General features: G+C 34.8%; 1 long non-coding RNA gene across 1 annotated transcript; it reads left to right on the forward strand.

Moving 5' to 3' along the window:
* The first annotated feature begins 10,541 nt into the window (after positions 1-10,541).
* On the forward strand, positions 10,542-27,028 carry LOC118967444 (uncharacterized). Its single transcript, XR_005054474.2, has 4 exons — positions 10,542-10,805; positions 11,006-11,126; positions 12,098-12,275; positions 26,725-27,028. It is a non-coding gene; the product is annotated as an uncharacterized lncRNA (long non-coding RNA).
* Positions 27,029-72,089: the final 45,061 nt, after the last annotated feature.

The following is a 72,089-nucleotide window of genomic DNA, read 5'->3' on the forward strand; positions in this document are numbered from 1 at the left end:
GACTGCTGGAACTTGCCAGCTTTCTAAGTACTGTGTGTGAGGCAACACAGAAACCAGTCCCTAGCCAGTTGATTGCAAAGACTGAGATGTACTCCACTGTGTTTGCCCCAATGGGAGAAATTGTGGGCCAAATTGATCTTTCTCTTGTTGCTGAACTATATGGGCTTGTGGAGGGGCTAATGGGGTAAGTTAAATTGCTCTTCTTACCCATTTAAATTTAGCTGTTCTTGGTTTTTTACTCATCTGGGAAACTGCAACTTCTTAACTGGACTCTCTACCTTGTGTAAAGGTATTTTGGTCCATAAACCATTGTTTAATTAGTGTTTCTGTGGGGTATGTGGGTGAAAGCATCCTATTCTACCATCTTGCTGATGTCACCTGTCACATTATTTTTGGTAAAACATTTTCTATCCCTATGCATTTAGACTGTATCCAGACAATTCTTACTTGGGATCAGTAATTTTTCAGGATAAAGACTGGCTCAGTAACCTAGTTTTACATAGTTGCTCTACTTTGGTAGAAATAAATCACAAATTAAAAGCATAATGTCAAGCAGTCCCCAAAATGCTACAAATACAAATAGTTTTATCATTTAAATTGCTAGCACTTAAATACTGACTGAGCATGTTGCTGGTATTATTGTAGAAGACTAAATATGAATTGTCCTTAAAATAATGTAATTTTAAGAAATCTTATAAATATCAGAAGTGCTTATTAAATGACTTTAGTGAGTGGTTCTCAAACGTGAGAATTCTTGGGCCCTGAGAATGTATTTGCATTTATTTCCTTGAGGTATCCATAAACCCCAGTTTGAGAAACACTGGGCTTAAATGTTGATTTCTATCAAAGCCTTCTTATTAAAATACTTCATAAAGTGTTATACATCTGGACTTGGCTGAATTTCCTTATTTTAGCAGTTTAAAACAGCTATTGTTATGGATAATGATGCTTTTGTTCAACTTAATGGTAATTGTATGCAAATTTTAAAATTTGCCACAGGCTTACTATTTGTGGTATACTTGTGGGAGTAGTTATATTTCCTTTTTCTTTTCAGGAAAACTGCCAGTATCAGGAATCACTGTCTGCCTCAAAACTGCAGCAGTGGTTGTCTTCTCAGATTACTAGGAAATTAAAGTAAAGTTTGTAGCAAACTTGAAAATTATTATACAGCAAAGACTTGTTCCTAATAAAGAGAGTTAATGAATAAATACAGTTAGAGGAAAAGAAGGAATAAAAATAAGAAAAAGATCAGCAAATTGTTAAATTAACTACCTAATCTTATCCTAAAAAGAGAAGGGAAAAAATGCTATTTTTGAAGTTCCTTTTTTAAGATTGGATTTTGTCCCCTCTTTCCTCTTTTAAAAAACGTAGTCTCTCAGTAGGTGATTGTTTATTCTTAGATACATACGATATTTGAAGAAAAATTTTAAGCCAAATAGAAATGGATACATGTCTTTAATAAATCACTTTAGAATGAACAGAAGTTAATAGCTATTAATGTTGAAATACAGTCAAAGGTACTGTTCTGTAGACATTATAATAGAACCCATCACTCTACTTTAGTTAAATAACTAAAAAAAACACAGATATTGGTAAATAATAGTAAATTTTGTATTATTGCTTCTCACAACCTTCTCAAATATGAATATATATGTGTTCTATCCAGAACTAGATCTCATTATGTGAAATTTATTGAAAGTTTGAATGATATTATCTGTTGTCTTTTTTGGTGTTCTCTTTTACATATGGACAATTAACCACTCTAGAAAAATGATTCTAATTCTTATAGAGACTTTAAATGTGTTGTGAAGATTATATGACATATTACAAAGCACTGTAAAATAAAATTAAAAACAACTAAAAAATCTACATTTAGTGTAAAATAAAATTAAAAACAACTAAAAAAACCTACACTTAAAGACTACTCATCATTAAATTAAAGTAGTATTCATTTTATGTGCAGGAATTATAGTGAATTTAATTATTTAAAGAGGATACTTTAGCTTTTTCTTATCAAAAAATAAGACATTTCTCTCCATAGTATTGTGCTGAGTCTTCTCAATCTTTATCTCCAAGCATGTTCTGTCAATATTTACCTCAGTTATGTTCTTTTTTTATTAGAGTATCATTGATAAACATTATCTAATGAAGGTTTCACATGAACAACATTGTGGTTTCAACATTCACCCATATTATCAAGACCTCACACCATCCCCATTGCAGTCAGTCTATCAGTGTAGTAAGATGCTATAGAGCCATTACATGTCTTCTCCAGGCTGTACTGCCTTCCCTGTGACCTACCTATATTGTGAGTGCTAATTACAGTGTCCCATAATTCCCTTCTCCCTTTCTCCTTACCCCATTCCCTTTGGTAACTGCAAGTGCCTTCTTGGACCCTGTGAGTCTGCTGCTGTTTTTGTTCCTTCAATTTTGCTTTGTTGTTATACTCCGCAAATGAGGGAAATCATTTGGTACTTGTATTTCTCCTCCTGGCTTATTTCACTGAGCATACTACCGTCTGGCTCCATCCATGTTGTTGCAAATGGTGGGATTTGTTTTCTTCTTATGGATGAACAATATTCCATTGTGTTTATGTACCATATCTTTTTTTATCCATTCATCTACTGATGGACACTTAGGTTGCTTCCATATCTTGGCTATTTTAAATAGTGCTGTGATAAACATAGGAGTGCAGATGTCTTTTTGAATCAGGGATCTTGTTTTATTTGGGTAAATTCCTACGAGTGGAATTTCTATTTTTAGTTTTTTGAGGAACATCCATATTGCTTTCCACAATGGTTGAACTAATTTACATTCCCACCAACAGTGTAGGAGGGTTCCTCTTTCTCTTCATTCTTCTAAGAGTTTTATGGTTTCATGACTTACATTCAGGTCTTTGATCCATTTTGAGTTTACTTTTGTATATTGAGTTAGACAGTGATCTAGTTTCATTCTTTTACATGTAGCTGTCCAGTTTTGCCAACATCAGTTGTTGAAGAGGCTGTCATTTCCCCATTGTATATCCATTGCTCCTTTATTGTATATTAATTGACCATATATGCTTGGGTTTATATCTGGGCTCTCTATTCTGTTCCATTGATCTACGGGTCTGTTCTTATGCCAGTACCAAATTGTCTTGATTACTGTGACTTTGTAGTAGAACTTGAAGTCAGGGAGTGTAATCCCCCAGTTTTATTCTTCCTTCTCAGGATTGCTTTGACTATTCGGGGTCTTTTGTGGTTCCATATGAATTTCAGAACTATTTGCTCTAATTCATTGAAGAATGCTGTTGGTATTTTGATAGGGATTGTACTGAGTCTGTAGATTGCCCTTGGCAGGGTAGCCATTTTGACAATATTAATTCTTCCTATCCATGAGCATTTATTGGTGTCTTCTTTAATTTCTCTCATGAGTGTCTTGTAGTTTTCAGGGTATAGGTCTTTCACCTCCTTGGTTAGGTTTATTCCTAGGTATTTTATTCTTTTTGGTGTAATTGTAAATGGAGTTGTTTTCCTGATTTCTCTTTCTGCTAGTTCACTCTTAGTATATACGAATGCAACAGATTTCTGTGTATTAATTTTGTATTCTGGAAATTTTCTGAATTCAGTTATTAGTTCTAGTAGTTTTAGGGTGGATTCTTTAGGGTTTTCTATGTACAATATCATGTCATCTGCAAACAGTGATAGTTTAACTTTATCCTTACCAATATGGATGCCTTTTATCTCTTTTTGTTGTCTGACTGCCATGGCTAGGACCTCCAGGACTATGTTGAATAAAAGTGGTGAAAGTGGGCTTCCATGTCTTGTTCCCAATCTTAGAGGGAAGCTTTCAGGTTTTTGCTGTTCAGTATGATGTTGGCTGTGGGTTTGTCATATATGGCCTTTAATTATGTCGAGATACCCTCTAAACCTATTTTGTTGTATTTTTATCATGAATGGATGTTGAATTTTGTCAAATGCTTTTTCAGCATCTATTAAGATGATCATGTGATTTTTGTCCTTCTTTTTATTGATGTGGTATGTGATGCTAATGATTTTTCAAATATTGTGCCATCCTTGCATCTCTGGAATAAATCCGACTTTATCATGATGGATGATCTTTTTGATGTGTTTTTGAATTCAGTTTGCTAATAGTTTGTTGAGGATTTTTGTATCTATGTTCATCAGGGATATCGGTCTGTAATTTCTTTTTTTGTGGTGTCTTTGGTTTTGATATTAGAATGGTTCTGGCCTCATAGAATGAATTTGGGAGTATTCGCTCTTCTACTTTTTGAAAAACATTAAGGAGGATAGATTTTAGGTTGTCTTTAAATGTTTGGTAAAATTCAGCCATGAAGCCATCTGGACTAGGACTTTTGTTCTTAGTTAGTTTTTTGATTACCAATTCAATTTCATTGCTGGTAATTGGTGTGTTCAGATTTTCTGTTTCCTCCTGGGTCAGTGTTGGGAGGCTTATTTTCCTAGAAAGTTGTCCATTTCTTCTAGATTATCCTATTTATTGGCATGTAATTTTTCATAGTGTTCTCTAATAAGTCTTTGTATGTCTATGGTGTCTGTAGTGATTTTTTTCTTTTTCATTTCTGCATCTATTTGTATGTTTACTCTTTTTTTCTTGATAAGTCTGGCTAGGGGTGTATCTATTTTGCTTATTTTCTCAAAGAGCTAGCTCCTAGTTTCATTGTTTCTTTCTATCATTTTATTCTCAATTTTATTTATTTATGCTTTGATCCCTATTATTTCCTTCCACTGACTTTGGGCCTCATTTGTCCTTTTTTTTCTTGTTTCATTAATTGTGAGTTTAGGCTGTTCATTTGGGATTGTTCTTCTTTCTTGAAGTAAGTCTATATTGCTACATACTCTCCTTTTAGAACTGCCTTTTCTGTATGCCACAGGTTTGTGGCTGTTGAGTTGTTATCATTTTTCTCCATATATTGTTTGTTTTCTGTTCTAATTTGTTTATTAATCCATTGATTATTTAGGAACATGTTGTTAACCTCCCATGTGTTTGTGGACTTTTTTGTTTTCTTTGCATAATTTATTTCTGGTTTAATGCCTTTTTAGTCTGAGAAGCTGGTTGGCACAATTTCAGTCTTTTTGAATTCACTGAATCTCTTTTTTTGGCCCAGTATATCATCTGTTCTGGAAAACATTCCATGTGCACTTAAGAAGGATATGTGTCCTGCTGCTTTTGAGTGGAGTGTTCTGTAGACATATATTAGGTTCACCTTTTCTAATGTGTTGTTCAGTGCCTCTGTCTCTTTACTTATTTTCTGTCTGGTTGGTTTGTCCTTTGGAATGATGGTGTGTTGAAGTCTCCTAAAATTAATACATTGCATTCTATTTCCCCTTTAATTCTGTTAGTATTTGTTTCACGTACTAAGCAAGGCTACTCTGATAATTATTTTTTCTTTGTTTGAGCAATGTTAGCATTTGTTGGTTTTATTTTTATTTAACTGTATATTTACTTTCCTTTAAGAAAATTAAAGAATGCCATTTATTTCTAGTTCTTTGAATCCTCAAGGCATCTTTTACTTTGTATAATATAGTTAGTACTTTACAAGTTTTTATATGTCATTTACCTTGAGAGGAATAGCATTATGGATATATTTGCAATATTTACAATTATTGATTCCACACAAAGTTCTTTGGTTGACTTAAAGTTTGGAAGTTGCCAATAACTCTTTCTCATCTCTCCATCCTTTACTCATGGAATCTGCAGCATAGAGTAAAAATTGGGAATAAAAATTGAAATTAAAATGAATATGGACTGTGTGTGGGCACTGGAGTGATTACAATATATGGCCTAAGCACTAATAGTGACAATAAATAATAGTCATGGAAGCCCTTATTATACCTACTAGGTAGAAAGAGGAAGAAAATAAAAAATAAGAAAATGCAGCAAGAGCAGGAAAAACAAAAGGAATAGTGGGATTAAAGAGGAGGAAAAGAATAGAGATTTAGAAATGAGGGAAGACATGGCAATCAACTTCTGAGTCAATTGTCTATCCGCACTCAGATCAGTGGGTCCTGTGGGAGGAGTAGGCTGGGATTTAGGTAATAAAATATATGCCAGACTATAATCTAATAATCTTTGCCATCAACTCAATCCCTGTGTGTATTTATCTCCCTCTGTTTGAATGGTATTGTTTATACTCAAATGATATAATTTCCTCTTTGAAGACATAGCCAAACAAAATTTCCTTCCAATATTTTATATTCAAAAGACAAGGAAAGTAATCTCTTTTTTGTGTTTCTATATTTGTATAAATCTTCTAAGCAGTGACCAAGATGAATTGCTTGCATAACTCAAGACTTTCCCTCCAGGTCTTTATCCTAGTAGAAAAATTTAAGTATTTTTGTATCTTTACCACACTGATTTTCACACACCAAGTATTCAAAATTGCAACCACATTAAGGAAGAAGTTTGGAAATTTTCCTATTACAAGGCAATTGCAATACTTTTCAGTAACCACCAGGCCTTTTGTGATTCTATGATTTTGGTGTTGATGACAAAGCCCTCATTCCCAAATGGGTGAAAGATAGATATTTTTCTAATAGGTTGTCATGTTTGGAGATAAAACATGGGGACTAAGAACTCCAGAATTTTGGAAGATTTTGTAGTCATAAATAAGGACATAGAATATGTATATCTATGAATGAATGCTTCATAATGGGCAATATGTGACACTGGAGTTGTATGCCTTGTTCATTATTTTATGGAGCCTCTTTCAGTGATTTTTTTCATTAGTTTACTGATTTTAAAAAATCCTGAAAAAATAGAATTAAAATTTCATTTTCATGAGATTTACAACCTTTACTCACTATTTGCTGCTTTCACACAGCGCAGTTGATTTCTTAGACTGGAGTGTAGGGTAGAGAAATTCTAGAGAATTGAATTGACCTAGTCATAAGATTTCTGGGATGCCCTAAACTTTGAATGCACATTGGGCCCTCTTGTGTTTTCTAGAGAGGAATAAATTAATGAATGAACTCTACCATTTTTCTCAAGGTTCTAGTGTTTATCTTATCTGTAATGGCAATGGCCTACTATAAAATGACTTTTCAGCAACTCTTACAACAAGACCACTAAGTTTTAAATTAATGTCTCTGGGAATTTCCTAGATCATGGGGGTGTGTCTACATGTGTTGTGTCTATATGTGTGAAAGAGGGGGCCGGTGAGGAGATGAGACAGAGGACACAAACTGATGAAAGGCAATACTCAGGACTTTACTTAAAATTTTGACCATTATGTAAATTATAAAAATTCTCCCTATGTAACATTTATTTTGCTGTGTACTATAGCATGTTCAATATTGGAAGATCTGTGAGGCACTCATTGCCTTTATGTTACTCAAATATCATATAACTATAAGGAAAAAAGGATCTCTTAAGCTACATTTAGTAAAAGCCATTTATTGTAGACAACCAAGAGAACCTCATGAAATCTAAGTGCAAGGAAGCTGAGCTAAGCCAAAAATGATTCTTTAATGAGAGACTGTTATATTGCTGTAGAACCAAGAACAATAATAACTTGATTTCCTTATTTCTGGGGCCACATGACTCTTCATCTAAGTGGTCATCTATTTCTTGCCTCTCTCTTATTTACTACATGATATGATTCTTTATAACTGCCCTGAAATATGTCTCAAGTCTCCATAACCTTCCATGCTTGGCACCACCACTAGCTTAATGTTGTTCCTATACACTACTTTTACAATCCCAGGGAAAGAATATAGTTACCTCAACATGGATCATGTATACACTGTAGGTTTAATCAGGGAAATAGCCTTTAATTATAGAATAGGGATGTTTCAACATCCACTCAGTGGAAGGTTGGTATTAAACTCTCCATCAAGGGGTGTGGAAAAAAACTAATGTCAGATTTAATATTTCTACTTCAGTGTGCAAGCAATTCTTTTAGAACAAGAGACAGATCAACCTGATTCTGCCACTGAAAGTTAAGTTGAAAATCAAGATTTTTTTTCAATAATATTCAATATAAATACACTGGAGTAGATGCCAGGAAGTACATCAATTTAGCAAAATTAACCTGCCATTTTACTTTCTTTTCCATGGTACTTGGAGATATCTAAAATATGGGAGTTGTTGAGAACATCTTCCTTACCTCTAATACAGCTAGCCCAGCCAACTTATTAATTAAATTCTATTACTTCCACTCCTAGCTAAATAAAATAAGGTTTATTTAACAGTATTTATTTGTTGTTATAAAATATACAATAAAGTTATTCTGTAACAGAGACAATGTAAAAGTCTTGAAATATATTTTGAATTCTCTTGACAAGATTCATGTGGACAAAAGGAGTTGCTGGAGGATTTGGACCATTTTACAACCTGTATTATGTTTCAGAACTTGCATACACACAAATATTCATTCAGTTTCATGGAGAGAATTTAGAGCCAACAATAACTTTGGAATTTATTAAAAACAGGTCATCCTTTTAATGGTGAAATATTTTTTGCTAAAAGCAGAAATAATTTTCTTTACATAGATTTGTTAAGTCTCAAAAAATATGGGAATGGCTCTTAGGATAATTTATAACACTCAAAATTTTCATAAAACCAAATATTGTCATTATGTTTTCTAAGACAAAGATACTGATCAGATAGAACTGCTCATTTAAGTGAACTATCTGTTAAGTTTGAAGTGAACAGGAACTAAAATCAAGTTCTGTCTTAGAGACAATGCTAAATTCTTAATAATATCCATTAACCATTGGGCACATTAAAATACTTACCTCTTCTTTATTTTTATCTACTGTTTACTTCTACTGAATTCCATCTCTAACATTCCTCATTGACTAAGGGTTCTAATATTCTCCTTCTATAATACTCTCTTAAAGGAGGAAGGACAGGAAGGATGAACTGATAATCCCAGTTTGTCTATTAAAATAATCCAAGTACTTTGCATAAATTAGCATATTTAATCCTTACAACAATATACCCAAATATTATGTTATTTAGAGAAGAAAAATTGAGCATCACAGAGATTAAATAAATCTTCCAACATCATATTAGCTAGTAAATATCCCAACTGGAAGTTGATAAAGGTCTATATATCTATAGAGTTCTTTTTTTGTTTAAATTCCCTGCATGTTATGTCAGTGATGTCCATTTCTTTTATGAAGTTGAATCTGCTCAGCCTGGCTTTCACATTCACCCATATCTGGTGTCTCCTTAGTTAGTCAGCCTTCTTTTTCACTGTTCTCCAACCTGAAGTTTGTTTTTCATTCATCAATCTACTTCCACCTCCAGGCCTTTATTTTATCTATTCTGGAGCTAAGGTTTTAATCCCTTCTTTTTTGTCGATCCAAATACTAAATACACCATGACAACTCTTTTTATTATAAATAATATTCCCTTCTTCTTTCTGTTTTTACTTTATTGTCTGCCTGCTGTTTTCCCATGTCTCTCTTCTCTTTGTGGTCTAACAGCTTTCAGGATTATCAGCCTAGTCCTCTTTTCTTCTATAGCATTTACATGTTACTCTTTCACTACCTGCTTTGAAGATGTGCCTCTTCTCTTCTAGATCCTTTATATACTGCATAATTACTGACCATATGTGGTCATACTACTATGTACAAGGCAGGGTATGGAAGTGTATATAATCCAATAGGGTTGATATAGCACCTGCTTTTATAAATGTTCTTCTCTAAGACACAAAATGTGCAGTTTTTTATGTATATGAAATGCACATAAAATCCAGCATGAAGGCAGACTTTTACTAAATATGAAAATATGAAGGAGAACATTTTATTTTCTTTGTTATACACACACACACAGTTATGCTACTTTACATAATAACAGATAGTAGGAAAGAAAGAGTAAGGAGAAGAGAGAAGATCTTGTACCAGGGAGAATACAGATCCTTCAATAACTTTCTTCTCACCACTTCTGGTAGTGTTGTATTTTCTTGCAATATGTAACTGACATTTATTTAAGGTTCTGAAAATGAGAAATTAATTAAAACATATTAACTTTAGGAAAAATCTTCCATGGTAACTTAAGGGAACTAATGACATTTAACTTTCATATCAGTCATAGTGATCCTCCAAAAAAGATCAGGGGCTAGAATCTCATGATTCTGAGGCCAAATTTTAAGAATCATCAAATGCTTTGTGGTTTCAGACACCATTTTTGTTTTTTTCCCAGTGAATTACTACTTACATGGGGCAGTGTAATTCATGTTTTCCTATATTTAGCTGCATTCCAAAGAATTTCATAAGCAGTTCCCTGAGCTCATTTTCCCATCCTCAGTCTGATGGCATGAAGCAAGAGGGGATTTTTGATGAATGTACTAATATTTTTCATCTTGAAATGTGGATCAGGGGTATTTTCATAGAGACATGAAAAGGAGTTGGGAATGGTGGGAATGAAAGTGATTTCTTCTGGGAATCCTCACTGTTGCTGACTATTCTTGCACCTAATCAGTGATTTGTGCACAGGAAGTGGGGCTTCTATATTAACAAGCTTCTCCACTTCTCTCTTTTATTTTATGTGAATTTCTATGCACAAGTATATTTTACCTTCCTATTCACAAGAGGCTACTTTTCCAACCTTCCTGCAAGAACTGCACTGTGAATGAAGACAGGGACCATTAAAAGAGAAGGAGAAAGGAGGAGGAATCAATTTCTATTTTTTCACAATTAATCTACCTCTAACTATTAGAAAAGAAGATATTCATTAGCTACTTGACTCCAAAAATCATTCAACTTGGAATTCCCCAACCTCAAACGAGGAATGGACTAGCTTCCTTGGCTCTGACCTCCAGATTTCTGAGGATGTGTGTAAGTATATGTTATCTGCAATAATAAGGTGAGGGGAGAGGTGGAGACAGTGGGGCCCATCAATCTCAAACCAATGGAGATGCTCAACTATTGAAAATTGGTGCCATATCATCTCAGTCTTCTGCAAGGAAGCCTTAACTCTTGTAGTTGTACCTATCCAGTTTTGATTTTTAATTTCTGTCTTTAAACTTTTGTTACAGGTACAAAGTTAACCCCTAATGCTCCACATGAACTCATCTCATCTAAATCAGGCCAAAAGCAGAACTAATCAGTTTCATTGGAAATTTGACTCCAAACGCCAGTATTTGATACCTGCAGTTGGTATGCACTTATAGTTCCAATATCATTTAGATGTAGGAAATTTGTGACTATTCTGTTATGCACTTTTTCCAGTAGAATTTTCAATATCCCCAAGCCTTTAAGGTCAGAAATAGAAAATAATTTTGATTTTTTCTAAATCATTACCTTTTAACTGAGTAAAAAACTCTGTAGAGTGAGGCTATGTCTTATCTTTAAAGTGTCATTCCCCGAATTAATAAATATTTATTTTTTTGTTTTTACATCAGAGTAAGTCAATACATTTTTGTTGGATGAATGAATGATGAACTAATTCTGAGTAAGAATGCTCAAGAAATAAGAGAGTCTTTTTTTTAAACCTTTCAAAAACTGGTTATAATCTGGTAAAATAAGTTTCCTCAAATATGATTCATATTTCATGAGTAACTAACATTCCCAGGACATTCTAAGCATTCTGGGTAACATTAGAATATACTAGTCTCAACTCTTGTCTTCCATCAGTTTTCAATCTAGTTGTGAGTTCCTGGGAAATACTTTAATTTTGACACTAGAAAAATCTCATGTCAGAAATTTCTGCTAATACCAATCAAAGTTATTTTCCTTTAGTTCCCTGAGGCCAGTATAAAGGGCTGCAAATTACTTGACTACAGAAATAAGATCTAGAGTAAGCATTGCAAATCACGAAATCAGGAAACTACTAACCAAAGCATTTAAAAAAATCAAAACATCCCTCTCTAGTGGCCCCAGGAGATATGAAAGAAGTCAGGGGATAGAAAAGGAGCATTCTTCACCTGTCTCCATGTATTTCCTTGTTAGAGGTTCTTAACCCTTGCTCTCTAGGCAGTCATTGTGCTTGGACTGGAAAAGCAGAAACAAGTCAAAGATCTTCTTAAAATCCAGGAAGCTTTTGCTTTCCACATGCAGGAGCCCCAGTGTATTTGAAGGTACACAGATTTGCATTTTCTAATTAAAACAAAAAATGACTTTGTGTCTAGGGCTAACCAGTAGGAACTTACTGATAGTGTCAGAAGCCTGGAACTTACTGGATCAATGAGAAGGGACTTCTGGCTTCTCAGTCAGACGAGGATCAGTCGAAGTTGAGACAAGGAAGCCCACCAAAACCACAGAACATTAACACTGATGCGCTGCTTTCATCCCTGCTACAGAAGCCGGGTGAGGCATTTTTGATACAGTTCTCAAGTTGTGGTAAAGAATTAAGCCCTGAATACCTTCATAAACCTTGCATTTTGAGTTACTAAACATTCAAGAATGCACTTTCTTTTTCCTTCCTTCCATAGATTTGTGTCATGATTTTATTTAAAAAGTGTACAACTTTGTCCCTACTTACTTGTTCCCAGAAATGGTTGCAATACTTTCACGGTCCTTTCTTTAGTTATCTGAGGATTGCAACACACTGAAGGAGGAAGAAAGTGTGAACACCAAACCAAGAAATTGCATTTGAACAAGGCTTGCTGCTGGGGCCTAGTAAAGATAAATACTCATCCATCCAGTGCCTTCATTTCTGTAATGTCTCACTGTCCAACTTAATAAATGCTTTCTTGCTGTTTTTTTGGCATCTCTTTGAATAAGGAATGTAAACTGAAAAGGCCGAGAAGGCTAAAACTGGCACAAAAACTCTGTGCTGAATAATATCAGGAGACACAGAGACTAGCTCAGTAGTCCCATATGCAGTGCCACAATCTCTACCAGAGGACAGAGGGATTTGCAGCCTGGAATGGGGCTGTTATATAATTTCCATATACGCTAAAAAAAGGGGGGGAAAATGAGAACAAATCCCGGTTCAGTTTTATGCAAATGGAAGTTAAGTATAAAACAAGAAATTTGTGGAAAGGATATTAAAGACAATTTAAAGTTTAGTAAGCAAATAAGCAGAAGCATCAACATGTATTTCATCTTTAGCTATTGGGAAAGAAAACATGCATTTTTCTAATGACACTTTGAAATTTGGGGAGAAACCTCCAGCAAAATTAGACTGGAACTATTATTTCGTTATCTGTGTATTTACACTATGTCAGGAACTATTATTGTTTAAAGGCCTGAAAAGGCCCTTGGAAAGTCATGCTCGTTTTTCCCAAATTGAACACCACTAAAAAGAAAACTTTCATCTTGGTTCTGAAGGGTCTGACTTGACTTTGGTTGAAATGTTATTACTCAAAGAAGCCCTCAATTATGTATTTTTTAAGTTCCTTTTTTCTTTCACATATTAGAGAGATTTTTTTCCAGGCTATCATGTTCAAATCTTTGATTAGAACATAGAAATCATGTGTCAGATCATTTGAAATGAGTTTCTGTTAATTCAGATCCACCCAGCAGGTGGGTAGTTCAGTTTTTCACTATCTTTTAGGCCTCTAGGGACCCAGTTTTGAAGTGTGTTGCAGCAGATGGAAGTGGGGAGTCAGAAGCAGCATCCCGTGGTAATGGTTCACATCCAGGCTCACTGTAGGAGGGTAGGATTGGAAGTGGTGGCAAAGAAGGATATGTTGCTTACATTCTGGGGTTCTACCAAATCAGCAACAGAGATACGTAATTACCAGGAAGTCTAGCTCATATTCCAAGATGAATCTTGGAACTCTACCCTTTATAGCAATCAGAAGGGAGGAGAAAGAGATGAAGGTGGAAACACCCTTTTTTCTATAAGGACCCTCCACAGTAGTTGTTTGGACTTCCTCCTCACCAACCTTTGGCCAGTACTGAGGGTCACACCTGGTGGCAAGAAAGGCTGAGAATTGTAGCGATTTCTCCAAATAACCATGGGCCTGGTAAAAAATTGGAACCCTAAGGAATAAAGAGAAAATGGATATTGGGGGATAAATAGCAGTACATGCCTCAACAAGAAAAGGCTAGATATGTTTAAATGGAAAACACATTTACATATAGTGCTCCTCATTGTTCTTCAAAAATAAAAAGAACTTTGCTAATTTTTTTTGGTATGTTGGAAATATGTCAGCTTTTCATTCACTAGGAAGAAGTTATTCTCAGTCAATATTTTCATAGTTTTTATGCATTTTTAAGAGTCATTCATAATCTATTAACATCTTATACATTACAGTTTGCTAAATAATAAGATTTCAACTACCGCACACATTTGTCTGCTTGAAATATTTACCTTTGTAGTTAATTATAACATATTATTAATTTTTAATTGAATTCTAGATTTATTCTGTTGTTAATTTTCTCCTTTGCTGTTTATTCTCCATAAGAAGAGGTATAAGCACTATGTGAAGACTGTAGATTAGTACATGACAGATGGGAGAACACCTCGCCTTTGGTGGAGACAAGTACACTTATACCAGTAGTCCTTTGGCCAACTGAATGTGTAAATTTTTACAGCACTGCTCCCTAGGGAGAAGGAGAACAGGAAAGGTACAATTGGACTGTGGTGCATGCTGATGAATTATATAATCTTAGGCATAATTAAGCTGCTGATAAGATAGTGTTCAGTATAAGTACTCATACATGTCCTTCTTATGAACTGGACTGGAAATACACTGGCAAATAAAAGTCATGACAGCCACTTTCAAAAGTTGTAATCCAGCCCTTTTTCCCTATGAAATAGTCATCAAAAAGATCGAGAGTTAAGATGACACATTTACATTGTATTTATTTATTAGTTAGTTTCAGTTGTATAACATTGTGACTTGATACTTCTTTACATACAAAATGATTAATATAAGTCCATTTCCCATCTGTCACCATACATAGTTTTGACAATATTATTAACATATTCCTTATTCTTTATATCACCATAAAGATTTTACCTTTTAATCACCTTCACTTATTCCTTCCATTGCACAGTCCTTCACTCTGCCAACCATCGATTTGTTCTCTGTAGCCATGAGTTTGTTTCTGTTTTTTTATTCATTTGTTTTGCTTTTTAGATTCCACATGTAAATGAAATCATATAGTATTTGTCTTTCTCTGTCTGACTTATTTTACTTAACCTCTAGGTCTACCCATATTGTCACAAATGGCAAGGTTTGGGTTTTTTTTAATGGCTGATATATATATATGTACATATGTATGTATACAACAATTTCTTTATCCATTCATCTATCAATGAGCAGTTACATTGCTTCCATATCTTGGCTATAGTAAATAACACTGCAGTGAACATAGGGTGATCATATCTCTTCAAATTACTTTTTTTTCCCCTTTGGATAAGTACCCAAAAGCATTATTTCTGGATCATATGACAGTTATATTTTTCATTCTTTAAGTAATCTCCATACTGTTTTCCATAATGGCTGCACCAATTTCACATCTACCAACAGTGCATGAAGTTTGCTTTTCTCCTAATCTTACCAACAATTGTTATGTTACATGTTTTGGAAAACCATTCTAACAAGCATGAGGTGATATTTCATTGTTATATTGATTTCATTTCCCTGATGATTAGTAATGTTGAATACCTTTTCATGTGTTTTGGCCATCTATATGTCTTCTTTGGAAAAAATGTCTACTCAGGTGCTGTGCCCACTTTTTAATCAACTTGTGTTTTGATACTGACTTGTATGAGTTCTTTGTTAACCTCTTAGCAGATATATCATTTGCAAATATTCAGATTTTCAAATCTAATCCAATCAAATGTTCTCCATTCATTACACTGCCTTTTAATTTTTGTTAATGGTTCCCTTCACTTTGCAAAAGATTTTTAGTTTGATGTCATTTGATTTGTTTATTTTTGCTTGTGTTGTCCTTGCCTAAGGAGACAGATCCAAAAAAATATCACTAAGACCAATGACAAAAAGGTTACTGTGGATGTTTTCTTCTAGGAGTTTTATGGTTTCAAGTCTTATTTAAGTCTTTCTTTAACTCATTTTGAGTTTATTTTTATACATAGTATAAGAAATTGGTCCACTTTCATTCTCTTTGCAAGTAGCTGTCCAGTTTTTCCAAAACAATATTTGTCCTTCCCCATTGTATATTCTTGTCTCCTTTATCATAAGTTAATTGATTATATAAGTGTGGGCTTCTTTATCTGTGTGACTTTTTTTGTGCAAGAATCATACTGTTTTGATTACTATAGCTTTCTAGTATAGTTTGAAATCAAGGTGTGGGATACCTCCAGCTTTGTTCTTCTTTCTCAAGATTGCTTTGGTTACTTGGGGTCTTTGATGATTCCATGCAAATTTTAGGATTAACTTATTCTAGTTTTGTGAAAAATTCCATTGGGATTAAGATAGGGATTGCATTAAATCTGTAGATTACTTTCAGAAGTATGGACATTTTAACAACTCTAATCCATGAGCACAGTCTTTCTGTTTATTTGTGTTCAATTCTATCATTGCTGTTTTATAGTTTTCAGAGTGTGGGTCTTTCACATCCCAATTCCATTTATTCCAAGGTATTTTATTTTTCTCCATGAAATTATAAATGGCACTGCTTTCATAATTTTTCTTTCTGATAGTTTATTATTAGTGTATAGAAATGCAACAGATTTCTGTATATAAATTTTATATCTTACAACTTTGCTGTATTTATTAGTTCTAACAGTTTTTTGGTGACATCTTTAGGGTTTTCCATATATATATATATATAGTATCATGTTATCTGCAAGTAGTGACAGTGTTTCTTTGTCCTTTTCAATTTGGGTGACTTTTACTTCTTTTCTTGACTAATTGCTATGTCTGGTCCTCCCAATCTATGTTGCATAAAAGTGGTGAAAGTGGGCATTTGTCTTGCTCCTCATCTTAGAAGAAAAACATTTAGTATTTCACCATTGAATATGATAGCTGTGGATTTGTCATACATGGCCTTAATTATGTTGAGGCATGTTCCCTATATCCACTTTGTTGATAGTTTTTATCATAGATGACTCTGGAATTCTGTCACATGCTTTTTCAGCAACTTTTGAGATGACCATATGATTTTTATCCTTCATTTTGTTAATGTGGTATATCACATTGAATGATTTACAGATCTCTGCATTCCTAGAAGAAATCCCATTTGATCATAGCATAGGATCCACTTAATGTATTGTTGAATTTGTTTTGGAATGTTTTGTTAAGGATTTTGTATCTATGTTCATCATAGATATTGGAGTGAAATTGTCTTTTTTTGTAGTGTTTTGTCTGGTTTTGTTATCAGGGTAATGATGGCTTTGTAAAGTAAGTTCGAAGATGCTCCTTCCTCTTGAATTTTTTTCTTAGAATAATATGAGAAAGAAAGGAATTAACTCTTCTTTCAATGTTTGGTAGAAATTACCTATGAAGCTGGCTGGTCCTAGACTTTCATTTGTTGACAACATTTTGGTTACTGATTCAATTTCATTGCTGTTAATTCATATTCATATTTTCTATTTTTTTCATGATCCTATGTTGGAAGATTGCATGTCTCTAGGATTTTATCCAGATTTTTTAGGTTGTCCAATTTGTTGCGGTATAATTTGTTCATTGTAGTTTCTTATGATCTTTTGTATTTCTGTGCTTTTAGTTGTAACCTCTCTTTCATATTTGATTTTATCTACTTGGGCCCTCTTTTTCTTGGTGAGACTGGCTGAAGGATTATAAATTCTGTTTATTGGTTCAGAGAACCAGCTCTTAGTTTCAGTGATATTTTCTATTGGTTTTAGGTTCTATTTCATTTTTTTTCTGCTCTGATATTCATTATTTCCTTTCTTCTATGAAGTTTAGGATTTGTTCATTCTTCTTTTTCTAGTTCCTTTAGCTATCAAGTTATATTATTTACTTGAGATATTTCTTGTTTCTTGATATAAGCTTTATTGCTATGAATTTCTCTTTTAGAACTGCTTTTAGTACATCCCCCAGATTTTGTAATATTGTGTTTCCATTTTCATTTATCTCAAGGTATTTTTTGATTTCCATTTTGATTTCTTAATTGACTAAGTAATTGTTTAATGGCATGTTGTTAGTCTTCACATGCTTGTGCTTTTTCCAGTTTTCTTGTAATTTATTTCTGGTTTCATACACTTCTTGAAAAAGATGCTTGGTATGATTTCAATATTCTTAAATTTATTGAGACTTGTTTTGTGGCCTAACGTGTGATCTTTCCTGAAGATTTTTACTAGTGCACTTGAAAAGAAGTCCATCTGGTCTAATGTATCATTAAAGGCTGATGGTTCCTTGATGATTTTCTGTCTGAATGATCTATCCATAGATATAAATGAGGTATTAAAGTTCCCTACTATTATTATATTGCTGCCATTTTCTCCCTTTATGTCTGTTAGTATTTGATTTATATAACTAGGTGTATAAATATTTATAAATGTTATATCCTTTTGTTGGACTGATCCCTTATTATTACATAATGCCCTTCTTTATCTTTTGTTACACTCTTTGTTTTAAAGTCTGCTTGTCTGGTAGGTGTACTGTTACCCTAGCTTTCTTTTCCATTTGAATGGAATATCATTTACCATACCTTCACTTTCAGTCTGTAAAGATCTGAAGCAAGTCCCTTGTAGGCATCATATAAATGGGTCTTCTTTTATATAATCGATCAGCCACCCTGTGTCTTTTGATTGGAGAGTTTAGTCCATTTAAATTTAAAATAATTATTGACATGTAAGGACTTCTTGCCATTTTGTCACTTGTTTTTTGATTGTATTTGTAGTTATTCTCTGTTTTCTTCTCTTGCTTTCTTCCTTGTTGGTTTGATGGCTTTCTTTAGTGCTATGTTTTGGATTCCTTTTGTTTTATTTTGTTTGTATGTCTATTATTTCATATATATATATATGTATATGTATCACTTTATTTGTATCTCTATCTCTCTGTACCATATATATATATATCAGTTTATTTTAAGGTGATGGTAGCTTAAGTTTGAATGCATTCTAAAAGCACTATATATTTTCACACCCCAACTGTTTTATGTTTTTGAAATTGCATTTTACATCTTTTTATTTTGAGTATCCCTTAACTACTAATTATTGTAGTTACAGCTGATTTTATTAGTTTTGTCTTTTAACCTTCATACTAGTTTTATAAGTGGTTGATCCACTACCCTTATTATATAATTGCCTGTGCCAGAAAAATTCTTTCTTTCATATATTTTCTTATTTCTAGCTTTGGCGTTTTTTTCTGCTTAAAAAAGTCCTTTTAACATTTCTTGTAAGGAAAGTTTAGTGATCATTTAGTTTTTCATTGTCTATGAAACTCTTTATCTCTCTTTCAATTCTGAGTGATAACATTGCCAAGTAGAGTATTCGTGGTTAGAGTTTTTTTTCCTTTTAGCATGTAGACAATAACATGCCACTTCCTTCAGTTACACAAAATTTCTGCTGAAAATTCAGCCAACAGCCTTATGGGGGTCCCTAGTACATAACTAGTTGTTTTTGTCTTGCTGTTTTTAAGATTATCTTTAACTTTTGGCAATTTAATAATATATCTTGGTGTGGATCTCTTTGGCTTCATATTGTCTGGAATTGTCTGTGCTTCCTGGACCTGGATGTCTGTTTCCTTCCCCAGCTCAGGGAAGTTTCAGCCATTATTTCTTTAAATAAGTGTTCTGCCCCTTTCTCTCTTTTGACACCTCTATAATCCTAATGTTAGCACATATTCTATTGCCTCAGACGTCCCTGAAATTATTACCATTTTTAAAAATTCTTTTTTCTTTTTGTTTCCGATTGGATGATTTCTACTATCTTGTCTTTCAAGTCACTAATCTCTCTGTATCATCTAATTTGTTGTTGATTCCCACTAGTGTATTTTTCATTTCAGTTATTGTATTCCTAAGCTTTGATTGGTACTTTCTTATATTCTCTATCTCTTTTTTGAAGTTATCACTGTATTCATTCATCCTTCTCCCAAGCTTGTGAAGTATTTTTACGACAATTACTTTGAACTCTTTATCAGGTAGATTACGTATCTCCATTTCATTAAGATCTTTTTCTGAGGTTTTTTCTTATTCTTTCATTTGCAATGTATTCCGGTGTCTCTTTATTTTGCCTGACTGTTTTTGTTTCTGTGTATTACACAAATTAGCTACCTCTCCCAGACATGAAGAAGTGGCTGTCTATAGGATATGTCCCATGGAAGCCAAAGGTGCAGTGCCCCCTGGTGCCAGTTGCTCAAGGGACAGCTACTGCATGAGCTGTGTGCAACCACCTGTTGTGGTAGGGCAGTGACTGTGCTATGGTGGCAGGTGGTGCTCTCCGTCAGATAGCTGAAGGGCCACAGTCATTGCATAAGCTGCAGTGGTGGGAAGGGGCTCTCAGTGGGGTGGTGTGCCCATCAACATAGGCGGGTTAGAGCTGATGGCACCCCTGACCTTGGCACTAAAAATGTAGAATGTGTTCATAAAAATGGAGCCTGACAGTGTTTTTGTCCCTAAAGAATGTCTCAGTAGTTTCTGCCTCTCCAGAATATGCCCCAGGACTAGTGAGTGAGTTTCCTTCACAGATGTTCTAGACGCTTTCCAACTGTTGTTTTATTTCTGGGTCCCAGGGTGAATGAGACTGCAAGAGTCCTGTAGAATAGAAGGTCTCCATTCCCTATAACTCTGTGATTTCAAGCTCACTCTTATGGCTGTTGACTGGCCTCAAGTCCTTACCGGGCTTTTGGTTGAGACATCAGCTCCTTGCCATGTAGCCTCACCATAGACCAGCTGGCCTTCCTCAGAGTGCGTGACTGAAAGAGCAAGAGGAGAAGCCCAGGTGGAAGACACTGTCTCTGCTAATTTGGAAGTGACAATACATCACTTTCAACATTTTCTATTCTTTTAAGAGCATCACTACATCCAGCCCATATCCAAGGGGAAGAAATTACACAAGGGCACAAATATCTGGAGGTAGTGAATAGCTGGGGAGCATCTTAGAGACTGCCTACCACATCTTATGTGGTAACTTGGCATGTAGGAAAACATGGGCTCTTAGTTCCTCAGACTTAAGGTGAGACTTGAGCTTTGCACCTTAATAGCTGCATGACTTTGGTCAAATCTCTAATCTCTATTGTGAAGGCAAATAAGTGAATGCTAATATATTTTACCATCCCTTAGTTCAGCATACATAAAATAGGTGCAATAATCCATAACCCTTAGAGTATTTAGGATTAAATTGTATAACTTGTACTTAACATACAGAAGGCATGCAGCAGATATTCCCCTGTCTGTGGCAGAAGTAATAGGTTTCTTCATAAATTCAAGAAAAACAGCTGTCCATAGTGACTGTCCCATGAACTTTCTGGGTTCAGCATTGGTGTCTTCTTGCAGAATAACCAACATATTTATATCTTCAGAATTCACTAAAAGTGGTAGTTATTTTGGACCACTTTCTGTCAGAAGCAGAATATTATGACCCAACTGAAAGGAGATATTTTTTCTAAGTATTTTTTTCTCTTCCCAGTACTTGAGTTCAGCCAAAATACAGCAATTCCTCATTATTCCCAGTTAATAGTTAGACCTCTAAATGGCCTACTTTGTACTTAACACTGACAATGCAACTGGAGTGTTTTGATAATTTCTTGATGTTACATTTTAGAAAGGGGCATGGACAAATGGGATCATGTGCAGAAAATACAATCAGATTGTTGAGTAGACTCTAAAATTAGTCACATGTCATATTAAAGATGAACTACCAGAAAGGGAATATTTAACTCAAAGAAGGAAAGCCTAGTGTGCTATCTGTTAACCATCATCAAATATTTTAGACTGTTATGTTTAGGAGACACTATAAACTTTTATTGTTTTGAAAGTGATAGCTGGGACAACTGTGTTAAGAAAGATTCCAGGTCAACATAAAGAAAATTTTCAGAGAGGGGTAAATGGACAGAAGTGGATTTGAATCCTAGTTTTCTATCCTAGTACCTGACCTTAAGAAATTCAGTTACTGTAGCTGAGCCTTGTTTCTGAATCTGTAAATTTACAATCACAATTATATATTATGGATACATTATGTTCCATGCACTGAACAAATTGCTTTGTATATGGCATTAATCATTCTATGGATGGTTATTATTATTAATTTTTTAGACACTAGTGGAGGAGTTTTGTGGCAGTAAGTCTCAACCTCTGAAGGATTTCTCTTCAATATTTATGTAGTCACCTAAAGAATGCTGGTAAAGAATATATTTTTCTAAGTGAAGTAGTTACTGTCTATATTAGTGATCAAACCTATGAGTATCTCATTTTATTTGGCTCATAGTCCATTCAAATAGAAATTGAAAATGAGTACCTGGAGGAGGCTTTTATGGTCCCCAGAAAATGAAATGATAAGTTTTGTAGAATTTATTTTATCTTCACAAACAATTTTAGCTAATTAAAAGACCAGAGGAAAAATAAAAGTTATAATAGGGGTGTTGAAACAACATCAGGTGCTTTTGCTTTTCTTATAGCCAATATTAAAAAGCTATGAAAAATTAGATTTTTCCTTGATAGAGTTTTGAAAAGGTCACCTGATCTCTTTGAATATCAGAATTTTTTCTAGGAAACGAGAAAATTGCAATAGGTACTTCCTCACAGTTTTATATATCTGGGGCTTTATAAGTAGACTGAAAATTATTACATGAATTATAAATGATAAATTAATAGACTTTCTTACATTTTACTTCTTGCATTTTATCATATAACTGATGTGAAACGAAATGTAACCTTTTATACTTATTGATGCTTATCAAGTGTAGTGTTCTCCTGATATTCCTCAGGTTGCACAGCGTTTATCATTAAGACTTGTGTGGAGAACAACATTTATATCAGTTTGCAAATACATGACTTTGGCCATAAATGTGACTACAGAGTTTAAAATTTAAAACATTATAGAACATTATGGATTTTTATTTTATTTATATATTACAAAGAAATAATCATATGGCTCTACATAAATGAAAGGAGAAATAGGAGAAAAAACATTAGGTAAAACATGATAAACATAGAAAGCAAAGATATCCAACCTATTCATAATTAGAGTATTTAATTAAAAAAATAAAATTTAGGACATAAACCCATGATTACAAATATAATTAAAAATATTTTTTAAGAAATAAAAGAATTCTTGAACCTAAATATTAAAAATTCACAATGCATGTGGAAAAAAATGATCGAGAATGGTCAATACTAAGACCTTGGACTTGAAAGGTAAAGAAAAAATCCTTTATGGAACAGTAAAAGAAACAAAGATCCTCACCTATAATAGGGAGAGTATCAGACTAGCCACATTTCTCCCACAGCAACATTCAATGCTATTCAGTTGAATAATATCTAATAAATGCAATTAAAAAAATGTCAGCCAAGGATTTCATATCCTTCCAAACTATTCTTCAGGTAGGAAAAAGTGATACATGATACAATTATTTACATGCAAAAACTCCCTTGAACTTTTTTGAGAAAACTGTCAGAATGTGAGCTTCATCCCACTAAGTGAGGAATAAAGAAAATACACTAAAAGGACCATGTGGGTACTATATATAGTTAAATGTTCAATTATAACTAAAATACATTGCAAAACATGTACTTCTTTGTAAAGGCACTGTTCTCAATCCTTGACATATATTAACTGTAGACTATTAGAGTCACAGATGAAAATGTCAGTATGACAGGCCTTAACAATTTATACAGAAACCTCACAATTTAAAAGTGGAATGTAAAGAATATTTGCAGTTTACTTCATTTTATGTTGGGCATCGAAAAACTTCATTTCATACTTAAGAAGTATAAATTGATTTAACCATATAAAAGTAAACAGTAAGAAAGAAAATACTAATGACTAAATTTAGATGATGGAATAAGGGGAAGACAAGAATAGAAATAGGATAATGTTATATTGATTGTGATAGATGTATATTTAACTCATTAAAATACAGGGCTTAAAGTAAGGTATAAACTTGTAAAAGTAATTTCTATAAAAAATGTAAATAATTTAAGTATGTCTAACAATTGCAAATATATTCACCAAGCAAAGAAAAAAGATTGCATACTGAAAGACATTTTAAAAACTACAAAACCAAAAATACAACATAAAATGGTCAGATCTAAGTCCAGACATATATTCATATTAATAAATATAAAGGGTTAAAAGAAAAGACAAATATTTATTAGTAAAAAAAGATTTTCAGATTGGGTAACAAAGCAAAACCTAACTGTGCTGTGTACATGAGAGACACCTAAAACCTAAAAGAAATTTATAAAATGTATGCAAGTGTAAAATATATATCAGGTAACTGCAACAAACGAGCAAAGGTGAGAATTTAATACTATCTGAAATGGTAGTATAGATACACACACATATACACAATCTTGTTTGAGACACTGGAGAGCGAGGTACAGAGATCTCACAGAGAGTCAAAGATACCAAACAGAAGGGTGGAAGTACAGAAAAGTCAATATTCAGCATCATTTTTCCATTTAACATTTGTTAGTTTGCAAGCTGCAGTCTCCAGTAGTTATTTCAGAATGTGGAAATTGGAATTCAGGGCCTTCCAAAGAGAAAGATGACATATAATCCAGGCTTTCAGATGATACTCCTAATAGGTTGTACTCCTAACAGTTAGATAGAAAGAGAAATAGACCAACCCTCATAAAGAGTGAGGCCTAATCTAGAAAACATTCAATTCATGATTGGATTAAGGTGATCAGCCTTCAGCCTTCTTGCCTAAAATAAAATGAATTATCTCTTTGAGGAAGATAATGTCCTTTAGAACTTCAAATTATCTCTACAATTTTTCATTTAAAATGTCTGTCCTTCAGTAAAAACATTACTAGGCAAATGTATATGACATTATTAGATGGTGTATATGACAAAAAAGCAAAGAGGAAAAATATCCAATAGAAAAAGAACCATAGGAGATACAGATATTGGAGTCATCAGATGTAAATATATGAATTGGTCTTGGACTTCAGGGTAGGATTTAAAAGGTTACATCAAGCTTACACATTCACAGTTCAGAACTAAAAAAAAAAAAGATATGATACAAAAATGCTTTTGAAAAGGCATCATTGAGCTATGGAAGCTATAAGGACTAAAATTATCCTAAATTACATATTAAGGAAAAACATTCAGAAGTGAGCAGATTGATAGAAGCTGTTTTCTTAAATGAGGGAATTTGCCAGTTCTTGGTGTAAGTTAAAGTTTGTGGCTTGGCCCAGACAAAGCAACAGCTAAAAGGAGAAACCAGTATACTGTTTAGCAGCCACTTGAAGATACAGAGACAAAATTGTAGGCTTGAATTCCACAGATACATAACCACTTTCCACAAAAGACATTTGCTATATTCTTATATTATTACATAAGATTATGTAAGAGGGTGAAAGCTAAACTAAAAGCTTTTGAAATTCAAAGTGAAATGTATGGTTGTTTCATAGTATTTAGGCAAGAAAGGCCTGAAAACAAAAAAGGCAAGAAACACACAAAAGCCCTAAAGGGTGTGGTATATTGACACTGAGAATTTAGAGCCACTTTTTACTAATCAACTCTGAGTACAGTAAAGAGTTGAGAAACCAAGCCTCTGACAGACCATCATTACTGGAGTAAAATCATTGGATGAATATATTTGAAAAGCAGGGTATATAAACAATTAAAAAAAAACTACTCACATAGTGTTTAGTAGTTACGAAAGGAAAAGGATATTCAGTGAAAAAAATCTGATATACCCCATCTTAACAAAATGACTCAAGTTAACATTACCAACAACAGGGCAAATGAATATTGTGTGCCTCCTGAAATGCCCTTCTAAGGACACAGCATCACTTAAATAGTATTCCTGCGAAGATAACCATAATGTTAATCTAATCAAGAAAAGATTAGCAGACAATCCAAGTTGAGGGACTTTCTACAAAACATCTAGCATGTACTCTTTAAAAAAATCATTTCATTAAAGACAAAGTATTATGTCAGTCCCAGACTATCAGTAATGATGGTTTTGGCTAGGAATGCATGAAGCTTTCACCTGGGTCCAGGATTTACTTGTAGGAGGCTTCATATGCATTCCCTCCCCCATCATCAGTGCTATGGCTGGACTGGTTCTTGTGGTTCTTCTCTAACTGTAGTAGCATAAACCTCAGCAAAACCACCAGGGAACTTTGAAGAACAAGATTTATTGTTTTTAAGTCCTGGAGGGTACATGGCACACCTGAGAGCCATACAATGAGGCCACAGGTAGAGAGAGAGTGAGGGAGAATGGACCTAAAGCTCTGCCTTTATTAGGGTTTGAGGTTGGAGTGCCGAAAGTTTTATAGGTTCACTCTTTATGGTGAATTTACAACATAAGAATGGAAATTATGATATGGAAAGGGAAAGTAGATTACTTAAGTAGTCAGTGATTTATATTACCCATTTAAAAAGGGAACTTCATGGGTGGGAGAACCTAGTTCCTTATTTAATTGTTTTTATAATAGCTTTATCATACAGCTAGTATAGTTTATTCAAGTTGGATGTCTTTGAAATGTGTGCCTTGGCAATCAAAATCTTAATGTAAACCTCTCACATTATAATCAAAAGGCTTAATGTTAGACACCCTACACAAGACAGACAAATTTCTAGGTGAAAAGGTATATGGTAAGTAAATGCATGCATAATATGCAATGGATACTTATCAGAAAAAAATATGCTTTAAAGGACAACATTGGGACAATAGATGAAATTGTTTTGTATTAATGTTTTATTTTCCTGAACTTAATAGTTGTGCCATGTTTTATGTAAGGAAATGTCCTTTTTCAGATGCACCCCTATGTTTATCGCTGCACTATTTTCAATAGCCAAGATATGGAAGCAACCTAAATGTCCATCAGTAGATGAATGGATAAAGAAGATGTGTACATATACACAATGAAATATTACTCAGCCATAAGAAAAAAACAGATCTGCCATTTGCAACAACATGGATGGAGCTGGAGGGTATTATGCTCAGTGAAATAAGCCAGGCGGAGAAAGACAAGTACCAAATGATTTCACTCATATGTGGAGTATAAGAACAAAAGAAAACTGAAGGAACAAAACAGCAGCAGAAGCACAGAACCCAAGAATGGACTAACAGTTACCAAAGGGAAAGGGACTGGGGAGGACGGGTGGGAAGGGAGGGATAAGGGCAGGAAAAAAAGAAAGGGGGCATTACGATTAGCATGTATAGTGTTGGGGGGGCATGGGGAGGGCTGTGCAACACAGAGAAGACAAGTAGCGATTTTATAGCATCTTACTATGTTGATGGACAGTGATTGTGAATGGGGATGTGGGGGGAACTTGGTGAAGGGGGGAGCCTAGTAAACCTAATGTCCTTCATGTAATTGTAGATTAATGATACCAAAATAAAATTAAAAAAAAGAAAAGAAAATGTCCTTTTTCTTGGGAAACATACTTTGAAGTATTTTGAGGTGGAAGGTCATGCTATATGACACTCCCAAATGCTTGAGCTGATACATATACACACACACACACACACACACACACATATATATATATATATATATATATATATATATATATATATGTATGTATGTATACACACACACACACACAAACATTTAGTGTATGAGTGTAGAAAATAAGGTGCAGTAAAATAATAACAATGGCCACTCTAGGTGAGTGCACATGGGGGTTCATTTGTCCTATTAAATTTTTCTAACATATTTAAATATTTTTAATAAAAGTTTAGAAAAATGCATGAGAAAACTCTGGAAAGCTATTTTATAAGAGTAGAAACAAACCAAAGGTAGTCTTAGTTGTGCTGTTTAGGTGAGACTATATTCATTTTTGTAACCCATCTCATTGCTGATTTGGGAGTGGTCATCTTCTGGTAGACTTCCACTACTGGAAATCTTAGAAGAAATTTTCAGGCAGCAGGAATATGATACTCAATAAAAACTTGTATCTACACAAAGAAATAAAAAGTCCTGGAAGTGAAATAAAGGTAGTAAAAAGAGTTTTTTTAATTTTAATTGCTCTAAACTTAGTTGATTCTCTAAAATAGAGGTTGGCAAACTTTTTCTTTGAAGGATCAGATAGCAAATACTTCTCAGTTTTACGAGCCAAATGAACTTTGTTGCAGTTACTCAATTCTGCCTTAATGTTGTTAAAGCAGCCTTAGACAACACGTAACAAATAAATTTGTTTTTTTTCCAATAAAGCTTCAACCTTTCATCAACACGATCTATATTTTTGTCATACTGATCCTATGCAGTTTCTCTAAGGGGCCATACTACCTCATTCCTCTGCATGCTGGCTCTTGCTGTTCCCATTCTCTGGTGCACATTATCTACCTACACTGCTAACCTTCCCAATCTTTATTCTTCAGAACTCAATTCAGGTATCACTGCTTTTAAGGACTCTTTTTCCAAAAATTGTATTCCTAACAGGAAGAAGATATTTTCCTGTCAATATGATTCCAGAGGAACTTATACCTCGTGGCTATACCTCTGACTTGATTTGTGACCTTCAGAAGGTATTTGATATGCTTAAATCTCAGTTTTCTTATCTATAAAATTATAATAGAACTTCCATCACAGGGCTGTAGTGAGAATACATATAAATTGCTTAATATAGAGACTGGTCATAGAAAGCATTTAAATTATATAAAATGATGTATAATAATGTTGTAACAATGATTATTCCTCTGTTATACCACTTGATGGATGATATTGGCCAAAAGTAAATTTTATTTTGTTTTGCAAAATTTCTAGAAAATATGCTTAGTTAGAGATTATGTGAAAGAAATTTATAATAATGTTGTTAGTTATATTTGGATTTTTTGTTATTTTATTAGCAATAAAATGTACTAAATCAGAAGAACATGTCTTAGTCACTAGATATATGAAGATGCAGGTAAGATAAGGAAGGACAAATGTTATGCTCCCTGCCATTTTTCAGCCACCAAAGAAGTAAGCCAAGAACATACCTGGAAGGGGACCAAGTGAAGCAGGGTCCAAATGACCTCTTCAGCTATAATCCCTGATTGCACTGGACAGAAGGCCCTGTTTACACCAAAGAGCACAGCAACTAGTGAAGGACAGCATACGACTTGGCTGATACCATCTCAAGAGAACAATCAGGTTAAAGTTTGGAAAGGATATTAACTAGAGGTGATGAAGATTGGCTCATGAATAAAAATGGATAAAATGCATGCTTAGGAATATCTTGGTGTGTCTATACTTTCTTTAGTTGGTATTTTTAAGAGCAGCAGAAATAAAATGAATATAGAGATACAGCTTGCCTCATCTCTTAGTAGCTCTGCTTAAAAAAAAAATCCCTGGAACAAAAGATGGCAGACAAGGAAACTTAGATGAGTTGGCTCAGTTACAATAAAATATGGCAGCCCTCTTGGCTTTTCTGTCTCCAGAAAGGATTAAACATGGCCCAAGGATATAGGATACAGAATCAATTTTTAAAAAAATATTTCATTTAAATTATATATGTCTTCATTTTTAATAAAAATAATTCATGCACATAATTAGTACCAGAGGATTCTTTTGAAATCAATGTCTTCTTCACTGCCCTTCTCAGACTATCTACAAGGAACAGTAATTCTTTTAGTTATATCTTTTGTTATTAACCTTTATTTCTCTGTTTTTTAAAACCTAAACATGACTCTAGTTATTTCCCTTGGTTTATCAGCTCTAACATCTTTAATAAATTTCTCATTATTTTGGAAAATAATGTAAATCTCTTTCATGCCAACTCTCACCTCCCTATATAGTATATCATAATTATTAGTTAATAATGTAGTTTTATTACTATGAATATGTAAATATTATTTATTAGGTAGGAAAGAAATATACTATGATTGCATTTCCTCTTTTGCAAACTTTTATTTTTCCCTGAAGTTAATAATTATCTCACTATTTTTACTTATATAACTTTCTTCTATTCATAAATGTTTCCAAATACTCCTTCAGATCCTTCATTATCCTATAGTACCAATTGTTGCTGGTTAAAAATATGTTATTCTGATATCTCCCACATATAAAATATGTTGTTTTCTCTATAACTTATTGGATCATCTGTTTATTTTTGGTGTATTGATGTTACATAATAATGTGCATTAGTGTAGTACTTTTTTTGTATTTACTGTGCCAAGCCATTCAAAATTGAACAATTACTTTCTTCAAATTTAGGATTTTGTTTTATATATTTGATATATTCTTCCTTAAATTTTCTCTTTTTTCTTTCTGAACACTTACTAAATCTCATACTGGATACTCTGGACTGATTTTTCTCAATATTTTATCATTTTAGGCCAATTTCCTATCTGTTTGTTACATTTTCTGAAGGATGTGCTTGAAGTTGTTTTCTAACTCTTCTGAAGTTTAAAAACATAATTATCTAACATTTTAAATTTGATCATTGTTCCTTTTGTTTTGATATTTCATGGGTACATTATATTCCCTTATTATTCTAAGGATATTTATTTATACTTTTGGTTTTCTTGAAGATTTTTTCTCTAGTTTACTCCTAGGTCTTTATTTTCTTTTCTCTTTGTCTCTCTCATGTGGTAGACTTTCCTCACGTGCCTGCAAATCTGCACTTTTCTCTATGTATTTAACAATGAGACACTTAAGACACTTCTACTTCTGGCCATAATGGAATTATAGGGACCAGATTTATCCTCCTACCTTAACAAGCAAGACAAATGGAAAAGGTATGATACAATGCTTCTCAGAGACCAAACAACAGACAAACAAATAGGATCCTATTTGTTTATCTCAGCTCACTGTGTAGAATGTTTCCAGGGTGTTGTGTAGGAAGCAGGAATGCAAAGGAAGCCTAGGGATCTCAATGTTGAGGAAACAGTTTAGGTTATAGGCAGGACAAGGTGGTTAGCAACTGTAAGGTAAAGCGCCAGAAAGAGTGACACTTTAGAGAGAGTTAGAACTCTAGGGAGTTCAGAAGAATCCCATTGAGTCTTTGGCTGAATACTGTTTTGCAACAGTGAAGAAACTACCTAGTCCAAGCAAAGAATGGATTGAAAGAAATAGAACAATTCTTAGCCACATACAGAACTGGGATAATTTGTGCTCCCACCTGTCAGAGTTAAAAAGACTTCCTGACATACAAAATGTCAGGGTACTCAGAACAGTTTTACCTCAGAAGTGGGGTAAAATTAGCTATAGTTGGCTGTCCCACACCTGACCTGACAACTGCATTCTAGAGCAAAGTTTAATAAAAAAAATTGTCAGAAATGCAAAGTTGGATAATATTTCATTCCTCTGCTTTTAATAATTGATATAGTACTAAGAGAAATTCAGGAAGGAAATAGAAGATTTGGGTAACACTATCAACTGACTTGGCCTAACTCACATTTATAGGACATACTTCTAAGAAGAGCAAAACACATATTATTTTCAAGTGCACATAAAGTGGTTTAAGTACAGATAATATACTAAGCAACAAAAAATTATGTCGTGCACAAAAGAAGAAACATAAGTCGTCAATAAATATGTGAAAATATGTTTAGCCTTATTTAGAAATCAGGCAAATGAGTATTAAACCCAAAATTGTTATTATTTCACACACATAAAAGTTGCAGTTTTAAAGATACCAAATGATGGTGAGAATGTAGAGAAATTAGATTATCACTACTAATGGAAGGGCAAGTTGAAATAAATATTTTGGGAAACAATTTGATGATATTTGTATACATATTCTGTAAAACTAAAAATTATAATTTTAGTTAAATGCCTTATGAGACTTTAACATAGATTACAAGGAAATGTGTTCAAAAATATTAATTACAGCATAGTTTATAATAATTAATATAGAAATAGCCTAAATATCCATCACAAGGAAAGTGGATAAACCAAAGATGCTAAAATGAAGTAACAAAAATCAATGTGGCTGAAGCTATCAAACAAAAAATACATGATAGAAACTTGTTTGAGGAGGAACACATATAGTATAATATCATAATTTAAAAAGTTTAAAATAGAGGGAATGACATCCATGGCAGCATAAGGAAGTCAACAGACCTACACCCAGTGACTCTGGTGGAAATTACTAGAAAACAAAGCAATCATTCACAACATACAGCAAATGAAGGAACTATTCAATCAATAGAATAGAAGAAATCCATTCAAATCTACAAACATGTGGTAAGAAAAGCAAGAGACTGTGGTATTTGAACTGAGACTGACTGCTTAACCCGCCTGGAAGGGGTAGAAATTCCACTCCAGACCAGTGCAGCCAAGAACACAGGGCCCCTCTTGAAGCAGCTCCCAGTTGGATCATTTCTTCCTAGGAGAGGCAAGACCTCAATGTATTCCATCCTATCCCTAGCTATCTGTTGCTGAGGCTAAATTCCAGGTCAGTGTGGCTAAGTTCATCTTCCCAGCCCCCATTCATGGAACAGAGACTCTACCTTGGGCCAAATATTACTGAGATTCCTGAAGTCCCAGTCACCCACGGCTTGGCTCATAAGGTTGTGGTTCCAGGCTGGTAGAGGCAAACCAAGAATACCTCTGGCTGTGGCAGCACCCTCTCCAAATGCTCTGTTCATAAAAGTGGTATGTTACTCAGACAGAAGTGTGCTATTGTTCCTACCTCCAGAGGCCTGAATCAGAGATATTTTTGGGAAAGAGAGGACAAAACAGGAGAATAGTCCACAATCTCTTCCAAAAAGAACTGACTTCATTTGCAATCGAGAATGGAGAAGTTCAAGCAAAAGGATTCTGAAAAATAGTGGCAGTTGCAGCGAAAGTCAATTGTGCAGAGAAGCATAGATTCAATAAAGATACAGGCTAAGCACTGGGGTGACTACTTTTCAGGAAAGAACTAAGGAAAGAGATAATTGAGAGGAACCATCCCAGAGTCAGAACAAATCTTAAACACTGACCTTGGGAACTGTTCTTTCAAAGGAACACAGATTTGATTGGAATAGTCTGTAGAACAATTTATGTCCCAAGGCATTGTAGAAAACAATAGAGAAATTAGCCAACAATTACTGGAACTAAACATATGGCTGTGGTCAGGGAAAAAGAGAAAGAGAACCTTGAGAAAACTATTGTCACATCAGGGAGACTGCAGGCATACCAAAGCAGCACCTTCCTCAGTAGCGACAACAGAAACTTAGCAAAGTAAGGGAAGAAGTAGACTTCAGTAAAATAACCCAGCCAGTCACTAAACAAATTTAAAAAATCAAATAATAATAATAAGCAACAAAAGAGTTAGTGACAGTATATAGAGGCTACAATGAATAATCTAAATGTCCAGTTTCAATAAAATGTGAGACAAGACAAGAAAAAAAAAAAAAGAAACCCAGGAAATTTGACAAGGTCAATTTAACACACAAAGACTTCAGAGTAAATATTAAAAATGTGTTCCAATAATGAAAAGAAACCATGATTAAAGAGGTAAAGAAAGGTATGTTTACAATATTGTATCAAATAGAGGATATCAAAAAAGGGATAAAAATTATAAATAAGAACAAAATGGAAATTCTGGGGTTGAAAAATAAAAGAACTGAACTTGACAAATCACTTGAAGAACTTAACATAAACTGGAACTACAAAATAAATAATTTGTGAACTTCAATATAGATTGATAAAACAGAAGAGTAAAGGAACAGAAAGGAAAACATGGATGAAGAAAAATAAATAGAGTCTCAGAGAAATGTGGGGTACCACTAAGCTCACCAACATATGTATAGCATGAGTAACAGAAGGAGAGGAAAGATGAAAAGAAGAAGAAAAAGTAATTGATGAAATAATGACTGAAATCTTCCTAAATTTATTGAAAAACACTAGCCTACACATCCTGGACACTCATGGAACTATAAACAGGATGAATGCAAAGACATCCATAAACAAATGCACCATAGCAAAAATAGTGAAAGTCAAATGGAAGGAAAAACACCTTGAAAATAATAAGTGAAAAATGGCTCTGTGCTTAAAAGGGAACTCTAGTAGGAGTAACAGCTAACTTCTCAGCAGAAACAGTGGAAGATAGAGGCAGTAGGATAACATATTCAAAATGCTCAAAGAAAAAAGCTATCAACCAAAATCCTATGTCCACCAAAACTATCTTTCAAAAATGAAAGTTAAAGACATTCCCATATAAACAAAAACTGAGAGAATTTGTTGCTAGTAGATCTGCCTTACAAAAAATACTAAAGGAAGCTCTTTAGGCTAAAAGCAAGTGATCCTAGGTCATACTTTCAATTCACACACACAAAAAAAGAACCTCAGCAAAGGTAATTATGCAATTATGAAAGACAGGATAAAAGCATATTTTTCTCCTTATCTTAACATATTTAACAAGTAATTGAATAAAATAATATGTATATAATGTAATTTTTGGCCTATAACATATAAAATACGTTCGCCAGTAACAACAAAAAAGTGTATAGGAACAAAGCTGAATTGGATTTAACAATGTATTATTGGGTTCATTATATTAACTGTATAATATATAAAATTAATAAATGTTATAAAAATACCATAGAAGTGAGAGAAAGAGAATAAATTCATGTAGGAGTTATGTTTCTATATATCTTTGAACTCAAGCCATAAAAAATAAGCTGATTTTGAAGTTAAGATATATATGGTAAGCCCTAATATGTGTATGTATAGGAAAAGAGTCATTAAATAAATGTGAATGTTTCATTAGAAAATATTCACTTAGTATAAAAGAAAACAGTAAAAAAGAAACAGAGATACAAAGAAGACATGAGACACACAGGAAAGCAAAAGTAAATGTCATCTTTGGTGAACTGTCTATTCAGCTCCTCTGCCCATTTTTTAATTGGCTTATTTACTTTTTGTTTGTTGAGGTGCATGAGCTCTTTATATATTTTGGATGTCAAGCCTTTATCGGATGTGTCATTTATGAATATATTCTCCCATACTGTAGGGTACCGTTTTGTTTTATTGATGGTGTCCTTTGCTGTACAGAAGCTTTTCAGCTTAATATAGTCCCACTTGTTCATTTTTGCTTTTGTTTCCCTTCCCCGGGGAGATATGTTCATTTCAGATGGCCAACACATATAAAAAGATGCTCCACATCACTAGTCATCAGAGAAATGTAAATTAAAACCACAATGAGATATCACCTTACACCAGTAAGGATCGGCACCATCCAAAAGACAAACAACAACAAATGTTGGCAAGGTTGTGGAGAAAGGGGAACCCTCCTGCACTGCTGGTGGGAATGTAAATTAGTTCAACCACTGTGGAAAGCAGTATGGAGGTTTCTCAAAAAGCTCAAATTAGACATACCATTTGACCCAGGAATTCCACTTCTAGGAATTTACCCTAAGAATGCAGCACTCCAGTTTGAAAAAGACAGATGCACCCCTATGTTTATTGCAGCACTATTTACAATAGCCAAGAAATGGAAGCAACCTAAGTGTCCATCAGTAGATGAATGGATAAAGAAGATGTGGTACATATACACAATGGAATATTATTCAGCCATAAGAAGAAAACAAATCCTACTATTTGCAACAACATGGATGGAGCTATAGGGTATTATACTCAGTGAAATAAGCCAGGCAGAGAAAGACAAATATCAAATGATTTCACTCATACGTGGAGTGTAAGAACAAAGAAAAACTGAAGGAACACAACAGCAGCAGAATCACAGAACCCAAGAATGGACTAACAGTTACCAAAAGGAAAGGGACTGGGGAGGATGGGTGGGAAGGGAGGGATAAGGGCGGGGAAAAAGAAAGGGGGCATTATGATTAGCATTTATAATGTAGGGGGGGCATGGGGAGGGCTGCGCAACACAGAGAAGACAAGTAGTGATTGTACAGCATCTTACTACACTGATGGACAGTGACTGTAATGGGGTGTGTGTTGGGGACTTGGTGATGGGGGGAGCCTAGTAAACATAATGTTCTTCATGTAATTGTAGATCAATGATAACAACAACAACAAAAAAAGTAAATGTCATCTGTCAATCCAACTATATCAATAATAACATTTTATTTGAATGGATTAAACAATCAAATCAAAATGCAGAGATTGTTAGACTGGATTAAAAAAAAAACATTACCCAACTATATACTGCCTATTGGAGACACACTTTAAATGTAAATATTTATAGCAGCATTATTCATAATAGTCAAATGGTGGAACAATTTGACAAGCAGGTAAATAAAATGTGCTATGTCCATACAATGGAATATTATTCAGAATAAAATGGAATGGAATACTGATTTGTGCTACAACATGGATGAAACTTATAAACATGCTAAGTGAAAAAAGGCAGTCAAAGTAGACCACATATTCTGTAAATCCAGACGAAATATCCAGAATAGGGAGATTTATGGAGACAGGGTGGTGATGATTGTGCACGTCAATGAATATGCTAAAAACCATTAAATTGTACATTTTAAGTGGGTGAACTGTATGATGTGTGAATTATATCTTAAAGCTATGTTTATAAAGAATAGAGGGAGGTATAGAGAAATGAATGAGCAAAAATTGGGAAATTCAAGAAGAGGACACCACTAAAACTCAACTCAGGATATTATTTTGGCCAGCACTAGAAATTTTTCATGGTTCCTTTATGAGAAAGAACAAGAAATTATTATCAGAATTCCATTGTATAAAATACTTAATCTATTGAGTAAATTTCAATTTAAGTTATTAAAGTTATATAGTTGAAAAAATAAACTTAAAAGCACAAATAAAATACACAATATTTCTTAAGCATATTTATGTACAGAGTAAAAGTAGAAGAATATTTGGGGGCTGTAGCTCATGTTGATGAGGAATCTCTTTTCCCAGGCTTAATGCTTTCAAGTCTAGGAACCATCAGAGTTACCACAGCTTACTTTTCTTTACCTACTTACGCATTTTTTCCAAAGGAATGGGAGTTCATTTTCTGATTGTTGATTTCAGGAGAAAGAGTTGTGCTTACTCTGCTCAGCCCCTCTCTCCTTTCTCTTCTTATCTACCTGTCTCAGAAAGAATGACCATTTGCTCTCTTTTACATGGTAAGCTGTGTGGAACAAGTTCCGTTTTTGTCAGAAGTTCCAATTAAGAGAGTGCTAGTGTGGGTAAAATTGCAGTATTTCCAGAATCTCTCACCTGGTTTTAGCACATCTCCATATCAACAGGTGTTTCCAAGGGGTGGAGAGAAGTAGTCCATCTCCATACCAATGGGTATTGACATGGATGAACAGTCTTATCTGGACTGGTGATGTTGGGGAGAGTATTCCCTCGCTTCTGCTGCAGCAGGAGAGAGAGCTGCGGGATGACTGCTTGTGAGCAATAAATGGGTTTTAAACTTTATTTCTGCCTTTGACTGATTTCGGTTTCAATGGTATTTTGCCCCAAGATTTCTCCTCTCTGGAGTTACAGCTAGAAAGTCATGTGGCCAGTTATAAAGCTGGTGGCTTTTTCATCTCCTTTTGTCTGATTTCTGTGTTTGTCTCTTGGTTCTGAAATTAGCTGCTAAAAAGGATATTGTTTATTGGTGCCTTCAAAACCCAGATTTAAAAAAAAGTTGCCTGCTATTCAGCAGCATGGTTTGCCAGTTTAGTGCTTTCAGAGGGTCAGAGTTTTCTGCACATTTCAGTCATTAACACCAGACGTCATGAGACTCACCTTGCTTATTAAAACAATGACACAACCAAAACTAGCATTCATCTCTGTAAGGGAAATGCAGAGAACATGATTTTAATACACAGGCTCATTTTACACATATTAATGCTTATATGCCATTCCTAGTATATTTTTGCTCATCTTAAATATGTTCTTAATCATTTTCAGAAAAAGAAAGGCTGTAACTTGACTTATGATATGGAGTGCCATTATAGAAGGAGAGATTGGAGGAGGACTTCAGATCTCTCAAGCTCAGTATTTCTGTTTGCAAGTTTTCCTGAAAGAAACATTTCATGAACATGTAGTAAGCCACTGTTTGCAGATGCTTGAAAAGTGGTACATTTCTAGGTTAATATTATAGAAACTATTGAACAGAAAAGAGTTTCAAGCCCATGTAGTGACAATGTCCTAGCTTTGTGTATTGAAACTAAACCAAAAATCTCTATTGAAGTTTCATGTTGTCACACACAACGAATTAGAAAGCTCTTTAAAATAATCCCAATTAGTATGTCTGAGATTACTTTTTCATTGTGAGAAGGCTTGCAATGATAAAAGGAAAGAAAGAGGAAAGGAAGACGCATTCATGCATACTTGCTTTAACATAAGTAGAATTGTGCAAACACAAAGACATGGGAAGAAGCAGTCAAACCATGCACTACGGCCAACATTTAATCTATGTGAATGCTTCTCACCCTGGCTTTGGTAAAGGCCAGTTATCAAATTTTAAATACTTTTACAAGTTTTGTTTTTAAAATTTCTTTTTACAGTTTCATTTAAACTTTCAAATGTGCAATTAAAATTAGTTCCCCCCAAATCAAATACAAAATGTACAGTCACAAGCTCAAATCTCTCTTCATTGGATTCAACAGGCACAACATTATTCCATCAAATTGTATAATTATTTCTAAAGGCTCATTCTCACATCCTGTGCTTATCTCATAGACAGATAAAACTGTGGACCAGCACTGGCCTGCTCTGAGTATCACTGATCTAAGCAACTTTTTAATTTACTTTTTTCCTACATTCATTGTCAACTTGATGGTAGTACACAAATCTGTCTGCTCTTGAGTCTAACCTGCTTTTAACTTCAAGTTTCTTCCTTTAAAGTGTTTCAGCCTGGCTTTCCTTTTCCAATTTTCTGTTATGCTCTTGTAGGTAAAACTGCAGTATTTCCAGAATCTCTTGCCTGGCCTTAGTTCATCTCCATACAATAGGAGTTTGTATGGCAACACATCAATAGGTGTTTCCAAGTGGTGGAGAGAAGTAGTCCACCTCCATTTCAATAGGTAAGTACAAGGACAAGTGAGAGCTTGTCTGGATCAGAGAGGTTGGGTGGTGGCTTCTTCTTCTGCAGCCAGGTCCTGAGAGACACGGGAGAGCAGAAGTGGACTGCTTTTAAGACATAAATGGGGTTCTCCCACTTTATTTCTCCTTTTGACCAATTTCAGCTTCAAACGTATCTTGCCCAGATTTTCCCCCTGGAGTTACACTTCTAAATCTTTTTTTTCTCACCTTAATACATTGCCTTGCTCATCAGATTGCAAACAAAAAATGGCACTTCTTCCCCTTTCCTTCTCTTTATGGATAACTGATCATCCCTCAGATAAAACTGATGTAATAAGCAATATTAATAAGTGATCTGTTTCCTTCAACTTCTACTGTCTCTCCTTTCCTTAACAAATGGTAGTTGAGTGTTCAACTCCATACTAGGAACTACAGATCCTCCATAGACAACCGAAGGCCCTGTTCTCATGATGCTCACTGTTTACTAGGAAATAGTAAATTAATTTGAGCAAATAATTTATTACTTAAAAGATGAAAAAAGTTCCAGAGAAGAGAAATAGGGCTATTTTGACAGGTTTGGCATGCATAGTGAGACTTGCTAATGAACATAATTCTAGAGGACAAGGGTTACAACATTTTTGAAATAAATGAATTATATTTATATATACTGGTTTTTAGATGAAATTTTATCTTATCAAAATGGACATTTTAAATTCTAGAAATCTGAAATGAATATTTCTTGAAAGTAATTTCAATTAGTTTGGTCTAAGGAGCTAAAAACAGTAATTTAATTATCAAAAAAGATCTCTCAACCCAAAGGATTTAAAAAGTCTGTGTATAAACAGGAATTTGTATTCATACACACTTTATTTTAGTGTTTTTTTAAAGGAAATAAATACCTCTAATTTTATTGGTTTCAGTAACATTGCCTTTACAACTCAACTCATCTGTTTCTCTTAAATTGAAGATATCTCTAGCCTTGTTGATAATTTAAATGATTAAATATACTGTCGATATTTATTTATTTTTTTTAACTTTTGTTCTTCAATTTAGTTTGCTGGTCTGAAATTATGGGCAATTTTTTGTCCTTAAAATCATTCTCTAGTTGATAAAATATCAACTCTAATTTTGATATGGAAAACAAGGATAATTTTATCCATATATAAAGCAAACATCTTGTATTATTCAATTATTCCAACATGTAATATTACATAAATGTAACCTATGTTAAAGTTATATCAAATAATTTCTGCTCTTACTTACTCCTTTACTAAATTAGTAGTAAAATGCCAAAAAACATTTTGGTAATTGATAAGAAGAGAACAATAATATTGTATGCATAACCACTATAGAGTCATCGATAAATGATAGTACAACTTGACAAAATTATTTCCCTCCTGCTATTGAAAATGACTATCCTGGTTTCTCTTGGCTATGCGAACAAGATAGAGAAACAATAATTAGCAGCATAGAATGATGAATGCAAGAATTCCAAATGCTTCACTACCTCCAGCTCGGTGCAATATTGATGAACCTGTGCATCATTTTGATGTCCAGGAAAATACAACTAAATATATTTTGGGCAACTAACAATTATGTTTTATATGATTGCTATCACCCAATGAGAATCAGAGGTTAATTTCTATGACCATTTATGTGTGTGTATATTTATGGATTGGTACGTTTATAAATCAGGCTTATGAAGTGTTTTAAAATTCTAAGTCCAAATAAATCAAGATCTACTCAAGATCTTAAAATTGCTCATTGAAAAATCAAACTTTCTGTTAATTCTTATGAATATAATGTTGGATTGCTGAAAGTTATTGTTTAATGCTGGATTCATTTGGAAGAATGAATCTTAACTTTTATTGCGGAAATCTAGAAAGTAGACTACCAGAAACAGCCAACAGAAGCTGACTTCTTCACTTAAATCGGCACCGACAAAAACCATTTAGTCCTCCTCCCAGTTAATTTAATTATTTGTTCTGTATTAGGTATTTTACAGTTCTGAGAACACAATTGTTAACCTTATTGACATTATGTCTATGCTTTCTTTTAACAGATGTATCTTATTCAGTGTCACTAAGTTTGTAGGAATGATTGTTTTCATTTATCCACTGGCAGAGTTCAGAGCAATGTCAGGAAAACCTGAAAGAGAGGAGTATTTCTTCAGGTGAGGAAATGTACTTTCCATCATAAATCTGCTGTAAAACTACTTATTTTACATGAAAAGTTCTCAAGTGAACTAGTGAAAAGAGTTCATTTCTCCTAGATTACAAGATTAGAATGTATTTGTTTTAAGCTATTTCATTATTAACTTATACAAATAGAATGTGTTAAAACATGGTAAAAATATATTTAAAAACTTACATTGGCAATAAGGAATTAAATTTTTGAGTTAAAATTTATAAACAGAAAATTTCCACTATAGTACAAATACATCATATCATTTAACGTCTGTTCTCACTGCATTCACTTTTCATATTCAATGGATTTCATCTCTTATCTCTTTCTCAGGTGGCTCAGATTTACCTCCTTCATTTTTCCATCCATCTCTCTGGTCTCTTTTTTTCCTCAAATTTAAAACCTGTAACAAATACAGATACTTTCTCAATTACTTGAATTCCACAAGCCTACCTGCAGACACAGTGAGATCCCTATATGGACAACTTTTGTTGATAAAGTCAACTGAGTCTGCAAATACTGAAAAAATACTGAAAAGGGCACTCCACGCCTTACTCTGCGTGTCTCCAGCAGAGAGCAAGTCAGCCGAACTGTCTGATCCACAGGTGACTGGCTCTTGTAGGCTCTTTGGCATTGGCTCTTCTAGAAACAATACATCAAAGTCTATACAAACTCCTAGTTTAAAGAAGTAACAAACATACTGAGCCTGGGAAAGGTTGGGACAAGAGGCATCATATGCCATGCTTAGGCAACTCCATGGGCACATCTGGTAAGCAATTGTAGTCCATGAACCCTGTAAAATTGTAAACGTGGCCTGTTGAGCATAAGGGCCCTTTATATCTGACATTATATTGACCAGGCTCTTGCTACCCCTTCTAGAGGGGCCTTGCACCCTGCTCTGTAAACAGAAAAGGAAGTCAGCAGCCTGCTCTTGCATGCAGGCGGTCAGCCGCTCACCCTGAACTTGCTTTAGCCAGAGCACACCCAGGCGTCATGGTCAGTGGATATCTTGGAGCTTCAAAGGTGAGTCCACTGCTCAAAGGGAGACATTTCGATGACCCAGGATTCCTGGCAGATTTTATTTCAGTTGCTGGTTCAGGTTCTCAATAAAGCTCAAAAGCCTTCCAGCTGCCCAGAGAGACTGAAAAGTCTCCCAGACAAAGCTTTAGAAAAGCTGCTAGCTCCACAGATCCAACACAGCCTCTGCATCTTGATTTCACTAGAACAGATGTTATCTGCAAGCAATTAACATACTTGTCATCACCAGTGAAACAGATACAGAATTCCTCAAGGTTCTTTTTTTTAATGCACCCCAAAGAAAAGTGTTGTTGCATAAGACAAAATGTTCATGTTAGTATTGAAATAATATTCAGTGAAGAAAGTTGCATGTGTCAATTTTTCAGTTTTTTCCAATTTTTGGAAAAAAGATACTGTAATAATTTATAGAAACTGTTAGGGAATAAATGTCACCAGCAATATAAATATTTGTGATAACTCCTTATTCAATTAAAACAGTATCTATTTGTAATTATTTTGTATCATATCTTGAATGATAGAATTTACCATTTAGGGTATTTTAAAAATTGCTTGATTTTGTAGACTTCCATGAGAAATAATGGGAATTGATAATACAAATATTGAATAGTAAAATATTGATCAAAATATGACCCTTAAGATTAGTACAAGTTACATGTTTGGTAAGATTCAATAGGTGATAAAAACAAAACAGCTAAAGTTTTAAGCTCTTGAGTTGTTCTAAAACATAAAATTTAAGCTCAAACATTTTTTGTCTTATATAATTACACTTTTGACATAAAATCAATTTTTTATAGGCTAACTCTACTGACAGTCCTGAATTATCCTCATTAAGTTCATACTTTTCATTTAGCATTTATACCCTCATACTTTTTTAATTAGTGAAAACTGAAAGGCATGATTTTTAGCATTTCAGCCTCTGATCCACCAGATACTTCTGCAGTTACTTCTTTTTTCTTATATAGTCCCTTTAAGTTTAAAATTAGGTGAAATTTGAAGGCAATGTTTCTCCTAAGATGACAGCTTAACTGGTTTGAAAATATAAACTTGTATCCTGCAAGGAAGGACTATGATTGCTATATTCATTCTAAGCAGAAGTACTTGTAGTATTTGAAGTGAAGTAAATATTTATTGCAATTAACTGGGAGGTAGATATTAGACAGTAAAAGGGCCCTGAGCTGGCATCTAATTTTCTAGATCATTTTCACAGGTCTGAAATTTACTAACTGGTGACCTTGAAGAACGATTTAACATTTTACCTAGAAAATCATGACCTTCTTAACTGATTTATTGTGAGTTAATCTAGAAAAGTCAGGTGAAAACAGTTCATAAATGATGGCACAGTATACAAATGAAAACATTTTCATCATTGAATATCTCACATAGTATATACTCAATAAACTCGAGATGGAAAGTATTACCAACTTTATTAGGTGATGCTAGCTGAAGTGACCCTGCTATTTTTTTGGTGCTTCCCCTCCAACAGAAAGGGTTTAATCAGGGCAGCTTTAATACTAGCTTGGTAGGTTGTTAATTTGTCTACTGGTAATCCCTCTTAAGTAAGGATGCTCACATCCTCTCCCAACCTCTTCTTTCTCTGTGTCTGTGCAAGGCCTCACGTCCTTCCAGGTTCCTTTCAAGTGTTTCTGCATCTCAGTGTTTGTGTACATGTCAAATCTTTTAGTTTGTAATCACCACAGCACTCATAAGATACTTTATTACTTAGAACAAGCCTCCTTTATTTTTACTTTTCCTATTTTTTTATTAAGTTATTATTGATATACACTCTTATGAAGGTTTCATATGAAAAAACAATGTGGTTACTGCATTCACCCATGTTATTGTGTCCCCCGCATGCCCCATTAGAGTCACTGTCCATCAGTGTATTAAGCTGCCACAGAGTCACTATTTGCCTTCTCTGTGCTACACTTCCCCATAATCTCCCCCACACCATGTGTGCCAATTGTAATACCCCTGAATCCTCTTCTCCCTCCCTCCCTCCCTTCCCTCCCCCACCCCTCCGCTTTGGTAACTGCTAGTCCCTTCTTGGAGTCTGTGAGTCTGTAGCTGTTTTGTTCCTTCAGTTTTGCTTCATTGTTATACTCCACAAATGAGTGAAATCATTTGGTATTTGTCTTTATTCACCTGGCTTATTTCACTGCGCATAATATCCTCCAAATCTATCCATGTTGTTGCAAATTGTAGGATTTGTTTCTTTCTTATGGCTGAATAGTATTCCATGCTGTATATGTACCACCTCTTCTTTATCCGTTCATCTACTGATGGGCACTTAGATTGTTTCCATATCTTAGCTATTGTAAATAGTGCTGCAGTAAACATAGGGGTGCATAGGTCTTTTTGAATCTGAGAAATTATATTCTTTGGGTAAATTCTTGGGAGTGGAAATCCTAGGTCAAAGGATATTTCTATTTTTAGTTTTTTGAGGAACCTCCATATTGCTTTCCACAATAGTTGAAGTAGCTTAGATTCCCACCAGCAATGTAGGAGGGTTCTCCTTTCTCCACATCCTTGCCAGCATTTATTATTTTTAGTCTTTTTTTTGATACTGGCCATCCTAAGTGGTGTGAAGTGATATCTCATTGTGGTTTTTATTTGCATTTCCCTGATAATTAGTAATGTAGAGCATCTTTTCATGTGCCTGTTGGCCATCTGAATTTCTTCTTTGGAGAACTGTCTGTTCATATCCTATGCCCATTTTTTAATTGGGTTATTTGCTTTTTGAGTGTTGAGGCATATGAGTCCTTTATATATTTTGGATGTTAACCCCTTGTCGGGTATATCACTTACAAATATATTCTCCTAAACTCTAGGATGCCTTTTTGTTCTGTTGATGGTGCCCTTTGCTGTACAGAAGCTTTTTTGTTTGATGTAGTTCCATGTGTTGAGTTTTGCTTTAGTTTCCCTTGCTTGAGGAGATGAGTTCAGGAAGAAGTTGCTCATGTTTATATTCAGGAGATTTTTGCCTCTGTTATTTTCTAAGAGTTTTATGGTTTCATGACTTAGATTCAGGTCTTTGATCCATTTTGAGTTTACTTTTGTGTGTGGGGATAGACAATAATCCAGTTTCATTCTCTTGCATGTAGCTCTCCAGTTTTGCTTACAACACTTGTTGAAGAGGCTGTCATTTCCCCATTGTATGTCCATAGCTCCTTTATCATATATTAATTGACCATATATGGTTGGGTTTATATCTGGGCTCTCTAGTCTGTTCCACTGTCTATGGGACTGTTCTTGTGACAGTACCAAATTGTCCTGATTACCATGCCTTTGTAGTAGAACTTGAAGTAAGGGAGTGTAATACCCCCAGCTTTATTCTTCCTTCTCAGGATTACTTTGGCTATTTGGGGTCTTTTGTGGTTCCATATGAATTTTATAGTTATTTGCTCTAGTTCATTGAAGAATGCTATTGGTATTTTGATAGGGATTGCATTGAATGTGTAATTGCTTTAGGCAGGATGGCTATTTTGACAATATTAATTCTTCCTATCCATGAGCATGGAATGTGTTTCCATTTTTGATATCTTCTTTAATTTCCCTAATAGTATTTCAGTGTATAGGTCCTCACTTCCTTTGTTAGGTTTATTCCTAGGTATTTTATTCTTTTTGATGCAATTGTGAATGAAATTGTTTTCCTGATTTCTCTTTTTGCTAGTTTATCATTAGTGTATAGGAATGCGACATATTTCTGTGTATTAATTTTATATCCTGCAACTTTGCTGAATTCAGATATTAGATCTAGTAGTTTTGGAGTAGATTCCTTAGGGTTTTTTATGTACAATATCATGTCATCTGCAAACAGGGACAGTTTGACTTCTTCTTTGCCAATTGGATGCCTTTTATTCCTTTGTGATGTCTGATTGCCATGGCTAGGACCTCCAGAACTGTGTTGAATAAAAGCAGGGAGAGTGGGTATCGTTGTCTTGTTCCCAATCTTAGAGGAAAAGCTTTCAGCTTCTCACTGTTAAGTATGGTGTTGGCTGTGGGTTTGTCATATATGGTCTTTATTATGTTGAGGTGCTTGCCTGCTATACCCATTTTGTTGAGAGTTTTTATCATGAATGGATGTTGAATTTTGTTGAATGCTTTCTCAGCATATATGGAAATGATAATGTGGTTTTTGTCCTTCTTTTTGTTGATGTGGTGGATGATGTTGATGGATTTTTCTAATGCTGTACCATCCTTGCATCCCTGGGATGCATCCCACTTGATCATGGTGTATTATCCTCTTGATGTATTTTTGAATTCAGTTTGCTGATATTTTTGTTTAGTGTTTTTGCATCTATGTTCATCAGGGATATTGGTCTGTAGTTTTCTTTTTTTTGTGGTGCCTTTGCCTAGTTTTGGCATTAGAGTGATGCTTGCTTCATAGAATGAGTTTGGAAGTATTCTCTCCTCTTCTTTTTTTTGGAAACCTTTAAGGAGAATGGGTATCATGTCTTTAAATGTCTGCTAAATTCAGTGGTGAAGCCATCCGGTCCAGGAATTTTGTTGTTGGGTAGGTTTATGATTAGCGATTTACTTTATTGGTGGTAATTGGTCTGTTTAGATTTTCTGTTTCTTCCTGGGTCAGTCTTGGAAGGTTGTATTTTTCTAGAAAGTTTTCCATTTCTTCTAGGTTATCCAGTTTGTTGGCATATCGATTTTCATAGGAATGCATTGCAGTATATTTCCCCTTTTAATTCTGTTAGGGGATGCACCTACAAATGTATAGATATGTATCATGGTTATATCCTCTTGTTGGATTGACCCCTTTATCATTATGTAATGTCCTTCTTTGTCTCTTGTTACTTTCTTTGTATTAAAGTCTATTTTGTCTGATACAAATACTGCAAAACCTGCTTTTTCCTCCCTATTAGTTGCATAACATATCTATTTCCATCCCTTCACTTTTAGTCTGTTTATGTCTTTGGGTTTGAAGTGAGTCTCTTGTAGGCAGCATATAGATGGATCTTGTTTCTTTATCCATTCAGTGACTCTATGTCTTTTGACTGGTGCATTTTGACCATTTACATTTAGGGTGATTATCAATAGGTATGTACTTATTGCCATTGCAGGCTTTAGATTTATGGTTACCAAAGGTTCAAGGTTAACTTCCTTACTATCTAAGAGTCTAACTTAACTCAGTATGCTATTACAAACACAATCTGAAGTTTCTTTTTTTTCCCCCTCCTTTTCTTCCTCCTGCATTCTTTATATTTTAGGTATCATATTCTGTACTCTTTGTCTATACCTTTTTTATTACCTCTGGTGACAGCAATTGAATGTTAGGAACACTTCCATCTATAGCAGTCCCTCCAAAATACACCATAGAGATGGTTTGTGGGAGCTAAATTCTCTCAGCTTTTGCTTATCTGGAAATTGTTTAATCCCTACTTCAAATTTAAATGCTAATCTTGCCAGATAAAGTATTCTTGGTTCAAGGCTGTTCTGTTTCATTGCATTGAATTTATCATGCCACTCCCTTCTGCCCTGTAAGGTTTCTGCTGAGAAGTCTGATGATAGTCTGATGGGCTTTCCTTTGTATGTGATCTTATTTCTCTCTCTGACTGCTTTTAATAGTCTGTCCTTATCCTTGATCTTTGCCATTTTAATTATTATATATCTTGGTGTTGTCCTCCTTGGGTCCCTTGTGTTGGGAGATCTGTACACCTCCATGGCCTGAGAGACTATTTCCTTCCCCAGATTGGGAAGTTTTCAGGAATTACTTCCTCAAAGACACTTTCTATCCCTTTTTTTCTCTCTTCTTCTTCTACTATCCATATAATACAAATATTGTTCCATTTGGTTTGGTCACACAATTCTCTCAATATTCTTTCATTCCTAGAAATCCTTTTTTCTCTCTGTGCCTCAGCTTCTTTGTATTCCTCTTCCCTAATTTCTATTTCATTTATTCTCTCCTCCACTGTATCTAATCTGCTTTTAATACCCTCCACTGTGTTCCTCAACAATTGGATCTCCATCCTAAATTCATTCCTGAGTTCTTGAATATTTTTCTGTATCTCCAGGAGAATGTTCATGATTTTTTTAAAAATATCTTTCAGGAAGATTTATTAATTCTGTCTCACTAGGTCCTTTCTCTGGTGTTGAGAATTTGCTTTGAACCAGGTTCTTTTGACATTTCATATTTGTATGGGGCACCCTCTAGTGCCCAGAAACTCTATTTTCTGGTGCTTCTCAGCCCCTGGAACCATGTCAGGAGTCGCAGGGCTGTGGTGTTGGTGCCTGGGGGGAGGAAAGAGCTGTTTCCTGCTTCCTGGTTGCTATGCCTGTCTCCACTGAGAGAACCAGCGGGCCAAACACACAGGTATAAGCCTCTTGCTTTGTGTTTGTAGCTGCCATAGGCAGAGCTTCCCTCTAGCTGGCCCTAGGCCAGGGCAGGGGATGCTGGTTTGTGAGCCAGGTGTGGGCTAACCAGCAGGAAGGAGCAGCAGGCTGTGTATCATGGTGGAGGCAGGGGGGCCTTGTAGCTGCATAGCCAGCCAGGGGAATGGGGCACCTGGAGATTGTTTAAGTTCCCAACCTGCTGGGCAGAGTGCACCTGGACAATTTTGTCTACCTGACCTTTCTCCTGAGGAGTAAGCTCTGTGCAATCTTTGCCCCTTTAGCAGCCCTCTTGCTTTTAGGAAGTCTCTCAGACTGCCCACCCAGATCAACTTTATATGAATCCCTGTTTTCCACAAGCAGCTGGAATCTCAATCTCTCCAGGTATTCCATCTGTCTTAGCTTTCCAACCCCACTAATCACCAGAGCACCATGCAATGTAGGTTGGTGCTCCAATGCAGATCTCCGAGCTCGGTGTTGAGCAGTCCCATGCCTCCCATCCCTCCCTGCTCTGTTTCTCTTCCTCCTGCCAGTGAGCTGGGGTGGAGGAAGGTCTTGGGTCCTTGCTGGATCAAAACTTTGGTATGTTACCCTGTTCAGTGAGGTCTGCTCTTTTCTCCAGGTGTATGCAGTCTGGCGTAGCCTTCTTTCCTGTTGCTCTTTCAGGATTAGTTGCATTAATTATATGTTCATATTATATATGGTTTTAGGAGGAGTTTTCTGTGTCACCTCTCACGCTGCCATCTTTAATCCTCTTACAAGCCTCCCTTATGTTTTAACATCTTTTACTTTTACTAATTTTATAATGTTTTTCCTTTTAAGTTATACCAGAATCCCCTTGTGATTTCTCATTCTTATGTGTAGTCTCAATACCTATTAAATTGCCCAGTAAGAAATAATAACCTGAACATCTACTAATATTAATGATTTGTAACCTCTAAAATCAGAACCTGGTTATTATGGGTGAGCTTTGTCCAAGAGACAGTGAATCCCCTTGTGTGGTTTACTTTTTCACCAATCCTTTATTTAGCAAGAGAGGCAAAACTTTAAGGTCGCTTTACCTGTTAATGTATTTTTTTTTCTTTTTGGAATTCGACCCTTTTTAAAAATCTTCCTGAACTTCATTGTAATTAGAACTTGTTATTTATTTGTGAGTTTATTAATTCATTCAATAAATATTTGCTAAAGAATGTCTATGTGCAAGGCATTTCTCTAAGCATATTGGATACAGCAATGGACAATATGCTCTGCTTCATGAATATTAATTCTACTGGGCAAGACATGCAATAAATCAAATAAGCTCTCAAATAAATGAAAAAATTTCAGATAATTAAATGCTCCCCACCCCCAGAAAATGAACAGGGTACTATGATGGAGATGAACCAGTGTAGGAGGGCACTCTGGAGGAACTTGAAAGTGACAATATACATTGAAAAGTAAAGGGGCACAAAAAACCTGTCAAAGCTAGAGCAAGTTCAAGAACAGAAGCTTCAAAAATCCATAGGCAGACAAGAATTGACCTGTTCTAACAGTTTTCATAGGCCAGTGTAGGAGAAGAAAAGGCATTAGATAATGTAGGAGAGATAATAATCATTGCAGTATTATTGGCTAGCATTTATCATGTTCTTTCTGTTGCCAGATACAATGTACAGGTTATCCCCCTGATTCTCACAAAAATTCTACGAGGTAAATATTATTACTATCAGCATTTTACAGATGAAGACTGAACTTGGAGAGGTTAAACCACAGAACTAATTATAGGATGTGGCAAATAATCCAACCTTTGTCATAGCACAATGAAAAGCCATTACAAGATTTTAATTTACAGGGTGATATTATTTATTCCTGTTAATATAAAAGTTTGCCCTCAATGACAGGTAGAGATGGGCTATTTAATTTCCCTCTCTTCTTTTTGAATCTGGTTTGTTTTTTACCCATTAGATTTGGAGCCCCTCTGAAAGAGAGAGATTCAGTCTTGTGCATTACTGTATATTCTGGGTTTAATAGGATATTTAACATACTTTGGATGCTTAATTAATATTAATTGAATGAATGGCTATATTTGATACTTGCTAAATTCCACATACTTATATACTGATTTGCATTTCTGACATTAAAACTTATGTTGGCTCCTATTTTTTGAGTCCTGTAACTATTCTAGTTTCCCTCTACTTTTGCTAAGATTTTGATGAGTGGGCAACTGCATACACTAACATGTAACTGTTCCTTTTGGCTTCACCACAGTGGCTGTGCCATGTTCCACAAGGGCTGGGGAAGGGTAGACATGGTGGCTACAGTCAGAGGGGTCAGTTAGGAGGCTGCCAAAGTGAAAGGGGTAAGGACCATCAGGGCCCCGTCTACAGTGACAGAGAGTGTGTGTCAGTTTCTCTGAGACACTACAAAGGCCTATTCCAGCCAAGGACCCCACTCTCTCTTGCCTTGCTCATTAGGCCATGCGTTTGAGTCTTTTGCTCCCCATGAGTCATAATTCCTAAATAATAAAAGTTATCATACGTTCTACTAGATAGAATAGGCTAAGTGAGGATCTGAGTACTGGTGGAAGTAAAGCTTTAAATTAGAATTTAATTTTCTTTATGTAGTGTAGAATTATTTCCACCTTTAAAAAAATGATTAAAGGTAAAAATTTAAGTATTTTTCTCATATGCCTTGCCATAAATTTTGATGACTTTGGCTCTTTTCATTTGTAAAAGGTAATACTGACCCTAACATAATATTATAATACTTGCTCAATATAAATCAGAATAGGCTAGATTTTGCTGTTATAACAACTTAATGCCTAATCTCAGTGCTTTGTCATACACTCGCTTACACAGATGGAACGCAGGTCTGCATAGCTTCGCTTAGCATCCCAAGGTTATAGACGTTGCATCATTTTGTAGCAGCACCTTCTGAAACATGTAGCTTCCTTGATTGTTGGGGAAGGGGAAGAGATATGTAGGAGAATCATTGTTGGAGTTCTCACCTCCTCAATCTGGAAGTCATCCCTTCCACTTTCATTTCATTGGCCAAGACTGGTCACATGCTAGCAATGAACTGTCAGGAGGCTAAGAAATATGGGCAAGCAGAGGGAACTCAGATATTCTGAGTTTCAGATACTCTGCAGTGCTCGTCGCATACCCCTTTTGAAAGGTAGCAAGCCTGAGATTTTTGTTTGATAGTAGAGGGATCATATTACTCTTTCAAGTATGCACTTTCAATTTCTCTTCTGCTTTTCTTTAAAGTCAGGGTACACTAATTATTATACAGTCACTGGAAGCACCAGATGTATTTCCATAGTTCCCCTTCATGTAGAATATTAAATAAACAGATGCCATTTCTAATTAGGAACTACTATGTCTTTCTATTTAATATAAAATGCATCAAATCATTTCCAAATTAAAGGGATTTTTTTTGTTTATGTTTCTCGTGGTGTTATAGTACTGTTCTCTAAAAAGGGGTAGGCTTAGAGCTATTGCTTGTCCTGAGTGTACTACTCATATGCTGATTGATTTGAAACACATCTTCAAGAAATGTGAAAGCATCTTTCAATTTTTAAATAAGATGCAGTTGTGCTCTGTTTCTTACATGATATACTGTGCTGGCAAGGTATCTATATGGTGTCATCATTATTGTAATATTGAAGGTTTAGGCAAATGTTCAATTGTGTTTTCACTGATTTTGTAAAATAGTATTACATCAGTAAAATAGTATATACATCAGTAAATTTACTAGGAAAAGAAATATGGTTCAAATATTTAAAAAATATCTTTCAAATATGGGTTGAGATTTCAAACTAAATATCATTGCAAAATGCTATAGGAGGAGATTCTAGGAGGCTATCTGTAGTACACTATCAAAAGAATTATTGTATCAGTTGGGAAGTTAAATTGGAGGACTTCTGGATTCTTAGTTCCATTCATCTCCATAGTTGCTTTTTTGTTCCAGGGTCTGACATGTTTATTAAGCTTTTTTTTCCTGTTCTTAATCATTAGGTCCTAGGGTTGGGCATAGAATATAATTTTCCCTTTTTAAAACAAAACCAAAAATTTGCAAATAGATGACCATGATTTTTGAACTAATCTGATAGATAAAAATTATACTTTTGATTCCAGCAATGCAGTTGACTAGATCCTCTAAAGTTGCTTTCAACTAATCTATAACTAGAGACAGCATTAATTGTAACAAACATAATTTTTAATCATAGCTCTTCTCACTAAAAACAATGGTAATTAATTAGCAAGGGCAAAAGGAACAGACAGCAATGAGAATCAAAATATTAAAGAAGACTTAGGTCAGTGGCTAATTATACCATGCTGATAGGACGATTCAATATCTTAAAAATATATCAGTTCTCCCCAAATTGATACATGGGGTTAATAGAATTATGATCAAATTCCAAGTTGGACTTTTTTAAGAATTTGATATATGAATTTGAAAAGCTATGAAATCCAAGGACCCAAGAATAATCAAGATGTATCAGAAAAGAGGAATTATGTTGGAATTGTTTAAACAAATATTAATGGTCATCATCATGAATTGGAATAGGGTTAAAAATGACCAATCCAACAAAATAAAGAGCCCAGAAATAGAAACATATATGGAAAAAAACATGTTAGAGTCACCATTGCAAATGACGGAAAAGAAGAGGCTACGAAATACCTGTGCTAGGCCAACTGATTGTCCATATTCATATTGAAAGAATTAAGTTGGAACACTACCTCAAACCATATACAAATACCAATTGACTAAAAAGATAAATTTTTGTAATTTTAAGAAAAATGTGGCAAAGTATTTTTATAACATCATGATAGCGTAGGAGTTCCTAAGCAAGGCATAAAATGTACTAACTACAAAAGAAAAATTGGATACATGAGACTACAGTAAATTTATGACCTTAGGTTCATAACCATTAAAAAAATAAAGACACATTTAAAAATGATAGCTATAACATACATTGCCAACAAGGAAGTGTTACTCAAAATATGTAATACCTCCTAAAAATAATTTTTAAAACCCACCCAATTTTTTAAATTGGCAAAAATATACAGAAAGAATTCTGCAGAAGAAACAATGGTCAATAAACATATTAATACTTGTTGAGTTTTCTGGTAATAATTAGTAATCAGGGAAATAAAAATTAAACCCAGCATTAGATACTATTTTATACTCTCTAGGTGGCAAAGGTAAGAAATTTTTGCCTAAGTTTTGTCACAGATGAAGAGTAATATAAACTGTAATGTAACTCAAGAACAAAATTTGATACAATGACTGTGGAAATTAGGTCCATATTGGGTAAAGAATCTGAACCTGCAATCAAAGAACTCCCAAAATAGATACACCCATTCACTCCCCATCTCTACACACTCATTTGTTTGTTTATGTGATTCTAGGGGCTGACTGGGCAAGTCCAAAATCCATACAGTAGGCCATCAGGAAGGGTAAGCTGGAAATTCTTGGGCAGGAGTTGAAGCTTCAGTCCACAGGTACAATTTCTTCTTCCTTAGGAAAACCTCGGTTCTCCTCTTGAGGCCTTAGTGTCTGCATTACAGGACTATATCTTAGTCAAATTTACCCATATGAACAACCACCACAGTACCTAGAGGAACTTTTGCACATGTACTCTAAGAGATATGTGCAAGAGAGTTTATGGGACTATTATCTATAATATCAAAAAACTGAAATCAACCCAAATATCCATCAAAAGAATAATGGAGAAATAAATCATAAACTATTCACACAAGGAAATATTATAATATAAAAATAGTAAAAATAGACTATGGCTGCCTACAGTAACATGGATGAAGCTTAAAGCATAATGTGACTGAAAATCAACTTTTAGAAGACTAAATTCACTATCATTTTTATAAAGATGCTTTATTAGTTTATATATGTGAGAAAATTAAATATAAAAATAGAGGAGTAATAAATTCAGAATCTTCATTAGTTATGTAAGTTTGGGGTAAAGTTAGAGACTTAAATAGTGAAGGCACATACTGGGAGATTTACTGGTTTTGGAATTTTCTAGGTTTTATGTTGCCATATGTTTACAAGGACTTGTTTGTAAAATGCTTCATAAATTACATGTTATCTATAAACCTATTTAGAAATATAAAATTAAGGAATCAATAATTATTGCCACATTTGGTGATTGGCATTATATTATTTTTGAATATTGTAGTGCCAGATGCCATGTTCAAGCCTGCAAAGCTGAACTTAATGGGTCATAGGTCTTCAATGGATATTCTGACGTAAATGACTATGGTTCATGTAAATAGCAAATACTTCCATAACTCCTGCATAACTTCCTTAGTTCCCATAGCCACTCTGTTGGTACTAAACCACTTCCATCTTGGTACTAAAATATAAAGGGGAATAATTGATTATGGTTCTCAAGATAGCAGAACAATATATATATATATATATACATATACATAGATATATATATATGCATAAAAGATTTGAAATTTGAAATGTATGTAATTAGTTTTTCACTCTCTTAGTTTTATTTGCCTCATCCCCTTGTTGATTTTCTGTTTTCAGTGACAAAAAAAATGCTCCTTTTCTCCAATATGTACTGCTTAATTCTTATTTTTATTTAAAATGCCATTTGCCTATGCTAAAAATGAAATACTATGTTAAACAGCAGTAACAAAGGCTCTTTTTCCTTTGTTTCTTTTTTAATGGGTCTGTTCTCTTCTCCCTGCTGTGTCCTGGCTTCTCCTGGCCATTGCCCACCTGTGATGTCCCTGAGCACCTCATCTAAAAGGAGTGTAAGCTGTATTCCCCACACGTGTTTCCTCAGTGCTAGAGGGTTCACGGCGCTCAACATTCTGGACCATGAGACTGAGGATGTCTTAAATGGTCAGGTCGTAATTCAGGGCCTGGCTCTAGCTGTCTGTATACTATCCTCCCAACTCCAGTAGATCCCAGTGAGACAGCTCCACAAGCTTTGTCTTGTCAACTCTACGGTTGTTCTTCCATGGAAGGGGAGTGCCTCAGTAAGAAAGAAAAGAGTGTAAAGAATTATGTTTGACATTTTTAATTAAGCCAAAATACAATTCACCAGAGAGAGGACAGATAACAGAAACACAGATCTTCTAAGTTTAGTTATATGAGAGTTCCTTTTATTTATTCCTCTTTTCTAATTGCATTGGTTAGAACAATATTGGTTGATGTTTACAATAACAGATAATTCATACTCTTTAAACATTAGGCATAATGATAGGGAGCAGTGAAAGAAGGGGGAGGGACCCATAAGGAATAGAGAAAAAGGCAGAAAAAATTCAAGGCTATATGCATAAATATACATTTTCACTTTGTCTCAATTTTTTAAAAGAGTGATGCTGCTTAGTGTTTAGAGGGAAATAGAATCTCCTAGTTTAAGATAGAAAACTAAACCCCCTCCCTTCTACAGACTCATTAAAATTTCAGAACATGATGTATTTAGATTGCTTTATCTATTAAATTTTGATTAAGTAACTAATGTAAATTTATGTAAACTGAATTTTTAAAAAATCAAATAGCACAGAAGAGTTTATAGTGAAATGTAGGTTTCCTTTTTACATCATGCTCTATTTTTCTTACTTTTTGTCCCAGAAGCTATCACTTTTACTAGGGTCTTGTGAGTTTTGACAGAATAGTCTGTCTATACAAACCATTTCACAAAAATGATAACTTCTTATAGATGGCTCTGCATTTTTTTTTTACTTAATAATATAGCTTAGAAATCATTTTTGTTGGTATATAGATTTTCCTCATTCCTTATAAGAGCAACTCAAATTTATGGATGAACCATAATTTGACCAATTCTTATTGCTGGATATTTAGCTTACTTCCATTCCTTAGTTATTAAAACCACTGCTGCAAATAATTGAATATACTATTTGGAGTACAAGTGTGGGTATACTGGCAGGATCCTAAAGATGAAATAAGAGGATAGAAAGCTATGTGCATTTTACTATTATGACAGAGAGTATCAAATTGCTTATTGAAGAGGTTGCTTACTTACAATAATGCTTAGACACTCAAGAATCCCAGATCCCCTACAAATAACCCTACAGAGTAAAAAATCAATCTGCATGCTTTTTCTTTCCTTTTTAAATTAAGATATCATTGATACACAATTTTATGAAGGTTTTACATGAGCAACACTGTGGTTACCACATACACCGATATTATCAAGTCACCTCAAGACCACATTGTATCACTGTCCATCAACTTAGCAAGATGCCACAGAGTCACTACTTGTCTTGTCTGTGCTACACTGTCTTTCCTGTGATGCCCCCATACACACCATGTCTGTTGGTCATAATGCTCCTCAATTCCCTTCTCCCTTCCTCCCCACACACCCTCCCCACACACAGACACCCTTTGATAAACACTAGTCCCTTTTTGGAGTCTGTGAGTCTGCTGCTGTTTTGTTCCTTCAGTTTTCCTTTGCTCTTATACTCCACAGATGAGTGAAATCACTTGGTACTTGTCTTTCTCTGCCTGGTTTATTTCACTGAGCATAATACCCTCTAGCTCCATCCATGTTGTTGCAAATGGTAGGATTTGTTTCTTTCTTATGACTGAATAGTATTCCATTGTGTATATGTACCACCTTTTCTTTATCCATTCATCTACTGATGGACACTTATATTGCTTCCATACCTTGGCTATTATAAACAGTGCTGTGATAAACATAGGGGTGCATATGTCTTTTTGAATCTGAGATCTTATTTTGTTTGAATAAATTTCTAGAAGTAGATTCCTGGGTCAAATGGTATTTCTACTTTTAGTTTTTTGAGGAACCTCCATATTGCTTTCCACAATGGTATAACTAATTTACATTCCCACCAACAGTGTAGAAGGGTTGCCCTTTCTTCAAATCCTCACCAGCATTTGTTGTTCCTTGTCTTTTGGATGTTGGCCATCCTAACTAGTGTGAGATGATATCTCATTGTGGTTTTAATTAGTATTTCCCTGATAATTAGCAATGTGAAGCATCTCCTCATGTGCCTGTTGGCTATTTGAATTTCTTCTTTGGAGAAGTGTCTGTTCATATTCTCCACTCATTTTTTAATCAGGTTTTTTGCTTTTTGGGTGTTGAGGCATGTGAGTTCTTCATATATTTTGGATGTTAACCCCTTGTCAGATATGTCATTTACAAATATATTCTCCCATACTGTAGGATGCCTTTTTGTTCTGCTGATGGTGTCCTTTGCTGTACAGAAGCTTTTTCGTTTGATGTAGTTCCATGTGGTCACTTTTGCTTTTGTTTCCCTTGCCTAAGGAGATATGTTCATGAAGAAGTTGCTCATGTTTATATTCAAGAGATTTTTGCCTATGTTTTCTTCTAAAAGTTTTGTGGTTTCATGACTTACATTCAGGTTTTTGATCCACTTTGAGTTTACTTTTGAGTATGGAGTTAGACAATAATCCAGTTTCATTCTTTTACATGTAGCTGTCCAGTTTTGCCAAAAGCAGTTGTTATAGAGGCTGTCATTTCCCCATTGTATATCCATGGCTCCTTTATCATATATTAATTGACCATATATGTTTGGATTTATATTTGGGCTCTCTGGTATGTTCCATTGATCTATGGGTGTGTTCTTGTGCCAGTACCAAATTGTCTTGATTAATATGGCTTTGTAGTAGAGCTTGAAGTCAGGGAGTGTAATCCCTCCAGCTTTATTATTCTTTCTCAGAATTGCTTTGGCTATTCAGGGTCCTTTGTAGTTCCATATGAATTGTAGAACTATTTGCTCTAGTTCATTGAAGAATGTTGTTGGTATTTTGATAGTGATTGCATTGAGTCTGTAGATTGCGTTAGGAAGGGTGGTCATTTTGACAATATTAATTCTTCATATCCATGAACACAGGATATATTTCCATTATTTTTGTTGTTGTCTTCTTTGATTTCTCTTATTAGTGTCTTGTACTTTTCAGGGTATAGGTCTTTCACCTACTTGGTTTGGTTTATTCCTATGTATTTTATTCTTTTTGAAGAAATTATAAATGGAGTTGTTCTGATTTTTTTTTCTACTGGTTCATAGTTACTATATAGAAATGCAACAGATTTCTATATATTAATTTTGTATCCTGCAACTTTGTTGAATTCAGCTATTCTAGTAGTTCTGGGGTTGATTCTTAGGATTTTTTTATGTACAATAGCATGTCAACTGCAAACAGTGAGAGCTTGACTTCTTCCTTACCAATCTGGATGCCTTTAATTTCTTTATGTTGTCTGATTGCCATGGCTAGGACCTCCTGTACTATGTTGAATAACAGTGGTGAGAGTGGGCATCCTTGCCTTGTTCCCTATAGTAAAGGAAAAGCTGTCAGCTTCTCACTGTTAAGTATGATGTTGACTGTGGGTTTGTCACATATGGCCTTTGTGATCTGAGAAGGTGGTTGGTACACTATCAATCCTTCTGAATTACTGAGGATCTTTTTGTGGCCTAGTGTATGATCTATTCTTGAAAATGTTCCATGTGCACTTGAGAAGAATGTGTATTCTGTTGCTTTTGGGTGTAGAGTTCTATGTATGTCTGTTAGGTCCTTGTGTTCTATTGTGTTGTTCAGTGCCTCTGTCTCCTTACTTATCTTCTGTCTGGTTGATCTGTCCTTCAGAGTGGGTAGAGTGTTAAAATCTCCTAGAATGAATGCAATGCAACTATTTCCCCCTTTAATTCTGTTAGTATTTGTTTCACATATGTAGGTGCTCCTATGTTGGATACATAGATATTTATAATAGTTATATCCTCTTATTAGACTTACCTGTTTATCTTTATGTAATGTCCTTTGTCTCCTTTTACTTTCTTTGTTTTGAAGTCTATTTTGTCTGAACAAGTACTACACCTCCTGCTTTTTTCTCCTTATTTACATCTTTTTCCATTCTTTCACTTTCAGTCTGTGTATGTCTTTGGGTTTGAAGTGAGTTTCTTTCAAACCTCTTGTAGGCAGCATTTATATGGGTCTTGTTTTTTATCCATTCTGTAACTCTATGTCTTTTGTTTAGGGCATTTAGTCCATTTACATATAAGGTGATTATCGATAGATATGTACTTATTGCCATTGCAGGCTAGATTCATAGTTACCAAAGGTTCAAGGGCAGTTTCTTTACTAACAGTCTAACTTAACTCACTTATTTTGAATAGTACACTGTTTCAATACAATCTAAAAGTTCTTTTTTTTCCTTCCACCATTATCTTCTTCCTCCACTCTTTATATATTAATTGTTATATTCTGTACTCTTTGTGTATCACTTTACTGACATTGGGGGTAGTTGATTTAATTATGCATTTGCTTAGTAGTTCATTGGTGTACTTCTTTAACTGTGGTTTTTATTTTCTCTGCTGACAGCTATTTAGCCTTAGGAACACTTCCATCTACAGCAATCCCTCCAAAATACACTGTAGAGATGGTTTGTGGGAGGTAAATTCCCTCAACTTTTGCTTATCTGGAAATTGTTTAGTCCCTGCTTCAAATTTAAATGATAATCTTGCTGGGATAGTATTCTAGGTTCAAGGCCTTTTTGTTTCACTCCATTATATATACCATGCCACTCCCTTCTGGCCTGTAAGGTTTCTGCTGAAATTTCTGATGATAGCCTGATGGGTTTTCCTTTGTATGTGATCTTTCTTCTCTGTCTGCTTTAAATATTCTGTCCTGGTCCTTCATGTTTGCCATTTTAATTATTATAGGTCATGGTGTTGTCTTCCTTGGATCCCTTGTGTTGGAAAATCTGTGCATTTCCATAGCCTGAAAGACTATTTCCTTTCCAAGATAGGGGAAGTTTTCAGCAATTATTTCCTCAAACACAATTTGTATCCCTTTTTCTCTATCTTCCTCTTATGGTACCCCTATAATGTGAGTATTGTTCCATTTGGATTGGCCCACAGTTCTCTTAATATTCTTTCATTTATAGAGATCCTTTTTTCTCTCTGTGCCTCTGCTTCTTTGTATTCCTGTTCTCTAATTTCTATTTCATTTACTGCCTTCTCTACCTCATCTAATCTGCTTTTAAATCCCTCTGTTGTATGTTTCATTTTGGATATGGTATTTTTCAATCTCTTTCCTGATATCCTCCCTGAGGTCTTAAATATTTTTCTGTAGATCCATGAGCATGTTTGTGACTTTATTTTGAAATATTTATCAGGAATATTGGTGATTTCCATTACACTTGGCCCTCTTCTGGAATTTGTGGGATTTTGGGTTGTACCATGTTCTTTTGCTGTTTCATATTTGTAATGAATAACATGAAATAGTAACTTTGTATAGGTGATGCCCCCTAGTGCCCAGAAGCTCTTTTCTCTGGAGCTGCTCAGCACCTGGTATGATGGCAAGGGTCGCAAGCGAGCATCGCTGTTGACTGCCAGAAGGAAAGAGTTCTTTCCTATTTTCTGGCTGTAGTGCCTGCCTCTACTGCCAGGGACAGTGGGCTGAGTGTGTAGAGGGGAGCCTTGGCATTATGCCCCTGTAGCTTCCCTAGGCAGGGCTGCCCACAATGACAGGGGCTACAGGTTTGTGAACCAATGCTAGCCAGGAGGAAGGAGTGGCAGGCTGCACATCACAGTGGGGTGCCTCAGCAGGCATTGCCAGCCAGGGGGATGGATCACATGAATCTCCTAAAAGTTCCCAACCTGTTGGGCTGAATGCTCTGGGACAATTTTGTACACCTGTCCTTCCTCCTGAGCAGCAAGCTCTTTGTAATCCTTTCCCCTTTAATAGCCCTCTCACTGTTGGGAAATATTTCAAAGTGCCCACCTTTCTTTTGTCCTGGAGTTGCTGGTTGTGTGTACCTGTTCTCCACAAGCAGCTGGAATCTGTTACTCCTGCTATTTCACCTGTCTTTGCTTTCCAACCCTGCTAATTTCCAGAGCACCATGTAATGTAGGTTCATGCTCCCAGAGCAGATCTCCAGGGCTGGATGTTCAGCAGTCCTAGGCCTCCACACCCTCCCCGCTTCATTTCTTTTCCTTCCACCTGTGAGCTGGTCTGGGATAGTGCTTGAGTCCTGCCAGATCATGGATTTTCTACTTTACCCTTTTCCATGAGGTCTTTCTTTTCCCTAGATGTAGGCAGTCTGTCGCAGTCTTCTTTCTGGTTGCTCTTTCGGGATTAACTGCATTTGCTGTATTTTCGTATTACATATGGTTTTGGGAGGAGGTTTCTATCTCACTTCTCATACCACCATCTTTAAGCCCTTTTTTTGATGATTCGATCTGTGTGCTTTTTATCAATATGATAGGTGTAAATGTTATGATATTGTGTGTATAACTTGCATTACCTATTTCAGAATGATTTTGAATAAATTTCTTATACCCCAAATTAATGAATGTTTTTTTTCTGTGAAGTCATGTTCATGTCCTTTGCCTAATTTTCCATTGGATTATTTAGTCTTTCCTAATTGATGAAAGAATATATTTATATACTATGAAAATCATTCTCTGTATGTTGTGTGCATTACATGTATTTCCCAGGTCATCATTTGTCTTTTGCTTTTAAATATCTAATTTTTTTCCTGCAGTGTTTTTAAAAAATTTTTTATGTACACAAATTATCGATATTTTTACATATGACTTCTTAATATTACATAACACTAGAAATATCTGTTTCACATTGAGATCTAGAAGTTTTATAGTTTCAAATTTAATGGTAAATTTCTGGATTCACCTGAAATTTATTTGGTATAAGGTTTGAGTTATGAATAATTGTAATTTAAAATAGTTTCCATTTATCCTAGCTAGTTGATTCAATAATCCATTTTTGACCACAGGTTGTGAATACTATCTGTATCATTTTATAAATTCCAATACAAATTTGGGTCTCTAGTGATACACTCTATCCTATTACATTGATAAGTTTGCATACTGGTATTCCAGTATGAATCTACTTTAGTTAATAAAACCTTATGTTTTAGTTTATTATCTGATAACACTACTGTGTCTTTATTTCTCTGCTTTTTCAGACATTTCCTACCTATTCTTGAACATTTATCTTGTCATTAAACACTGTAGAATCACTCAATCTAATTAAAAATATATATTTATAAAATTTATTTAAAATGATCTATTTGGTACTTTTATTGAGATGTATAAAAATTGAATATAAATTTAAAGTCTTCCATTCAAAGAAAAGAATTCATTTTTGTACTTAATGTTCTTTAGCAATATATTTTAGGTTTTCTTTTTATCCTTTTTACAAATGTCTTGCTAATTTTATTCTTAATGTGTTACATCTTTTCTGTTAATTACAATGAGTTTTTTTCTCTTTTATTATCTTTGGCAACTTAGCTTGCATCTAAGGGTTATTTCTATAGAAGAGGCTATTGATTTTGTCCTCAGCAGACTTACTGAATTCTCTTATTTTTGATTATATTTTCCAGAATGAATGTCTTGGTATTGCCAGTTGGGGCATTATCTCAATGTCATACAACGTTTTCTTTAAAAATAGTATATTTTTATTTTTTCTAGTTGCATCTATTAGAACAGTGTTAGTTAATGCTCATGTTAGTGAGGGCTTTCATGTTGTGTTTGATTTCAGAGGAACACTATCATAAAACTTCCTGCAATTAGGGAAATTTCCTGTATCTATGCTGCATAATATGTAGCCATAGCTACATGAGACTATGGAGCATGTGAAATGTGGCTAGTGAGACTGAAGAATGAATATTTAATTCATTTAAATTTAAAAAAGTTACATAAATTTAAGCACAAATTTTAATACTACATATGGCTAGTATTCTATGTTGGATAATGCTGTTCTAACATTTTAGCATTAAGTGTAGTGATATATTCTCTATTCTAATTCATTCACTGATACTTTTTGATCTACCTTAGTTTCCCTTTCAAATTTCTAGCTTAATTGTTTTTGTTGCTTTTCTATTTTGTTTAACTAAATTCTTGACTTATTTATTTTCATTCTTTTTTATTATTGCAAGAAGTACTTAACAATAAAGGCCTTTGAAATGTGCCTGACACATAGCAATTGCTCCCAAATATTAGTTTGATGAATGCATGACCTTCAGCCAAGGTCAGAGAGGTGGTGACAGGTGGAGAATTAGGATCTGGTCACTTGCCTCTAAATGTTTAGTCTTTCTAACACATGATAGTCACCTGTTTTTCACTATTTATGAAAATATGACACATTTAAACACTCACTTCACTGGATAGGTATTGTTTCAGTTTCTGCTTTTCCTAGCCTTAAAAATGAGAAAAATGAACAGCTGAAGAAGGAACTGGTGAATATGGACAATGACAATGCTTAGGAAGCATGTACTGAAGAGAAGAAGGACTATGGTGAGAATATCCAGACAATACAAATAATATCATAGAGATTATTATTGCTGCATCCCAGCAATACACACAGTTAAGAGTTGATCACTCAAATGTACTTGCATGTAGCAGGAGGATAGAGTACAGGTTATATTTGCAATACCAACTCCAATAATTTGGTGGAAGCTTTCTGAAACACTATTGAGAAAAAGTCAAAGATCATTCATGAGATCAGCAAGAAAGTGTACCTGATTCATTAGCAATGTCTATCATTGCTATGAAAGGAGATGCTGCATAATGAATACTATAGATTTTAAACTCGAACTTATATTTTGCATAATTGCTTTCATATCATTTAGTAAATTGTCTTGCCTCGCAGATGAGTGGGCCATCGTAAACAATTTGTATGCATTTGTTGAATTAATTTTTGTTAAAATAAGCACTTTCCTTATTAGCAGGGGCTGGATAAATATTTGATGAGTAACATGTGTAGTAATCAAAGATTTTGGAGGTATGCTGATAGGAAGATATATTAGAAAAGAAAAGAGAATATCATCCTAAAATAAAAATTGCATAGCATTGTTGCCTGAAAGTGAAGAGGAGGAGAGAGATTTCTTGATACCAAGGAAAGATGATTGACATTGACTCCCATTCCAGTGGTCAGATGAAAAATGCCATTTAATTGTACTATTTTAGAGAAGTTGAATTTAGTTTACATTTTGAAAAGTTTTAGGGTGAAGTCAATTAAGCAGAACTAGAACTAGGTCAAACTTGTGGTTAACATGGTTGCACCATTCAATGACACATGGGACACATTCTTGGATAGAAGAAACCATCATCCAAGTTTAGAATTATTTGGAAAATGTGACTTCTGAGATTTGAACCCAAACTGAACTTTTTGGTTTTTCTTTTTCTTTGTTTTTCTTTTTCTTTGTTTCCTGGCAAGAGATCATACCATGTGTGTGTGTATGTGTGCCCTCATTCTAAATTTTATTAAAAAATTATTATAAAGCCAATTGGGAAATGTTTTAAATACATGCTTTGATGAACTAGCTATTATATAAATAAATTAGTATTAAGAGAGCTCGATTTCCATTAAAATATATGAAGATTTAAAAATTGAAGGGAAACTTGAGAAAACACAGCTTAGGTTCTACTCAAACTGGAACATTTGTAAAAATAGCTAAAAAGCATTAGATGATCTCAAATTGTGGTCTAGTTTGAAACTTTAAGTTGTTTTCCAATATTCAGATTCCCTAGGACCCCCAAGCAATAGAACATAAATCTATTGCTCCTTGGGGAAGAGAATTTCAGATCTTTAATTTTGGTCTCCTGGTCATTCATCAAACCACACTGTAGCCTGTCCTTCATTGGATAATATATAGGGCCACCATGCAAGTGCTAAGAGTCACCTGGGACAAATGATTAAAATCACATGGTTAAGCACTTAAGAACATATAGAAAAATTGGTATGACTGTCCCTATGGGAGAAAAAGAAATCTACAAGAATAATGACCTGAATGGAACTTTGGGTGTTGCTTGACTTCCTGCATGTATCTGCAGTGCAGCCAAATCTAATCAGAAGGATTGTGGTATTGGACAGCAGGAGATTAAAATAAATGTACGGGATATAGAACATTGTTTGCATGTGGTTTTGAGAGAATATCATTCTTTTAAATAATATGTCTTTTAGTACTTTACTCTATTGTATTACTTTAAATAGAGTAGTTTTTTTTTTAAAGATTTTTAAAAGGTTCCATTTTAATTTAATATGGTAAAGTGGAAAGAACATGGGTTTTGGAGTTAAGCAGATCTGACTCAGTCATTCACTAGCTGAGTGAATTTGGGCAAGAGCTGCACCTGGCATATGGTATAAATAAATATTTGTTAAAGCAGGGAATGAGTGAATAAAAACAATTAACCACTCTTAACCTCAATAAAATTTACCCATGCCTGTCAGCTTTTATTTAATTTTTGTGTAATGGGACCAGATCACTAGGCGTTTAGCACAAAAGACATGAGAATAGAACCTCTTCTCCCAACAAAAGAATCTTGACAAAACTGGGACAAGTTAGAGAATAAATTTGGCTTTAGCATAAAAGAAAGAGAAATTAAGAGATCACATTTAGAATAGTTCTTTGCCAACATTTGGATTGTGCAAGTATTCAACATGGCTCTTCAGTGCTATTGTAATATTAAGTTGCTGTGATCCTTTCAAATAAGTAGTGAGTGCTAGTTTTTGTAGTCTAACATGGGAACATCCATAGCCATTAAATGAGAAACAGTATTGTGGAATCTACATTTTAAGCTGGGCAAAGTGGTGTTTTCCACTCTCTTCAGGTCTCACTTAGGCTAATGTGTGGATATCGCTAATTGGCCTGGCAATATTCTGCCCATACCAAAACTGCATGGTCATGCTCCTACAGGCTTGGCGGATGCCTTATAGTACAGAGCATCCAGGAAGCCACTATGTCTGTTTAGGTTATCAGTCAGTTATATACCAACTTAGCTGTTTGAGGGGTACCTGCGTGGTGTGTCCTGCATTCTGGGACCTCAGACTCTAACTGATGAACACCAATTACTCCTGATCTTTAATATAAATCTAAAAAAGAAACATATTTGGCACATAACTGCCTTCTGCCTTTATAGCCACTATGTTCCTTTGTGTGTTCTTTTTCTCTTTTTATTACTACTTCTGCCCTCATACTCAAGATTATCATCCTTCCATAGCTTGAATTACAAAAGCCTTTTTCCTCCTGTCTCTTCTCACCCATTTTATCAATTCCCGCCTGCCACAATCATGATCATAATACTTTCTGGAAGTGCCTATAATATTTCCCTATTGTCTACTATTGTAAAACTTCGGGATCTAATTAGGTGATCTCCAGGAGGAAACGTATTTTTTCAGATTCTCTTTTTTATTGAAGTATAGTTGACATACGATATTATATTAGTTTTAGGAACTGAATTTTTAAAAATGTGTCTGAATGAAACTATAAAATCAGCAGAGTGTTAGGAAAAGTATGTCAGCTGAAGCAAGAGTCTCTGATAACATATTTGGATATGCTAATGTACCTAAGAAAAGAATGACCATTTCAGAAAAAGGAATCTGTCACATAGGAAAAAGGTGGGTCTTAGATACATGTTGGCAACATCTATCCAAAGATAGCCCAAGGAATTGGAAATTGGCCATTCAATCTAGAATATTCCCATCCCTAATGGCAAAGATATTGCTAGGATACAGATGAATGTAGGTAGTTATGATTTATGGATTTTAGATCCTATTACCAATAACATCCTTATTGTGAGATGAATCTACCCACCTCACTTAATCTGAACCCATTAAACAATCGATTTGTCTAATTCTGCTTGCTCATTTGTCTAATTCTTCATGCGTACCAAGCATCTGTCTAGTAGAAACATGCAGGGAGATCATATTGACATTAAATATTTCTTGTCCCTGTAACAAAAGTTTCTCCTGGGAATTCAATAATATTCTATCTGATTATTACTTAGCTTTCTGTTTTAGTCACTTTTGCCTGAATGCCTCCCTACTAGTACCCCGAATTTATTCAGGCATCCGTCCTCTTGTTGTGGTTGTGGGCTTCTTAGAAGTGGAAGCAGGCACCAAGCAAGGGGTGAATCCTGATTTGTCTGCGTTGATACTGATTCCCATTCCCCTTGGCAGTGACTTATTAGGCCAGAAACAACCCTGGCCTGTGAGATGTAAAGACAGGCTGCTGGTGGGCTCCAGGAAAGTTTCCTCATCCCTACACGTGGTGCAAGGGGAAGATGCCTTCTCCCTCTAAAGAACTGGAAAAGTAGCCCATCACACTGCAGCTCTTTTCCTTGTGTTTCTAAGGTTTTTGTGGTCCATAAGCACCTCTGTCTTATGTATGACATCCTGGAGTGCTGCTATGACTCCCATGAGGGGTGTTATTAGCTGAGGATAAGGCAGAGAGGCAAGAAATAGTGAGAGGGAGAGACAGAAGGAGGAAAGGAGACTGGACTTGATGGAACTAGTGATGCCCTGGATTAACTCATTAGTTAATGACTGTCCAAAGCGTGATTCCTGAGCTCTATTTGGACAGGATTTCTCACGTGCCCCTGACCTGCTTGAGCAGAACTTCACATCCTTTTAGTCTTGTCTGTCAAGTATTTCTTGGAGGCCCTTGTGTGTATCCAACAACAGTGGCCCCATCACGCCTTTGGTGCTCTCACACCAAACCTACAAAGTACTGTGCTGGCTCCAGCCCTCTGTCCCGTAGGCTAGTCCTACCTGCACTTGCAGATGCTGGCCACACTTCAGAGCCCACCTGGCAGTGGATGCCTGATGAGGAAAATTGCCCTTTCTTCCTTGCATTTCTCTCTGGTGCTGCCCAAGGCATTATTTGGGGCCTTGGTGTCTTCTATTTGGATTCAAATACCAACCCCCATGGTAGACTCACATGCCTACACTTTTGTAACTGAACTGAGTCACTGGGTCAAGTTCATCAGGCCTAGGTTACTCTCTCTCAGGGGACATCCTTTCTAGGGAACTTGTTTAGGACCTCATGTTAAAAGAATTTGAGAGAGCAGCCTCACCAAGTACTACCAAACCACCAGTATGTCTGAGTTATAATGATAAATTAACTGTGACATTTTTTCCAGAGGGTACATATATATTTCCACTGGGTCTGTTTCATCAACTTGACAAATGTATCTGAAGTCCAGAAGTTGGTAGTGGAAGCTCCTGTGTGACTCAAGCTGAATCATTACTATCATCATTTAGGAAGTTCTGGAATAGTACCCAAATATCTACCCTCTAATTCATTTCAATTATCCTTAGGCAAATTCCTTAGTTACTCTAGGTCTCAGTTTCTTTATACATAAAATAGGGATAATTATAGTACTTACCTCATATGTAAATTAAATGGGTTAATACAGAAGTATATACTAGTGCTATGCACAATACATACTATACACATGTCAGATAATATGACTAATTATTAACTGTGTCACACAACCTCCTAAAACAGAAGCACTTGGATATTTTTGAGCTTAATATTATCATAAGCTAGTGTATTCTAATGCCATTTCTTTTAATATATAGGACACACATAATGCTTCAAAAGAGAAGCTGCTGTGTTGTGGTCAGTTATGTTGTATCACTACATTTACTTTAAACTTTATTCTGAAGAGTTTCTACACTATCAAACAGAAGAAGTCTTGGAATATAGTACATATATAACTCAATTAATTATAAATAGGTCCTATGTTACTCGATGCATAAAACTGGTAAAGGCATTACGTCAGATGATGGGACCTGTAGGCTAAGGGAATGGAAAATTTTCTTTGTACTGCAGATTATCCTTCTCCTTCTTGCCTTTTTGCCCAGCAAGTGGCAGGAAGTTCAAATGACCACTCACACCGTAGCTTTCGTCCAAGTCACGGCTCAACCTCACAAAGGCACAACTGACAATTCCAGATGTCCATTAGTCACGGCACCACGCAGACAAACCCCTCTGATCAGTTTGTAAGCTGCCGGCAGATCAGGAAATTGTCTTGCCACCATACAGATAAACAAAGCATATATGTTCTTAGTTCAGAGCTAAATAGCGACTACTAATTTCAAAATCAAACAAAGAACATGTAAGAAACAATTTTTAAAAATTGTTTAAAATGAAGAAAATGCAAACTCTGAGGACATAAACAAAGGTAGGTGGTAATGTAGACAAAAGCTTGATTTTTGTGGCAGTATTGCAGTCTTTGATTATTGCGTGGGGCAGACCCACGCTGGCTGCAGTTTGGTCTAGGATTTTACAGCAGCGGATTGGACTAGCCAGAGGCTTGGAACCTTGTGGATTTGTGGCTCTTCAGAAGTGCTTCTGTATTGGAATGTGTTTGTGTTTGACTTTATTTGTTTTTAATAAAAAAAACTTGAAGAAAAAGTTTCTGCCTTGGTAGATTTTCTTTGGAATCCCAGAAAGGGCTCTTAAGGGCTCTGTGGCTCTTTTGTGATGATAAAAAAAAAAGCTTTGAGCTTGTCCCAGTTGGAATTCCAGACACTAAAGAAGCCAATTTTAATTATTATTATTGTTGTCTGCAGAACTGAGCCCCTTTCTGATTATTCAGGTTTATACCAATAGCCTTCTAAACATATTAGTTTTGAGGGTTTTTTTTCTTTACAGCTAAACTAGGACTACAGAACAAAACAGGGGGAACAATGGGGTTTCAGAGGTGCCAAGTTTCTATGTTTCCATGGTGGGTACCTGTGCTGTGGAGGGTTTTATTAAGAGGGAAATATTAATAAAAATAGGGCCTGCAGTGAAGAACAAGTTTCACAAACTTATTGAAGAAATTATTACACGGAAGAAGATGGCAGCTAAGACAAGCATAGTGTCTGTGAAAGAAGAAATTTGTTTTAACATCTAACTCTCCAAACTGAGACATTAAGAGATATAAAGCTAAAATCTTAGAGTTGTATAAAGAAACTTAAAGATTTTCATGGCTAGTCTTAATCTTCTGCAAGATCTAGCTGTACTTTGTTCCAAATAGATTGCTCAGTTTCTACTTACTCATATATCCTAGCAGAGAATTTACTATAATACAAGATAACCCTTTCTGACTGTAAACAACTCTGATAGGAAATTCAGGCCGCTAGTAGGCCAAAGGATACTTTATTTTAACTTTGACTCATTAATCATGATTGTGTCCTCTGAAGCTACTGTCATTTATTGAAGGTAGCTATTGCTTTATCTCACTCTTTAAAGTTTTTTTTGGTCAAGAGTACTTAGCTCCTCTCTTTTAAATTACATAAAGTAAAACTAACATTTACTGAATAATGACCACAAGCCATACTCTGTGGTAGGATCTTGGAATACAAAGATCAATGGTCTGTATTCCTAAGAAGATCACATCTGGGACAGGAGGACATGAGTGCCACATAATCTCATAATTGCAATACATTCTTACAGATGTGAAATAGAGATGTGCACATACTCATGGTGGCCAGGGAGTGACTAGATCTGCTGAGGGAAGCTGGGAAATTCTTGTCTAAACAATTGTATTTTCCAAATGAGAAATTAAGGAAAAGAATTCCAGGTGAATCAGAATACTGTGTAAGGCATAGCTGTGTGAAAAGCAAGTTATGTTAGGAGAAAGGGTCACATATATTTTGAATTTTTTTATGTAAGGCTTGGAATGGGCCCAGAAATTTCATAACAAAATTAGCTAGGGTTCTTTTTCCAATCATCTAACCTATCTTGAATTTCCTTCTCTTAAAAATGTTCAGTCTGCCTTTCAAGTTTAAGAATAATTCTTCATAGGAAGGGCAGAGTGAAATAGGAATTGAGGATTTGGGTCTTCTCGCTACTTTCTTACACACCACACCCTGCTCTCCCAGTCAATTGGTCTTTCCTTCCCATCCCCTAATTCTTGCCCCCATACAGCTTTAACGTGCTTCCATTCTGCGGATCCTTAGCTCATTACAGGTATGTATCCTTATCCACACTACCCTACTCTTGCTCTTACACTGGTGAAGGCTTACCCTTCTTGGGTTTCTTATGTCTACCATTTAAAATATTATTTGAGAGAGTAATTATTGCTTTTTAAGTTAGCTATAATAGTTAATTATTTAGCTATTATTGACTATTGTTCCAAGTGTTTTAGGTACGTTATTTCATTCTATCTTTACAATAGCTTTATAAAACGATTATTACTATTATTTATAATTTACAGATGAAAAAATATGAGAGGATAGGCAATTTAGCAACAAAATTTGACTCCAGTGCTGGCTTTGTTATCTGATACATTGTACTGATAACATTGTAAGTTTTAGACCCTTTCTATTTTTACCACCTTAGCCCAGTTGGTAATTGTAGGTGAGAAAATTCTATTTTTTTAACTGGATTCTACAACCATACAAACAATCTTTTCTTTTCTGAAAATTTGAAATCCAATTTGTGGTTTTGGCCAAGTACTCATTGAACACCCCCTGAATAATCCCAGATGCTCTGCTGAGGTTCATAGACGTGCCCAATAAATAAGAGATTTTCTTAGAAACTGGAATTTGTTTTCCATGCTTAGTGCAATTAAGTAACTTCTGTCTTGGAATTCATGATACTTATTTGTAAATAACTTCCTATATTAAAAATCTTATAGTCAAGTCAGAAATGATAAATACAGTAACAAAATTTAAACTCAAAAATTACAAAATTAGAAGACTATAAATATATACACAAAGCATCCTCATTAACTATAGAAATCCAGTGTTTTATGTGCCTGTTGCTGATTTCCCAACTTTCTAGACTCCCAGGCTCTTATCCAGCTCAGGAATGCCCATTGGATAGCCACAGATCTTACCATCTCTTTAGCCCTTAAATACCTTGGCCATCACTTTAAACCTAAAAATAACTAGTGGTTGGGATTATCATAAAAATTTGTTGGCAGTTACTAAAGACAC

This window comes from Manis javanica, chromosome 13 (genome assembly GCF_040802235.1).
Source record: "Manis javanica isolate MJ-LG chromosome 13, MJ_LKY, whole genome shotgun sequence".
In the NCBI taxonomy this organism is placed as follows: Eukaryota; Metazoa; Chordata; class Mammalia; order Pholidota; family Manidae; genus Manis; species Manis javanica.